The 72,089-nt window shown below is 35.1% G+C and overlaps 5 protein-coding genes across 8 annotated transcripts in view; all 5 read right to left on the minus strand.

The window, feature by feature from the left end:
• The window catches only part of LOC145032502 (uncharacterized), a 3,247-nt gene extending 2,649 nt beyond the window's left edge, over positions 1-598 (minus strand). Inside the window, exons 1-2 of the mRNA XM_078981329.1 lie at positions 456-598; positions 1-157 (exon numbers count right to left, since the gene is read on the minus strand). The exon at positions 1-157 is cut by the window's left edge and continues 87 nt beyond it. Coding sequence (XP_078837455.1) covers positions 1-130 — 130 coding nt within the window. The 5' untranslated portion in view covers positions 131-157; positions 456-598. The remainder of the gene's footprint in view (positions 158-455) is intronic.
• Positions 599-13,530: 12,932 nt separating this feature from the next.
• LOC145029291 (uncharacterized) lies at positions 13,531-16,596 on the minus strand. The gene is made up of 9 exons (XM_078977873.1): positions 16,515-16,596; positions 16,054-16,286; positions 15,748-15,949; positions 15,416-15,652; positions 15,055-15,298; positions 14,852-14,956; positions 14,574-14,756; positions 14,276-14,477; positions 13,531-14,180 (listed from the first exon to the last, which is right to left on the minus strand). The coding sequence occupies exons 2-9, from the start codon at positions 16,274-16,276 to the stop codon at positions 13,693-13,695; spliced, it is 1,884 nt and encodes a 627-aa protein (XP_078833999.1). The 5' UTR covers positions 16,277-16,286; positions 16,515-16,596; the 3' UTR covers positions 13,531-13,692.
• A 6,660-nt stretch (positions 16,597-23,256) lies between these two features.
• On the minus strand, positions 23,257-29,321 carry LOC145032503 (ankyrin repeat family protein / regulator of chromosome condensation (RCC1) family protein). 3 transcript variants are annotated; one of them, XM_078981330.1, is made up of 11 exons: positions 29,027-29,321; positions 28,874-28,951; positions 27,276-27,755; positions 27,034-27,211; positions 26,576-26,944; positions 26,210-26,499; positions 25,908-26,120; positions 25,341-25,838; positions 24,621-25,265; positions 23,953-24,531; positions 23,257-23,865 (listed from the first exon to the last, which is right to left on the minus strand). In XM_078981330.1, exons 3-11 carry the CDS (start codon positions 27,549-27,551, stop codon positions 23,629-23,631), a joined length of 3,285 nt encoding a protein of 1,094 aa, XP_078837456.1. In that variant the 5' UTR covers positions 27,552-27,755; positions 28,874-28,951; positions 29,027-29,321; the 3' UTR covers positions 23,257-23,628. The 3 variants fall into 3 exon arrangements, with proteins under 3 accessions (XP_078837456.1, XP_078837457.1, XP_078837458.1); XM_078981331.1 differs by having other exon boundaries at positions 27,276-27,771; XM_078981332.1 differs by lacking the exon at positions 28,874-28,951.
• Positions 29,322-29,851: 530 nt separating this feature from the next.
• Positions 29,852-32,709, minus strand: LOC145032504 (RNA binding (RRM/RBD/RNP motifs) family protein). Of its 2 annotated transcripts, XM_078981334.1 has the most exons (8): positions 32,569-32,709; positions 32,355-32,458; positions 32,187-32,262; positions 31,007-31,078; positions 30,865-30,927; positions 30,432-30,772; positions 30,230-30,353; positions 29,852-30,125 (listed from the first exon to the last, which is right to left on the minus strand). In XM_078981334.1, exons 1-8 carry the CDS (start codon positions 32,572-32,574, stop codon positions 30,105-30,107), a joined length of 807 nt encoding a protein of 268 aa, XP_078837460.1. In that variant the 5' UTR covers positions 32,575-32,709; the 3' UTR covers positions 29,852-30,104. The 2 variants fall into 2 exon arrangements, with proteins under 2 accessions (XP_078837460.1, XP_078837459.1); XM_078981333.1 differs by lacking the exon at positions 32,569-32,709 and having other exon boundaries at positions 32,355-32,488.
• A 17,072-nt stretch (positions 32,710-49,781) lies between these two features.
• Positions 49,782-54,191, minus strand: LOC145032505 (5-methyltetrahydropteroyltriglutamate--homocysteine methyltransferase). The gene is made up of 10 exons (XM_078981335.1): positions 54,058-54,191; positions 52,657-53,010; positions 52,479-52,566; positions 52,255-52,382; positions 51,778-52,169; positions 51,448-51,692; positions 51,163-51,329; positions 50,985-51,090; positions 50,638-50,888; positions 49,782-50,554 (listed from the first exon to the last, which is right to left on the minus strand). Exons 2-10 carry the CDS (start codon positions 53,004-53,006, stop codon positions 49,984-49,986), a joined length of 2,298 nt encoding a protein of 765 aa, XP_078837461.1. The 5' UTR covers positions 53,007-53,010; positions 54,058-54,191; the 3' UTR covers positions 49,782-49,983.
• Positions 54,192-72,089: the final 17,898 nt, after the last annotated feature.

Consider the following 72,089-nt stretch of genomic DNA (forward strand, 5'->3'; position numbering starts at 1 on the left):
TGTTCATCAAGTCCCTTATTCGAACACCTAATGGTTGTTTCGGATCTTTGTATTTTATGTCGGATTCATCAACGGTAGCCCAAGTATGTATTGCCAGAATTGCAAAAACACACAAAAAAAGTTTCGCCATTACTTATCAACTTCAATCATATATACACTGCAATTGTTGATAAACACAATAAACACTTGATCGTAGTTGAAAATTTAACTTAAAGGAACAAACTGGACGAATAATTTGTTAGACACAAGGACCTCTTTGTCCGCCATTGATATGTAATCCATTTAACACGACCAAGCAGTTTGTATCATAATCAAAATCCAAAACAAGAACCAATATATATGCAATCAAAACACTGCTAATAATCATAAACCATTCGTAACAGAATGCACAAACATTTACCCATTTGAAAGATTGTACGTCAAAGAGAAATAAAAATAGAATGCGTGGAACTTACATGAATGGATGGAGTGGAACTCATTGGACAAGAGTAGGTGATATTTATAGACGAGTGAAAATTAAAAAAAGCAAACCCATTTAACATAACTTTAACTATTGCCATCAAACCATTTCTCAGATTACTTAATTTTATTTTTTTCCTTATCACTTCACTTAATACATGATTACGAAACGGAAGTGCTATGCATATATAGGTATTTTCAATTTTGGGCATTTTTGCTATTTTGAGCATTTTTGCTATTTAGTTTGTTACCGTGTAGTTTTTGAGGTGGATGGAGTCGCCTTCAAGGTCGTGGACCACTTCAATTGACATATCGACATGGGAAATTAGATGACCCTTTCATTTTGGAGATATTTCCTTATTTAAACCGTTATTGGAAACTATGCACAATAAAAACTTTAGTGGCCATTTAAAACTCAAAGATAAAAATTGGTTGGACTATAATGATATTATTATATAACTCCTTATTTTTGAGGTTATTTAAAGACCTAAAAAATTTTATGGTCTTTTGAGTTTAAACCAAAAGCTTTTTTTACCAAAAAACAACATAAAACTTTTTCAATCTTCTTTTCATTTTGCCCTGTTATCCGTTTACTAAGTCACGGTTGGGTAATAAATTTATTTTTCCGGAAAAAACCATCACCCTTTTCTAAAAAAAAAACATCCTTTTTTAAATTTAGGGAGACTTGTTTTTGCTTATAATTATCATATTCTTATTTTTGTTGCTGGTTATGATATTTTTGATGGTGAAAAATATATTCACCTTGTTAAAATGATAAAGATGGATATTCCATTTTATATGTGATTGTTTCATCCAATAAAAGCATATCTCCCTATTATTCTAATAAAAGAATATGTTTATTCTTTTTTTATTATATATCATCCTATTACGTCTCTTAATTATATCATGTCATTTGTCAATCTATTGATTTTTCATTTTAAATTTTAAAATTTTCATTCTAATTAAATTAAATTAAGAACATTAAAATTAAAATTAAAATAAAGTTAATACAGATTATAAGATCATATATTTATTTAAATCAACGATTATAACTTTATATAATAGAAAAATACCTCTTAATTATTAATTTATTTAAAATAATTGATTAATAATTTTGAATTTTTACTATAAAATTTTAATTTTATTTTATAATTGTGGTTCTCACAAGTTATCAACTAGTGTATGATAAAGAATCACGACATATTTTTTAACGATAGAAGAAAAGATTATTTATGTATGGAGTGGACCAAACCAATGATACATCAAATGATGACTAAACGGAACATTTTTACTTATAAGAAAAAGGTTACTCTTATTTTTGTTTCACAACTAATATGGTATAATAATAATAATAATAATAATAATAATAATAATAATAATAATAATAAGTTATTCTATTCATCCCGCATTGAATTTCTTATTAAAGCAAATAAGAGATAATGTAAAAAATATATTATTATGTATGATTTTTTAAGACCTAGGACATCAATATTATGAACAATGAAGGTTAGTAGTCTATTTGGTATGATTTCATTGGTGTCTTTGTCTTTTAAAAGAACATTTACTCGATCTCTTTTATTCTTTGAATCCTCTATTTAGTAACGAATGCTATTGAAAATAGTAACTGTGAACGATTGCTTGAGGTGGATTGATCAAGAAGAGCAGAGAATCGGCATGGCCGAATATTGGAGCCATGTATTCCATGCATGTTTCAAATGGGTAACCTACCTAGTGCAAACATACCTGGTTTGAATTCTTTGCATTTATAGCGAAACAAAGTCTCGTGTAATTACCTTACCTAATGCACCCAATTGGTCGATTTGAGTTCCTCACGATTATAAGACAAACAAACTCTCACGTATCAAATCAGTTACCTACTAGTGGACCCAACTGCCAATATAGGAATTTTGAGTTCCTAAGTCTCGTCTTGTTGTCCTCTATATATATCCAATATACGTCCTAATGTTGTGTTCGTTTTTAGAAATAACTTTTTTTTAGCCCAAGCATACTCCTTTCATATTCTTTGTCTACCTTCATTAATTCTCATCTCTCATTTACTTTCCGTGTCTTTCTTTCTCTTTCCCCCAAAACAATCACCAGCCAATTACCATTAGTGTTCTTCAAGATTTTATTTTCATGTTTGAAGTAGGCTCTTTCTTTAGCTTTATATAAATCATTTTTAGCTTGTTTGGATTTTCAGGTTTTGATGTCGTTAATGTAGGTAATATATTTTGGTTTAGTTAATTCCCCTACTCTTCTTCATCCAACTTAATAAAGCAAGAATCTTAAATTGGATGTTTCTTTCTATCTAGCTTATTTTTTGCTTTCTTGTACTGTGCTTTTTTTCATTTACGTGCCCTAATGTCTTTCTTTTTACCATATTCATGCAATCTTGTTGCATGTGGATTTTGATTTGCGTGCCCTATTGGAACTTGTGTGGCTTCATCTTTAACATCTCCATTGTTAATTAGCACCTTGATTAGGTTTTAAAGTTGTACAATCATTGTATTTAATGTCATAGATTCGGACCTGTTCAACTATTTTTGTTAGGACCAGTCAAACTTCGAACTTTATTTGGACCGGATTGAATTAACTAGCTACCTGAACGTTATTTCTCGTTGTCTTTCTCTTTTTTAATAAATAAGAGTGTGTTATAACTTTTGAAATGGTTCTTATTGTTACCTGTAATAACACACGCATAATGTCATTACAAAAAAAAAAAAAAAAATGTCTTCGGGCATGATTTTTTTTAAGAGTATCCACAATGGTAAGTTCAATGGGAGAGTTGAATGAGGTAGCATCGTTCATGTGTTATTCAAAGGATGAAACTCAACCATTGTGAGATGTCACATTGACATTCAATGGATTTGTAGTTTAATGGCCATTAAACTCTTCAATGGGAAAAAGGAAAATAAATTGCATTTTGTAACATTCTATTGAACTTTGTAAAGTTTAATGCATTGTGGAGAAAAATATAATAGAGTTGTATAGATTGTAAAATGATAATGTGGTAATCCATTAAACTCTATGGAGTTCAATGCATTGTAGATGCCCTAAGTACGAATCAAATGTCTTCCAAAAATAAATTAAATCAAGTACGTGGATGTATATTTAACAGAATTTAGATGAAAGAAATATAGAAATGTTTAAGCTATAGATATGATTGGTTGGATCAATGTTGTTAAAATGTTTAACTACAAGAATTCATTTTAGTTAAATATAGTCTTATTAATCAATTTTAAAAAATGTTAAATTTAATTAATGAGTGCATTCCCTTTGTAAAAGTGCTTCCCAACAATGTTTAATCCCTTTCATAGTCTCGAAGGGCTTAAACATGAAATGCAAATCTACAATGAAGATTAACTTTAAACAAGAATAAATTTATTGTTTATTACAAAGTTTTAATTCCTAAAACAATTATAGATTCTAAAATTAAATAACTTTACAAGAAAATCGACTAATTTAAGTTGCTAACATGAATTAAGAAAGAAATCAATATTTTAATACGAACAAAACATGCATTACTAAACTCAATATGTTTCCAATATAAATTCAATGTATTTAAATACAACTGAGACGAATTAAACACATAAAAATAAAAAATTATGGTGAAGATGCAAAGCACGAATACAATGGATTCTGATGGAGAGGCAAACAGTGATACACATGAGGAGAAAGAAAGAAGTTAGAACTTAAGAGCATGAAGTGATAAAAGCAGGTAACAGTTTGGTAGATAGCCAAAAAAAAAACCTGATAAAACTAACGATTGGTGATTTGTGATTTTTACAAAATGTGAATCGGAGGTAAACGTCGTTGATAAAATTCGACGATTTGCAGAGAACCCTGCATCTGCATCGTTTCTTTGATCCTCAGTTGCCTCCCAAAGACCAAGTCAAAAGGCCATAAAGGAATATGACAATCTGGTATTTTTCTAGCGGGTTTGTATTAATGGACTGTTTGGCTAATGCAATTGATTTTGTTAGTGGGTTACCATTAATCTACTAGTTTTTGTTTCAAAAAACATTTGTTTGTTTATTTCGTTTAATAAGTTATTACTTGTGACATCCATATATTATATTATATTAGTTAATTTATAGAAAAAAAATAAATATAAATATCAAAATATTTTGGAATTTTAAATTTATTAGAAAATAAGAAAAATAATAAATATTTATAATGAAAATGTTTTTTATATTTTTAAATTTAAATAAACAATTTAAATAAAGAAAAGAAACTAATGAGCTTTAATTTTGGGAATTTTGAAATTCAAAAACAAAACTGCACAAATGATCCATGTGGTTAGCTAAAAATTGTCACTTTGATCCAAAATTTTTTGGACTAGCACCAGAAGTCCAACTTTCATTTTGTTGAAAATTTGGTTCGATTTGCTTTGAACTTTTTTATAAAGACGATTTTGCCCTTGGTTTTTGCATTTTTTTTAGTTTTTTTATTTATTTAAATATTTTTTTGATTAAAAGAAAATTTTTTAAAAATTAAAAAAGCCAAATCTCTCTCTTTCTCTCTCGATCTCTCTCTCTCTCTCTCTCGATCTCAACGATTGTTCAAGAACAACAGATACAAGCAAAAACACATTCCCCTTTCCCTTGGTCATCCTCCCTGCAACTCAAACCCCCCAATAATCTTTCTATTTTGGATGAAAACAATTTATGAGCTACATCTTCTCCAGCCCAACACAAACTGAACTCGCATTCTGTTGTCGTATCTCCGCCCAATCTACCATTTACCCATTAATCGGCTCCGCCCATTTTCCTCTTATTGGTAGATCAACTCAGATCGACTTCCACCTCTACCCACAAACCTTGGATTGCAGAGTAGAAAGCTTATTTCTCTATTCAAAGTGAGCCACGAAGATTAGTTTGAAGTTCAAATTGGAGATATCGATACTTAAATCTTCAAGAAGCTTCATCAGGTTACCATTATGCCCCTCACCATGAATATGTTGAACTATTGCTTGATTTATTTAAACCCTAACTTTGCACCATTGTTTGATTTATGAACCCTATCTTTGTATGTGTATCTGGATTTCTATGTACTAATGTGGCTCGGTGGTAATTTATAGATACCTCCATCAGATTTAACCATCTTGAATATGTAAAAGAAGCAGCGGAGGAAGATTATAATCTATATGCCATGTTTTAAAACCCGGGTCGACCCGGCCGGTTCAACCGGTTGGACCGTGACCCGGGGCAGAAGGCGGGTCAAATTAGACCGGTTTTTTGTAAAAATACGAACCGGATCGAACCGGCCGGGTTTCCCCTAAACCGTGGTTCGACCGCTTATGTTGAACCGGTTAAACCGGTTTGACCCGTTTCAATAGAGTTTGGATGGTCGGATACAAGTAGCGAACGCCAAAACAACGAGCCGTTTGCGGTTTCTTCAATGTTTTTCAATGTTTAAACTTTGTGGACATCAAATTATTGGTTTTATATGTTTATGCATTATGCATGAAAGTAAAAATATATAGAAATAGAAAAAAAAATCATAAACCGGGTTGACCCGGCGATTCAACCGGTTGAACCGGTTGACCCGTGAACCGGTCATCACACCGGGTCAACTAAAAACCCGGGTTTTAAAACATTGTCTATATGTTCCTCTTGTATCTCTCTCATCTTGCAGAACCAAAAAAGCTCTAATACCAACAAATTCAAGCAACAAGCTCAATGATTCTTCTACTTTAATGGCGAAAAAGTCCAAACACAACCACCAACAACACCAAATCTCCCCTGAATGATAAACCAGTTATGAGATGATGCAACTAATTTAGATTCACCCCCAAAACCTATCAACGACTTGATAGATCTTGGGGAGACCCAGGTGGACCCGACAAAGGAAGAAACCTGATTCCATGGTTTGTGGTTTCAGGTGAAGCTATTGGTGGTTTGGTGTGGGCGATGGAAGTGGTGAGTAGTTTTGTAGGTCTCGATGGTTTTGAGGAACGGATGAGCGGGAGTTGTATCTTTGGAGGTTCACCAAAATAAGCTTGACATGAGATATGGGTTTTGGTGGAAAAAGCTTGAAATGAGATCTGGTGTTGTTCTGGTTCTGATGGCAAATTCTTGTATCTAATTTGATGTTCTTGATGAATTTTTGGGGAATAAACCATTAAAGAGCTTTTGTAAAGGAAAAGTGATGAATAAGGAATGGGTATTAATGAGAGAGAGAGAGAGAGAGAGATAGAGAGAGTTTGTATTTTTAATTTTTTTTATTTATGTTATTAAAAATTATAAAAATAAAATAGAAAATACAAAATTTATTTTTAATTTTTTTCCTTTAATAAAAAAACAATTAAATCATAAAACAAAATTGAAAACGAACAAAAAATAAGGGCAAAATCGTCATTAAGAAAAAGTTCATAGCAAATTGGACCAAACTCACAACAAAATGAAAAATTTGGACCACTAGTGCTAGTTCAAACTTTTTTGGACCAAAGTGATAATTTTCAGCTAACCAAAGGGATCATTTGTGCAGTTTTGTCAAATTAAAATGTAAGTTTATTAATAAAATTAATACTCATTTATTACTACATTTATTGTAATTATTACATTAAAAAATTATGTGGGATTTAATAAAATCGAAAAACTCATAAATTGACATGTGGAAAAAATAAATTCAAAATAACCATAAAATTACATTTGACATATTGAATGAGAGTGTGATAAATGGCAAAAAAAAACATTCATTTATTAGAGATCATATTTTATATTATTTTTATTTATAGGTTATTCGTATTATCATAACGACTTTGTCAAAGTTGGTTTTTTATTATTATTATTATTATTATTATTATTATTATTATTATTATATATATATATATATATATATATATATATATATATATATATATATATATATATATATATATAAATGCTTAAGGAATAGTAAAATTTCTTTGCCGCATAGGTTTTTCTGGTTTTACAATTTTGATCCCTTATTACTTGATTTTTCTGAATTTCATCATCTTATCGTTTGTGACTTTTCCCAGTCAGTGGTGGGTGCGTGTCGAAAACACGTGTTACTTTGTTGTCTTCTTCCGGTTTCTATCACGTTTCCTCAGTCGACTCCATTAAAAAATTATGTTTGCCTTAAACTCTATTTTCCCTCTTACTTCTCATTCTCACCTCCATTGAAACAGCACCACCATCGTTGCCTCCCTCAGCCCTCCTTCGATATCGTTTCCATCTCCAGTCTCCCACACTGCCAACCCCACACAAAACCGTCGCATCATAAGCTTATGTTGTCTTTCCACCTGTAGCTACCACCCACTGGATGTATTATCAGGGTTTTATTCAAAAATGAGTTTCAAAAACATAAAATTTAGCAACGGAATACTTGATGATTTGAATAACATAAAATACGTTTATAACCCACCAAGGATCTACTTGCAATGTTTGGAAAGAAATACAAGCACCAAAGAAGAAGATGAAGAAATCACAACCTTTGTAGATCTTTGGATCCTTTTAGGAGGCTTGGAAGTTGATGAAGAATGATGAACTTAAGAGACACCAATAATGACTTAACTTGATATAGAATGCTAGTTCTTTTGTATAAAACTCTTAAGACTCTTAAACTTTATGTTCTTATCAAAATAAGAACATAAAGAGAGCATAAGCAAGAGTGTGATCTTCAAGTCTTCAACTAGACTTAGAGAGAAACATACATACATACATACATACATACATAGTTACGGTTTTTGCATGGGTGGTAAAAGAGATATGAAAGCCTCACTTTATATAGAAAATCTTTGGTACATAAGTTCTTAAAACTTTAAGAACTCATGCCCCTAAAGCTTATGTGTTCCTCATGCTTCAAGTCATGCCTTTATTTTGAATAAATTAATCAAAAGATCATCACTCCTTACTTTAATCATATTGTTCATGTTTGTCCTTTTAAAGGAGTGTTCTTTTCATTAAACAAATGAAAAACTCATATTCACTTTTGTCTAGCCATATTTCTAAAATATGAAGGCAAAAAAAGACAAAAGCCTTTTATATTTTATAAACCAAGTTTATAAAATATAAACTTTAACTTTTTGGTAAAAGACAAAAGAATTTATCTACTCTAAAATATTGTGCTCACCCAACCCTTAGAGAGAAACCCTTGTGTGCTTGAACATTTTGAGAGAGAAAGGAAGCATTCTTGACCCTTGTGTGTGTCATTTAGCAAAGAAGGAGAAGATTCTAAGCAAGAGGAAGCAAAGGAGGTTGCTATTCTGTGGATTTGAAGCTTAGATCATCAATCTAGAGGTATGATTTCGGATTACTTTCTGTTTTGTGATGAATAATGGGATTTAGGGTTTCTTATGGACATTTATGGGATGATTTGATGCTAAATAGTTCCCTTCTTGTGTTGAGGCTCTGGATCTGGATCCATAGAGGTCCAGAGAGCCTCATTCTTCAAGCTTTATGTATAGCAATGGAGTTTATGACCTTGGGTTGTAGTATTTGAGACAAAAACATCATTTATGGTCATGTAGAGATTGTATGTGCATCAAGATAGTGACTTTACGTGCTATATATGCTTGGAAGGACTGGATCTATGGGTTAATGGACTGGATCTGACCTTATGAGCAAGTTTGAGTCATTGCATGGCACGGACTCGCCGAGTCCGAAGAACAGACTCGGCGAGTAGTATGAATGTTGCCCGACCACACAGTGAGTGGTCTTGCCGAGTTGGGGAGAGTTGACTCAGTGAGTCAGGGGGAAGTCTGAGTGGACAGGTGGACTGAGTCAAGCTGGACTCGCCGGGTTGTTCTTGAGACTCGGCAAGTTGAGTCGTGGTGGCCCCACAACTCATGCCAGGTGGAACTCGTCGAGTTAGGAGGATACTCGACGTGTCAAGGGAGGATTTTAGGAAAATCAATGTATACGCTCAAGTATATTTGTTTAATGATACTGTTATACATATGACTATATTATGTGTGTGTGATCATTATATAATATTTTTTATTCTAATTTTATTATTTTTGTTGGATGATGTCAAAGTATGTGGTATCGGCACCATGGGTGGTGAAGAGTACATATGATTTCATCACATCGGATGCAAAAGATAAAGATTATGGCCTTATGTTGATCTTTCCCTTCATGTTGTTCAGAATGCTCAAAAGATAGAGATTATGGCCGAGTCGCTATTGTGCACTCGCCGAGTCCGGTCAAAGTTGACCGTTGACCGTTGACCTAAGTTGACTTGTTAAAGAGTAGTCAACATTAGTTGGGAAAGTATTAATTAGAGATATATTGTGATATAGGAGGACTTTAGCTCGAGGGATCGAGCACTAGCGATTTCAGGATTCACGACTTACCGAGACGCGAGGTGAGTCTTCTCACTATACTTTACCTTGAGTAGGTAGCCAGAGTTATGTGATAGAGTGTTTGTATGCTATGTATGTTATGTGTTGTACTGCATTATTTCTATGTGATTTATGTTGTGCATGTTTACAGAGTTAGAACCTGAGGGTTCACAGAGTTTGGGTGCACGGACCCACAGAGTTATAGCCTCGAGTGGCTAATATGTATTATATATGGTATTTTGGGGAACTCACTAAGTTTTGTGCTTACAGTGTTTGATGTTATTGTTTCAGGTACTAGTGACGACCGCGGGAAGGCGCCGACTTGATCCGTACACACACACGGAGTTTATACATTTGTGATCTTGGGATTTTGTATTTACTTGAATTGGATAATTAATGTGGTTGTTTTATGAATATTGAATGAATTATATTTTACGAAAAATTTGAAAATTTTATTTTGAAATTTACGGTGTTACACTATACTACTTTTTATGTCATTATTCTTGGTATTTGATATATAATGTATAACGTTTAAAGCATTTAAATATATTATTATTATTATTATTATTATTATTATTATTATATAAAATACGTTTTTAGATGTAAAAAATGTGTTTTTTTAAATATAATTATATTTTAAAAGTATTTATACGTTTAAAAACATATTTATATAAATACTCATTTATCTATTAGAGGGAATATATGTATTTTTAAAAGTTTTTGTTATATGTTTAAAAACAACTTAATACAATAAAAAAACCACATTATCTTTTGAATATGTGTTTGTTTTAAATAAAAACGCTATATGTACAAAACAATATTACTTATATTTATAAAAAAATATATATATAAAAAACGTATTTATATAGTAAAAATATACTTTAACATTTGTATACATATTAATAACATATTTATATGTATTTATAAAATTAAATATATATTTTTAAATTTATATGTTTTAAAAACTTGTTTATATGTGTTTGTACATTTAAAAAACTTATTTTTATATATTAATAAGTCTTTTAAAAACTATAAAAACTATATATGTACATTTAAAAATATATGTATACATTAAAAAAAACATAAAAATCTTTTGAAAACAAGTATATACATTTTAAAACGAATTTTATACATTGTGTGTATATATAAAATGAATTTTATACATTCAAAAACGAATTTTTAGTATTAAGATCTGAACCAAAGTAAACAAACAACAATATACATATGTATAAATATTATATATATATATATATATATATATATATATATATATATATATATATATATATATATATATATATATATACTTTTTATAACTTTAAAAAAGTATACACTTAAAACTGTATTTAAAAATATGTATAATAGATATTTTTATAGATTTAAAAACATAATAATAATAATAATAATAATAATTATTATTATTATTATTATTATTATTATTATTATTATACTTAAAATAATATTCAAAGTAATATTAAGAATAAAAATATCAGCATTACACATTATATTTAATGAAATCGAAACTTTAAGTGCATAAATTCATTTAGCTCACTTGAGGTCTGTTGGTCGCATGGATTGTTCCTTCAGGAGGTTTGTTGCTCGAATCCCATCTTCCACCGGTTCTCTTCTTTTAATTTAGAAAAAGTTGCAAAACTAGTCTTTTTAAGTTAGTTTCATTACGGATTTGGTCCCTCGGCAAATTGAAATTACTTTAATACTCTTGTGTATTTATTTTCTATTTCTAAATTCATTTTTTTTAAGTTTTAATAATTATTTATTCATTTTAATAATTAAAAAGTGAAAGCTCTCTCTCTTTCTCTCTCTCTCTCTCTCTCTCTATATATATATATATATATGTATATATATATATATATATATATATATATATATATATATATCTAGCTCTTCGTTGCTTTTCATCATAACTCACTTCGAATAAAAAATGTCATACAAAACCCGGGTAGAAGATAGTGAGTTCAAATTCATTTTTGACTTCGAAATTCTCACCATCTCTGTTTCTCACTCCCTGTATCTCACCCCACTAAGGATTTCATGGGCTTCGGAATTTTAAGTTTCAGAAGACGATTGAAGATCGTGAAGGCAATCGAACCCCTACAGGGTCCGATCAAAATCCTCCTCCCCTCAACCCTCTAGTAGTCTAGTTAAACTCCTTTTCAATTTAATGTCACCCTCTTCTTTGTTCATTTTTTGTATCTAAGCTCTTTTCATCTCGAGTCAATGATTTGATGGGTTTGATGGATGCTTATGGTGGAGGTGGTGGATTTGTATCTTTGTTGCAGGTTTTCTAGTCTAGAAATGGTGAAGAAGACTAAGTGGGGAAGAGGACGGAGTGGGGTTGTTTGAGGACCAGATTAAGTTCAATTCATACATGGATAATGCATGTGAAGATCGATGATGATGATCTCCGAATAAAACTTACATTGCAGAAAGAAAAACAAGCACTGTTAGTATCTTCTTTCTCATGTGAACATCGTTCTTGTTGCATCTTCTTATACCTTTAAACCATTCATGGAAATGGTTTATCTTTAAAGTTGAAAGAATGGGGAATTGAATGATGTAAGAAAAAAAAGGAACGTGAAAGATTACTCAGTAAAGCTGCAACCCATGAACATAAAGTATGGTTGATGCCCAGTGTTTGATCTTTTGTTTGAATGATCTTTCCATGCTGCAACTTTTAGTTCTTAGTTATATTCATTGATTTCCAGTAATTTGGTTTCAGAAATTCTTGTTTAAGCCATCAATTTAGGATTTAAAATTCTTGAAGCAAGTCGTTAAAATCCCTAAATCAAAAAAGGGTGGCAGTGCTGTGAGAATGGCTTCCAGGAGACCCCCTATCATTATTTAATATATAAAAATACTTATACAAGAAATATATATATATATATATATATATATATATATATATATATATATATATATATATATATATATATAAAATAAATCTAATAAGGGCAATTTAGTCATTTCAGTTTTACGATGGACCAAATCTACGTACAAATATTGTCAAAAAGACTAGGAAGCCAAAAAAAAAAAAGATGGGTTTTAGGCTAAAACCCCCCAAAAAAATGCATACCAAGAACCATTTTTATAGTTTTTTTTTTCAATTTAAGCAAGCCACAATGGCCTTTGTGGCGCTTCGTCAACTACAATCAACGTTATGTGCACGACTCTTGTGCGAGCAAACCGGTTAGCAACCGTGAAACTTGCTTTAAGAATTGACATCTCTTTGAGGAGCAGTCCAAACATAACATGCTAAAGAAAAACCATGATTATAATTTTCGAAACCTAAAATCATTTATTGTTTTTATCCGGTCCAAAGTATTTTTTAGAACACCGGAATTTTATTTAAATTGGAAAAGGACTAGCAGGAAACTACCAAAAAAAAACATCAAGTAATATCTAATTGGAGATTTTGAACACGTTGCTCATTTTGAATGTCTAAACGGCAAGTATAACATCAATATAGCCGTTTATTTTAAAATTTTGTTTTTTATGTTTAACCGTAACATCTTATTTCCAGATAGAAGTTATCAGGTGAAAATTTCTTATCACCCGCTAGGATCCATTCAATTTGTAACTGGTGGATTAGATTTATCCTATACGGATTTCAATTATTTTCCAGATAAAAAAATATCCGTGTCCCGTTCTTGCCCCTCTACTTCCATGACACATTATTAACGACTCTTTGATAAGTGATTATTGCACGCGTACTAAATCTGATATCTTGTATTAATAAAATATACATATGCACATTCTTAGGAGTCAAGGGGAATGGGCTAGACTACTGGATGAAACATAGACCAAATGTACAAGTCGGTATACACACACACATTAATTAACAGATATCAGTAATAACATAAAGTTACACAACCCAATAAATTCAATCCTTGCCATATATCTGACTTCTAATCTCGGTTGGTAGGTTCAGTTGTAAGCCCATATCCGAGCGGATACAACGGGTCATAATGTGAGTCGCCAACATTCATCGGGAGCTGATCAACAGTCTTGAACCAAGTATTTGCTAGTTTTCCCGTAATACCATAATCACCAAATAAAACATCTGCAACACCTTGGCCTTCGGTCCCCGGAAGCCATGCAGCCACCAAAGCATCCATGATAGGAACATAAGGTTCGATCACAACGGGTCTACCCGAGATTAGGACAACGACACACTTCACCGACACACACACGTTCATGATGGTTGTGGGCCCAGGTTCTGGTATCGTTAGATTCTGGCTGTCTCCGGCTGACTCCGAGTACGGGTACTCACCCGTCACCACAATGGCGTATGAGAAGTTGTTTGACTTGATAAAATCAGGAGTCGGGTTCTCTACATACAATACTTGGGTTGTAGGGTCAACTATGTTTTTCACAGCAGATAAAATTGTCGTACCTGTTGTTTATTTCCATCGTGAAAACTAATTACTTTCATGTAGCTTATTATAATTTATGCATATGTAAAAAAAGAGGGAAACACAGATTGCACACCACTTGTTGTATTGCCACTTTTCCCAGCCCATTCAATGGTCCAACCACCACACTGATAGCCAATGTCATCGGCATGGGTTCCGGCTACCAAGATTTTAGTCAACTTTTTTGGAAGAGGAAGCATCGGTTGGTTGACAGATTTACCGTTCTTTAGCAAGACTAAAGATTTCCTTACCGCCTCCCTAGCCAAATCTCGATGATCCTGTTTGTTTATGAAAGAAATTAGCATCAAATTATATGTTCTTAGTGTCTTCCTAATAAGAGAATTAACAAATTCAAAACAATAACTGCAATTAACCTGTTCTCCAAGGTATTTTGCCATGCTTAGATCTGTGAATGGGTTCTCAAACAGACCCATCACGAACTTGACGCGTAGAATCCTCTTTACTGCATCATCAATCCGACTCATTGGGATGGAATTGTTCTTCACAAGAAAAGTCATCCCATCGATGAAATCAATGTAGTTGGAGCCAATCATGGCCTGCAAAACGTTTGACTAAATAAAACGAAAAAAAAAAAAAAAACAAAGTCTAAACTTGTGTTTGAAAATAACGGTATTCATATTATTCAACCCACCATGTCTATGCCAGCCATAATGCTTTGTTGAATCGATGAAGTGTAATTAGCATGAGGCGGATTTGTCAGCTGGTCAATACCCATAAAATCGGAGATCACAAATCCCTACAAAACATCCAATAATAAAACATGAAAACATCTTTATGTATATGAAACCAAGATCTTGAAAAGAATAGGAGAAATTAAAAACGAGTTCTTTATACTCTGAATTTGAGAGTGTTCTTTAGAAATCCAGTTATAAGTGGAGTATTTCTATGCATTTTGACTCCGTTCAAGCTAGAGTAAGAAATCATGATGGTTGTAACACCCTTCCGTACTGCATCAAAGTACGGTGGCATATGAATGCTCAATAGACCATGAAAATCTATGACGGTATTGTTCGCATTGATGCCTTTTGTCGTTCCACCATCACCCACATAGTGTTTGGCGCAAGATGCAACCTTTTCTCTGTAAAATGAAAAGTGTTAAACCCAATTAATCCACGATATGAACGCTATGAAAAAAGAACACAAGCCACAAAGAATCCTAGTGAGCTGGCAGGAGGGCTTGTGAATGAATACTTACTGTCCGCTAACAAAAGGAACACCTAATCGACCATCGCTAGGAATGCTTCCTTGAAGTCCAGGTATGATCTCAGTCATGGCTCGAACAATATTAGGATCTTCACTAAAGCTCTCGAAGCAACGACCCCATCTTGGATCTCTACATACCGCAACACAAGGTGCAAAGGCATAGTTGATGCCAGTTGCTCGAACTTCAAGGGCAGTCGCAACTCCAATTTTCTTCACCAATTCAACGTCCCTATTCCACATGCCAAAAAGAAATCCCATTATTAAAGAAAAAAAAAAACTGTTTAAAAAGGATTCAAACGTTAAACAAAACAAACTTCCACTTGCCTAGTTACTCCAAGGCCAATATTATGTGGGAAAATGGTGGCATTGTAAACTTTACTATTGCCATGGACAGCATCAATTCCATACATCAGCGGTATACCCAAACGAGTAGACAACGATTCTCTTTGGAAATTGTTTACCATATTAATCCATGCCTCTGGAGGGTCTTGTGTTGAAGGGGTCGATGCAGTGGTCAATAAACTCCCTACGGAAGATCCAAGACTCGTTAAAAAAAAATAAAAACGTAACCTTTACAATGGATTTAAGGTATTTAATACGAAAAAACTATTGACAAATTTCAAAAATTACCTATGGAGAAATTCCGCATTACTTCTAGTGTAGCTAGACTACTATCAATCTGCGTCATTTGACCGATCTTTTCTTCCAACGTCATCCTGTTCATCAAGTCCCTTATTCGAACACCTAATGGTTGTTTCGGATCTTTGTATTTTATGTCGGATTCAGCGATGGTAGCCGTAGCCCAAGAACATATTGCCAGAATTGTGAAAACACACAAAAAGAGTTTCGCCATTTCTTATCAACTTCAATCACACAATGTAATTGTTTTTTAATATAAACACGATGACTTAACACTCGATCACAATTAAATATTTGCTTAAACAAATAGAAGAACAGTGACCATCAAAAGCTAATTAAAAATCATAAACCATTTGTAACACAAAGCACAAACATATACACCCATTCAGCCCCCTGCTTCTTGAAAGATTGTTAGACAAAGAAGAGTAAAGAGAGAATGCAATGCAACTTACATGAATGGAAGGAGCGGAAAGGAGTTATGGGACAAGACTCAAGAGTAGGTGGTATTTATAGACGACTGAATTGTAAAGGCTGTTGCTATACTTATATATGTATGTATCAAGGTAGCATATATATAGCTACATATACCCATTTAACGTAACCTTTCAAATTACTTCATCTACATCACATAATTAATGTATCTTATCTTGTTTTTATTTTTATGACGAATAGGTGGTGCCGTGGTGGACGAACATAGTAGAATGGGTCGATACATGCTTGGTACCGGTTTGGTATCATGGTCATCCTAGTTTATTTTTTGAGTTTTTTAAATTGTGTAAAACCAAAAATTAAAGTTTGTAATATTTATAATGAATATTAAAGTGCAAAGTACCGAGTTTGTTTCGGTTATGAGGATCACTATTCTTAACTTATTATTAATTATAACTAGGATTTTGTTCTGGTACGCGTTTTGGAGGTGCCAATTCGTTTTATAAATTAAATTTTGACGATTGTATTAATAAAAATTAGGCACCGTTACATTTATTGATGGATATATATATATATATATATATATATATATATATATATATATCGTCGAATGAAAACATATTATATGTGACCAAATTCAAACGTAAGAAATGTACATAAATATAAGCATGAAAATGTAAAACAACTAAAATTTATACTAACACGTACATAAAAATAGATAAGTGAGATCACTTTTTTGAAGTTAACAAACGGAAGTTTAAATAATAAAAAACGCATTATATGTGACCACACTCATACGTAAGAAATATATATAAAAATAATCATGAAAAATAAAATAAAAATTGCATCGAAACATAGATAAATATGAATTTATAACGACACGTACATAAAAATAAATAAGTAAGCTCTTTGTTTTTAAAGTTAACAAAAGGAAGTTCAAATAATGAAAAACGTATTATATATGACCCGACTCATATATAAGAAATGTATATACAAATAAGCATGGAAAATAAAATAAAGTTTACGTCGAAATATAGACAAATCCAAATTTATACTGACACGTATATAAAAATAGTAAGTAAGTTTTTTTTTAATTAATGAAAGAAATTACTAAATTTATGTCGAAACATTAACTAGCGCAAATTTATACCGACACGTATATAAATATAAACACGTAAAAATAAATTTTTTTAAGTTAATAAACTAATATTATTAAGAAAAATTAAATTGTGTATAGTATGAATGATAAATATGAAAATATACAAAATGAAAGGGGTGAAAATCAAAATAGAAAAGATAAAGTGACAACTTTTAAAAAATAAATGGATAAAAAAATATAATTTTAAAAAATAAATAGTGCCGGCTACTGAGTTTTTAAAAATGTGTGTTCTATCGGGAATTCGGGATACTTTAAATCTAAATATTGTTTCCTTTTTATTTACGATGGATGTCTTTATAATCCCTGTAAAATATAAATGTTATTATTGAATAGCGATGAGAATGAATATTAACGATGAAAACCATTAAAAATCACCAATCGGCATCTAAGACATTTTTTCCCATTACATTTAACATATGATCATTTTACACATGCAATCCATAGACCATAGTCTTTCATGTATTTAAAACATATATTCACTCAATTGGAATCGATGTTCTTTGGTTAATCCATATCCATTACAAATTACTTCACAAGACATAATTAATTAATTATCTCACAAAAGTCAAACATGGGTGGACCTACTTGGCAAAAGGAAATTTGAGTTTCTAAATCTCATGGTGTTGTCCTCTATACCCAAAATACGTCCAAATGTTGTGTTCATTTTAGGAAATATTTTTTCTAATTAAAAAAATACTCATCTCATGTCTCATCTACTTTGTGTACCTTTATTCTCCCCTCTCATTTACTTTCCAATTTTCATGTTTGAAGTAAGCTTTTCCTTTAGCTTTAAACCTGTTTTAGAATGTGTGGATTTTCAGGTTTGATGTCATTTATTATTTATGTAAGTAATATATATTGGTTAAGTTCCCTACTCTTCTTCATCCAACTTAATAAAACACGTATCTTTTAAATATCTAGGAAATCGATTGCTTCTTATGCCTTTTCATTTACGTGCCTTAATGTATTTCTTTTACCATATTCTTGCAATCTTGTTGCATATGATTTTTTATTTGCGCGCCCTAATGGAACGTGATGGAGAAGAAACGGGTGGCTTCATCTTTAAATCTCCATGGTTAGCATATGAGTCGCATCAACTTTTATTGCACAGTGTCGCTTGCACTTGCACAATGCACACTCGATTTGTCATATTGGGTTTATTTTCGATTGGGTAATGTCCTCCATTTACACGGTCCAATTGTTTTTAGTTATGACCTTCAAACACTAGCCTTTATTTGGACTGAGATTGGACCAATATCTTTTTTTATCTCTCTTCTTCTTTTTAATAAAATGATTTGATTTGATTTAATTTGATTTATAAACTTTGAAATGGTTTTTATTGTTATCTTATTGTAATAACATATACATTGTGATATAAAAAAGGGAGTCTATTCTTCCATGGGTAACTTTTTATTCATCGACTGAAAATATTATTCATTGATATTCATACTCCTTACTTCTTAGTAAATATGGGCAAAACACAAGAAAAGGCTTGGGAAGTCCTTAAAAGAAGACTTAAACACATGGAATCATGAAAGCTTTGTTGCTTTACCACTTGATTTATTTCTCTCGGTTTTTTGTTGATAAAATTTTAAATCTCATATGCATAATAGGGAATTTCATAGTTTTCGTAGTAGTATTGCTAAGGATTCAGATGTAGTGGCGCCACCGTAGACTTAGTTTCATCAGCGGCGTCATGTTTCTTCTCCTCCACCGGATCAATACTTAGTAGTTATATGTATCATACACCTTTCCTTTGCAAGTCAGTTTGATTGAGTCAACATCTTCCCCGGTCATAGTTTGGTTTTTATATGAACAACAAAAGATGTTGATTCCGCACTTGTTTATCAGTTTTTTGATCTTGTTTTTGTTAAGTAATTAATTGGATTAATAAATGTTCATCTAGTCAATAAAGCAGAATTTTTGAAAAACCAAAAATCCAGACGAGATTAACATTTAGGTTATAAAAGTGAAACTAGGAAATTTCTTTTAAACACCATAACCGTTTGTTGTCAAGGCCAAAGTCTAATGCTTGATGAATCAAAGGTGTTGTGGAAATATCAACAAAATCTTTAACTTCTTTAAAAACAAATTAATCAACTACATGTACATTAAACAAAATTTGGATAACAGTGATTTATAAATGTTCAAAATTTTAAATATAGTTATGATTGGTTGGATATTTTGTTTATAAAGAATTTATAAAATTAATCCAAAAATGTTATTTAATCTAAAATAAAAACTATTTGAACAAACAAAAGATTTACATATTACTAAAATCATAAATACTAAAACAAAAGATTTGTAATAATTTTTGGTCTTGAGAACATCAATATATTTGGATAATTTTAAAGATCGTGATTACAATCACTTTCCAAAATCTGTGATTTCAACCTATAGTTTGAGGTAGCAAGAAATCAGATTTGGGATAATCCAAAAATGACAATTAGAAGTCAGGCTACTTCTAAATTCGAAACACAGAAAGTGCCTTGCTATTTTGTGTTTGATGAGATAAAGAAAATCTAATGAACAAATTTCGAGTGTAGAGAATGTAACCAATTTTCTAGAACATGCAATATGTTCTTATACTGGATGGAAAGGTAGTTAATGGTTGTTAAATGTAGTTTTGAAGCCAAAATGATGGTTAGAAATATGGTTATTTATACATAACTGAATCTGGCATCGTCATGATGTCATAACCTGTTTTTGGCAGGAGATGCATGGTTGGAGTTTTTCCTGATATAGAAATCTTTTTAGAATGTGTCCATGATATATGAAATTCATTTACTCATCTATTAGAATGTGCCCACAACATATGGAACCATCGCCTGAGACTTTGCTCCTTAGACCCCCGCTAGGGGCATGCCTCTAGACCCCACCAAGGGTACAATACCTTGGAACCCTACACCCAGGGGGGGCTGCGCCCGGACCCTTGTATTCCGGAGTTGACATTTATCACTCTGACTGTACACCCCGCACCTCCTGTTTTGTTGAGTAAATGGAGCTCAACATATCTCGATACTAATAACTACACTAAAATATGTTGATAACATTAAAATCACCAACATCCCCCCTCCCCCCCCCCCCCCCCCCCCCCCAATTTTAGTGTAATCCCCAATTAACTAAAAGTAAACATGAAACCAAACTCATGTATATATGAAAATATCTTAAAGATTGAATTTTCACATTAGTATAATATGCATGCCAAATACTCGAGAATCAGGGTGTCCTAAGGATTCAACCCTTCAACTTATTTGAGTAATAAAGATACTATACATATAAGTTAAACATAATATCTAATGTTTCATACTTAACACTATTACAGTAATATGTCCTATCCATTTATAAGTCCATAAAACCCTAGCCCAAGCTTCCTGAAGTAGCAACACTTCACACTCATATACGTAGTCCTTTTACATCATGCACCTGTTAATGCACTTTTTCAAAATAACTATTAAGAACTTAATTAACCTAATTTAGCTCCATATGTCATAAGCACATACCTTAGGATGTAATAACATAAATTTGATCCATTCTCCATAAGTAAACTTTCCATATTTAATTCAACTTCTAACATTATATTAGAAGGGAATTGGGTATCTCACCCATAGAGATATCAAGTACGCCTTAAACACATCACTATAACTGACTTCTTTACCAAGTCTCTAGCTAACCCCTTCATCAATTGATCAGCTAAATTATGTTGAAATCGAAAAAACTCTATAGAAATTATACCATGAATAATGAGCTCACTTACCATACTATGCCTAACACCCATATATCGCGACTTTCTATTATACACTTGATTGTATGATTTTTGCCAAGATGGTAGCACTATCACAACTTATAGAGACGATTAATATAGGCTTTATCCGTAGAGGACTTTCATAGATCAAATTCATTAACCATACTGGTTTTTTTCCAACCGCTACAAGGTCTATAAATTCAAATTCCATAGTTGAATTTGTGATGCATTTTTTGTTTCTTGGAAGCCCATGAAATGGCACCTCCGCTAATAAGGAACACCTAAACACTTGTAGAAGATTGATCCTTAATATTTGCAATCCAATTAGCATCTGAATATCCTTCAATGACTGAAGAAAATCCTACATAAGTCAATCCATAAAGCAACAATAAGGGATCTTTTAAATGACTAAACGAAAATACAATCATGAAATGAGAATTTAAAGCAAGTGATCGATGGTAAAAACATTTGATTTCATGTCTATTTTATATATAATTGTGTATCAAACTTGGAATAATATTAAATTCATATTATAATATAAGTCAATACTAAAAAACATTAAAAAGCTCTATTGTCTCTATACTTGTGAAAATGTTTAACTAAAAATACTCTTTAGTTAAAAATAGCCTTCCTGATCAGTTTTAAACAAACCGTTAAATTTAATTGAAATAGTGCATTAAGTGTTTGTATAAGTGTTTCCCAAACAATGTTTAATCCATTTTGCAATCCCGAATGACTTAAAAATGTAATGGAAGTTGATGTGTGGTTAACTATATAAAAAGTATTAGTGAAGTTTTAAATATATACAAACTAATTCTATCACAGCTAAACTTTAACACACACTAGCCAGTATACCTACATGTGCAACAGTATAGTTGTAGTAAGACTAGGTTTCGAATAAAAAGGGAATGAGAATGATTCAGATATGATAATTTAGTTATTAATTAAACTATGAATAGTAAAGTAAATGGGGGATTTGTTAAAATTCAATTAAACTAAAATAGAAACAAAACAAAACAAGAGATTATATTTAGAGACAAAAGAGATAAGGATGTTATCACAAAGATTCGATTGTCTTTTAGTTAAGGTGGATTTCAATAGAGTGCAATGGATATTAGTAATGTTCACAGATTCCTATAGTTAGTTATCCAACCGGTTTGGTGCATAAGCTCTTGGTTGTGAGATATTTTATTATATATCCTCATTATTATCTTTGCGAAAACATTTGAATACTATTTTTTTAATAATAATTATTGTTTCAAAAAACCTATAGTTATCTAATTTTAAATTATATAAAAATTATCAACATTTATTATTTATTTTTATTTATAAATAGTAATATTTTCACATCCAATCTCATTCTTTATTTTTAACCTTTTCGGGTTTGTTTTTTTTTCAACTAGCATGTTTTTCCAAAGTTTTATTTGAATCTACAGTGGATTATTTTATTTTTTGTTATAAATCATTAATTCCAAAAGAAAATTAATTCTTTAAACATTTTAATATAATGAAAAGGATTTATAAGTTATATTTTTTAATAAAATAATTGATTTGAATTGGATTATTAATGGGAATGAATATTTAGATTTAATTGGGTTATATAGATGGAAGAAAGATAAATTAGTTTTTTAATAGATTATTGGGTCATTTGGTTGTGACTAAATGGATCTTTAAAACTATACTGGGCCCAAATAGATACGATATGAAACACTTTTGGAGGGTCTTTGTCATGATATTTCCATAGCACCACACCCTTTACTGTTACTAGCCCAATATCACAAGCCCAATATCACAAAACCTTAAAATGTTTTGTACCTCCTATGTAGAACATGTTCTCAACTTTTCTTGTGCAGATATCAAGTTCCAAAAAAAATAATGTTGTGAATTATAATAGAATATGAAGAAAACGATGAATGTGCACCCCAAAAGGGTAAATGTTACAAGTTTATGCCATTTACAGCCTTAACTCCCTAAAAGAGAGGTTCATAAATCAGGTTTAAGGATGTTGTCGTTAGCGCTAAGAATCCACCAACTCTCTCTCCCTAGAACAAACTGAATGCAATTTGAAGGATTCTACTTGAAGAGAATCTGAAATTAATGTACAACGAAATATCTACAGTTGATTTACAGAAAGAAACATGACACCAGAATGATCCGTTAAATTTTTATAAAAAGGCCAAACCAGACCAGAGCTGCTATTTTAAATAAACCCACCCACCCACCCACCCTTGTTCTAAAACTGATTCTTGACAACCTTAACGCTGCTATAAAAACGTTTAAGATCCTTCATAGCCTTCTCCTCTATCTGAATTGACCTTATAGAAGACGGAGCTTCAACCTCCGGCTTGAACCACCGGTTCACACCACCACCACCACCACCTGAATCGGACGGTGAACCCTGACCGCTGCTCACAGCAAACCCAGTCGTTCTTGTTTTAGGACTGTGTGATAACGTCTGTTGCTTTTTCTCCTGAATGAATATATATATCATACAAAATCAAATTTTATTTTCAAGAATAAAAGCATGGAAGAAACAGAAATGATGTTGGTGTCACACCTCTTGCAACTGAATCCCCCTGAGAGACGGCCTGCTACCAATACCTATACCAAGAGGTGGGGTCCCTGAAGAAACCGAAACCCAAGGAGGGGTGCTTTTTTCGACATCTGGCATGTGAGGGGTCAGGTTGGGACCCACGGGGTTCGAGTTTGATGGCAGAAACGAACTCAATGAGAGTTTTCCACTTGTTTTCACATCTAAAACCTCCAACTGATCTTTCTTTTTAGCAATGGACATGGGCTTACTTCCCATGGTTTTTTCCTGCTCATCTTGTATCTCACGAAGAGAAGTGGGACTGGGTCCCTTTGAAATACTTGTGCCCCCCCATGCGGGGCCCTCATTTTTTGGTGAAGGTGGTGGAAGAGGTGCAACGATCTTTGGGGTGTCATCAAGAGCACCACTTAAGAACATTGAAAGCCCGCCTTTCCTGTTTTTCTTCTTTGATGATGTTGATGATGATGACGATGATGATGATGTGTTCCGGTTTTTTGAGCTTGCAAGATCTTTCTTTGAGTTGCTATTAGGTGACACCTCGATAACCAGATTCACTGTTTTGCCCTTGTCATCTATCTCCTTCTCCTGTGAATTACAAGTATCCATGTTAAGGGCATATGTATATATGTAATATGTATGTGTCCTAAATATGTTCAATGTAGATCCAGTTATACCTTGTGGTCAACATGAGAAGCTTCAGAAGGTAAGAAACCCTTGACTGTGTTCAATTTAGCATCAGATTCATGGCTACCAGGTGCCTCTTCCCCTTGTGTTGACTTTCTTCTGCTCTTTCTCTTCTGTTTTTTGGTTCCCTGGTCAACCGGGGAAGTTGACTTTGCTTGAATCGTTTCAACAGGAACACCAAGCTCAATAAGTGACTTCTCCAACACTGGTCGTGTCTCAAGTTTTGTAATCTGTTGGCTATCGAGTTGATAACCTTTGGCTCTTTTTTCCTCCAATATCTCAATCTGCTGCAATTTTTTTCTTAAAGCCCGAACATGCTTGCCAACTTGTTGATTCGCATCATCATATGGATGTAAAAAGCTATCAAATCTTTGGCTTCTTTCCTTGTGAGAACCCATGTTTCCACCATTGCTGTTATCACGAGTCCTGAGAAACTCATTGTCACTATCATCCTCTTCACTGTTAACAACAGCAGGAAAAGTGGCTGTTGGGGTTGGAAGCCTACGATAACTCCATGCTTCAGATGACTTTGAATCCAAAGATTTTTCAAGATTCACAAGAACATCCAGTGAAGCACTAGCAACTGCATGTGTCGAAACCGTAAGAACATAGTCAAGATTACGTATCACAATTTCCTGCAAAAGTTATCAAGAGGGGTTCAATTGTCTAAAATACCCTTTAAATTAACAAAAGCTCAAAATGGGCACCACCTCGCAATGCTTCTTTAAATCATGTGCCTCTAGTGAGTCGGCAATTTCAACAAGTTGTAAAGCACTTCTTGGCTCCACCAAATGCTCGGCTGCCACTTTCTCACAAAGACTTTTCAGACTTGGTATTTGCTTACTTCCGTTTTCACTGTTACTCTTTTCTATACTTGATGTCTTTTCATCAATTTCAATATCATTATAAGCAAAATCTTCATCCAGCTCGCTTAAATCATCACTTAGTTTTTTCTTTAAACACCGAGGGGTATCTGGAGCCTTGAGAGAATATGGAGGATGATAGAGAGAACTAATCACCAACAGATGTGTTTCACCAACTGAAACTGAAGTAGCCCTTTTGATGCCATGTAATCGAGTTATGACCGGAGCTTCGTCTTTTCTTTTCTTTGCATCCCACATGTAAACATCACCGGATGCTGTAACTCCAGCTGTCCAGTACTTTCCAGCAGACACACTAACCATACTTTTCCCGCAAAGCCCGTATAACTACATCAAAGAAACAATGAATAAGAGAGGCATGATGATGGATGATGGATGATGATGATGATGATGGACCTGTTGACATTTAAGATCAGGATCAGAAGACACCCAATAGAACAATGCACCATCATGGGTAAGAGCCATGCTATGCATCATCCCTGCAGCAATTGAAACCACATGAAGGCGTTCTGACCGGTGAAACTTTAAAGGAGTGCTTCCAACTTTTTTCAAAATCCTTGCAACAACTACACGTCTTGGAGTTACAAGCCGATGACCCCAAGTAAATACCTGAAGAAAAAAAAAAAAAAAAAACCTGGAAAATTATAATCACTGCAACAATTTTCATTCTTTTTTTTTTATTTTCTAAAAATACATACCTCTCCATCGGCTCCTAAAACCACAGTGTGATACTTGGCTGCTGACACACGAATGAAAACTTTTCCTTTCAAATACTCAACGAGCCTCGGGGTGTAATTTGAGCCAGAGTTTGAAGTTCCATAACCAAGTTGACCTTCTTTATTGCAACCCCAAGTGAAAACCTCACCCGAATCAGAAACAACAGCAGTGTGCTTGTTTGCTGCAGCAATAGCAACTATCTTTGACTTTAATGAGCTAACTCTTCTTGGGGTTGCTTGAGTATCAACAGAAGTATAACCAAGTTGACCCTCTGCAAAAATCATCATATAATTATTAATTAATCAGTCTGTCTGTATTTGTTTTAGGGTAAAAAAGTAAGTAATTACCTCGGTTGGAACCCCAGGTGAAGACCTCACCACCCTCTGTGACAGCAACTGTATGATGTTTAGCAGCTGCAATTCCCTTGACCCTGCGGGCCCCTAATCCGGATGTTACCTGTCTAGGAGTTATGACTGCCGCCTGACCACTATGGATGTCAAAATCAGGGTGGCCAAGGCGACCACCGCGACCAAATCCCCAAGTGAAAACTTCACCATCAGCACTCACAGCAACACTATGAAACTTGGCTGAAGAAATGGACTTGATGAAGGATCCATGAAGTGAGTCAACCTTGCATGGGAGCTTCTGTATGTGAGCATTTCCAGTCCCAAGTTGATAATTAACACCGCTACCCCAACTGTACAGCTCTGTCACCACTGAAAATGCACAACAAACATTCCTTCAGGAAATTGTATCAATGGAGTAATATTTATTATAAGGATGTGTTTGTTCTTTGTTGGACTACCTGAACCATCTCCATTGCCATTAGCCTGTACAACAGGCCCAGAGAGAAGGTCAACAGGTGTTCTTGACTTGGAATCTTCAATTGCAACAGAGGCTTCTGACTTAAGAAGAATACTAGCAACAGCCAAATGACCAAAATGTAACGCCCGATGAAGGCTACTCCATCCAGATTCTCCATCCTGAAGATTGAAAAAGTTGTTAAACTTTTCATCTGATATCTAAAAGATGAGAAGATAGATGTACCCTGGCATTAGGGTCTGCACCAGCAGCTAGTAGTCTTCTGATAATTGGAATGTGATTTCTCCATGTTGCAATATGAAGAGGGGTAAGGCCAAAAGTGTTTCTTGAATTGATGTTTCCTCCATTTTTCTTCAGTGAGACCAAGGCTGAATCTACATCTACCACAGACCCTCCATGCACTGCTAGCCATAGATCTTTGGAGGACCCACTTGTTGAGGACTTGCCACCTGGACCTTGGAGGTTTTTTCTTTGACTGTGAAGTAAATTTATCTGATCCATCACTAGCTACAGACACTTTTTACAGCACTACTATAATACTTGTTAACTATAATGATTAAGACAATCTTAAAGATAAGGGTTCATCAAACAACTGCCATCATCGCCATGTTTACTGTAAACAAACTGGATAAAGATCACATTCACAAACGCGCCATCACATATTTGGAAGAACACAGCAACAATGAAACTAGTAGACTGAGTCGCCTGCAAGTAAGAAAATCTTTAAACATGTAATTAAGATCATGGATTATTTTCCAAGTAAAAAAAAAAAAAATCAGCTGGCAATACAAACCAAGATATCACAAGTCATGAAATTTATCAAATTTTACATGGCAACACTGGATTTATTAAAAATGAAGTGCACTTACCAACTCTTGGAAAGATGAAACATAATGGAAATGTTTTAAACAAAACTTTCACCAAAGAGACTTTAATTTTTGAGAAACTATAAAAAAAGAAGATGAAACAGAAAAAATGATGCATCATCAAGTATGTACTTTGTACTTTACATTGTTTTCCTCATGCTGCTGACACGATCCTCTTTATGAATCAAAAGATTAGTTTGGGCCCACACATATATCCGCAGTTTAAAAACATGCTATCAAACTCCTCGTTAAAATCTGATCTTATTCAGTTAATAAGAAGGCAAAATCCGAAAGTAAAAGTGTCAAAAATACCAGGATCTTTGAGCCATGTAACATAACCGAGGACAAAGTCCAAGCAGAGACAAAAATCATATTATGGACTGATTTTCAAAGACAAAATCTATTAAAGCCACATATTGTATGAATTACAAACGAGTGCGATGCCAGCAGTTGTAGATGTAAATAGTTATGAAACTGCACACTATTGAAATATCAACATTTAATTCTCATAATTTGGCTTCTTATCATCAAAGAGCATAGTTTCGATCTCAAATTAGATTATTCAAAAATGCACCTTAGCAGAGGGCTCGGAAAAATCTTATCGTCTCGTGAATTTATTACCCAAACAGCAATTAAAATTACCCCGTAAGCAACCAAGTAAAAGGTCAAAGATTCGGATCAAATGCAGGTTTGCAGATCATAATATATCATAAAAAGATCGATAGAACAACAAACTGATTCATTATGATCTCTAAATTGCAATGTACGTACGTCCATTTTTTGAGTATAGATGTACACGTTTAAACAAAATGGACCCAGAATCAATCATAATAAAAGTCAAAACTAATCACATCAACATGAAAAGATCACGTCTTTTTTCAAAAGATCAGATAACCCCACATACGTCTACATGAAAAAAAAAATTAGAAACAAGAGATACGAAGTAAAAGAAAATACCGATAGATCGAAATTTGCGATCGAAATCTGAAACAGACGGAACAAAATGGTCCAAAATGGCAAATACTGGCGGTTACCCTATCGAAGAACGAATCAAATCAAGAAAAGATATCGAAAAGCACCAGAGATATGGAGCGAAGATGTGATAATTACCTTAAATATCAAGTCAGTTTTGATCTCAAAAACCAAACCAACTCCCAAAGACACACACACACACTCCCTTTATCTCCCAAACTTCTGGCCTTTTGAATGCGTTCCGTTTTGGGGGAATTTTCCTAGGGCAGGTGGGAGATAAGGGATCGGTTTGAAGAATATGCCCAAATGCGCAGAGAGAAGTGTGGGGGAGAAGGAGAAAGGGTGATTTGGGTATTTCACCTGTCCTAAAGGAAATCGTTGAATTGACGGAAAAACCATGAGATTATCTAGGAAAGGACGCTGGTACATACGATGAGCGGTGGGTCTGAAGAGATGTGCATCCACGTAAACCCGATCGACAGATTTGACACGTTAGTCAGGTTGCCGTTTAACACGTAGATTTCCTTCCCATAACGCCGTTAAACTCACATTTCGATACAGACGTTCCTTTGACCCTTTCTTCACAAGAATAAACTCACTCCAGCCAATTTTATTGACTTAACGGATACGTCTTGAATCCACATGGGACCCTGTAAACCATCCTTATTTTTGTGGATTTGTAGTGTGAATAAACTATTTATCCGTTTGTTATTTTAATAGTTTGTTTCTCTTCAGTTTTTTAAGGAACAATCATGTACTAAATTTGTAAAATACTCGAAACTTAGTTCTGAAATAAAAGAAAAAATAGTCTTAATGAAACCTTGTGTACAAATAATTTAGGCTTGCATCAATAATAGAAGTTTTAAATGAAGTCCACATCATTAATTACTTACGTCCTAGAAGTTACACACTTGAAAATCACTGGACCTTAATGCACAATACCCTCGAGTTTACATAAGAATATACCAACAATTAACAAATATAAATGAATTGACAAAACTGCCCATAAACACACTACAAAGTAGAAGAAGAAACATGTACTACTAAACTATCCAATTCCAATCCCACACAAAGCTCGCAAATCTCAAACACCTCTAATTATACACCTCAATAATCATTTTGATGATTGAGAAAGAAGTAAGAACCCCATATGGCATGTTCAACAAGAATATGAATATGCATGCATGCAGCTGTGTCTATAAAGTATAAACTCTCATCATGCAGCAATTGGTGAATCCTGCAAGCCATAAATAAACACACTACAAAGTAAGATACTACTATTACTTTAGTCCATATATAGTATATACTAGAAGCAATTAAAACACATTGATATATACATACCTTTGCAGTTAAATTTGAGACTGCTATGTTCCATTTTTGTCTAGTTTTCGTTCCTGCAACTTGCCCAGCCTTTGCCACTTTACCAAAAGCCCCATTCAGCCAAGCTGTTCCAGCAGTCACATACCTAAACAGTAAACACAGTCAAGAGGGTAAATTTGGAAACAAAATGGAGATAGATAGCATTTGAAGTTTTATTACAGACCTGCTTGATTTGACAGCTGATCCAGTGTTGTTTAGTTTCCTTTCAGCTGCCATTATTGCAGCCATTGTTTTGTCTGATACTTGCAGCCTTTGATCCACTGACTTAACTTTCTCATTTACAACTGAAACCCCAACACTAAATTTCTCTGTGAGCCCTACTCTTTTGTCCAGTGAATTCACCCTAGCAGATGCATTGGCTCTTAATTGGTGTTTTTCATCAAATGCTTTAGCTTTATTTAAAGCATCTTGCCTGATTGCTGAACCTTTAGCAAGAACACTTGTTACAACATCTTGTGCTTTACTCATGTACACTCTTCCACTCCTAGGAGAACTACCATTCCCCTGTTTTATTTATTAAAAAAAAATCAAATTTTTAAAGACTGATTGCAACTTTTTCATGTTCGGTTTTGTTGTGATTATTATTCTAAATTTACCTCTGCATTTGGTGAAAGGTTTCCTGGAGACATACTCATGGCATTATCTACTTCACGAACTTCCTGCAAGAAGTGACATCATGAAAAAAAATTGAATATTGTAAAATGAAAATATATTTATATACCGCGTAATAGCCATTACCTGGAACTTGGGTTGTGGCATATAATTTTCTACAGGTGTGATGCTAACAATCTGATCCACTATGGTAGCTCCCTGTAAAGATTTAAATTAGAGATATATCTTTCAGTTTTGATAAGTTAGGTTGTTATATATCTGCTTTATATCTATAAATAAATAAAATTATAACTATCACTTAACCAAAAAGGGGTCAAACAAATCAGGAGCCAACTAATTAGTGGTAAAAGTGGACCCAAGATTTGGATAAACAATGATATTAAATTATTAATAAATAAACATAATTTGTGGTGTCACAGGGATAAAGACAAACGCAGGCTGCTTAATAAAAAAGTGTGGCAATACAAAATATAAAATATATAATTAATTCTTTTAGTGTAATTGTGGAATTTTTCTCATGTATTCCAAAGTAGGACCCAAGAGTCACCGCTGGACAAAGTGGAATTAATATGCAGCCACAATTTTGTGGTCGTAGTTTGTTGACTTGAGTAGCTGCAAATTTGTCAAACACTGTTGGAAATTTCAAGTTTCCAAGAAATCGGAATTGAATTTTGTATATTTCTAATATACATGCAAGCAAAATTGCATACACACACATACAGACCAATAAGCAAATTTTGATACATAACTCAGCTGAAATATAAAGATATAGGATATAGAAGGAAATTGCTACCCTTGACTAAATACAAATTAAGATGAGGATCTCCAGAAGATCTTTAAAAAAGGGTACTTCAGGAACATCATAAACTTCAGAATGTACAAATCTGAAATCAGAATCTGTTTATTGGCCAATTAAGAAAAACAGAGAAATGGATTTTTGATGGAATGAGGAGTACTCTGGGCATCCTACATCAGTTATGCTATATTTAGTTTAGCAATCAAACAAACTATTTTCAATTTTGAAATTGGTATTTACATATTATTTTTTGATTAAAAATCCTATAACTGCTTCAAAAGTTCCAATAAATATTATATATACAAAAAGAAAACAATGTCAAAACCCTAAAATAATGAATACTAACTAAAATTGAAGTAATTCTAAGTTTGACATTGAAAGTTAAAATACCTCGGTTAACAGAGGAGGAAGTATCGTGTATCAACAGTTTTAGGTCATGAAAATCTTAAACAATCATACAGAATATCTACTTCAATAGAAAAAGGGGAAATAACTAAATTGAAGGATTACCGATAGCAATAATGCAATTTCAAGAGCCTTTGGATCTTTAAACGTGACAAATGCAGTCTTGTTTTGTACTGAATCGCTGCAACCTCAAAAAGAATCAAAATCAGGACAACATGCATAATAGTAACAAAATTTTAATTCAATTTTAATCTTGATATGGCAGTAACGAACCGGCAGATCTCAACGTGCTCTATGTCGCCAGAAAAGGAGAAAAACTCGTGAATTTCTCTCTCGGTAGCTAGATCTGAAAGATGCCCAACTTGTACTGTTCTTGTCTGAAAGATATTCATACGAAAAAACATATATTTCTTAAAATCTCGACATATTACTTCCAGGAAATCAGATTTTAGACGGATATATGAATCAAAAAGAAGTTCAAACTCACCTGCATTTTACTTACAACGCACAACAGGTGATTGAGCTCTGTGTTCAAGAAAAGGTTACAAAAGCGTATGAAATTTCAGGTAGAGAGAGAAAGAGAGATAGAAATAGAACAGATGTAATTACGCAATTAACAGATAAGCTGTGACGATGATGGTGAATGGCATTATATTTCGCCTTTTCCCCAAATTTATATATTATAAAATTATAAATAATAAATAATTTAGGGTTTGAAAAACTTTGAAGGCACAAAGATTCTTGCTGATGTGTTGCTTTCCCTCTTCAAAATATCTTCTTAGCCCTCTAATTTTTCGAAATCTTACAAAATACTCCCTTCATCTTTATATAAAATCACATTCGTTTAATACGTCTAGTTATAAGATTAGTCGTTTGTCATAGAAATGATGTTTCAAAATAGCTATTTTAGATCATATATGAAAACAAGTTGATATTTTGGTTGGATGTAACTTTTCATTTCAGTGTCTTTATATTAACAGCAAATTCCATACTTTGAGGTTTTCTTTTTTTTCAGTTTACCTATCAAAAGATTCTTTTTCTTTTCTATTTTATCTATTGCAAATTTATTTAACTTTTTAGAAAAATCATTACATAAAACTTTAAAGTCTATAAGGCTAAGCGGAGTGGAGGTCGCCACCCGCCTCGCTAGGTTCGCTAGCGAGCTTGAAACACCGGCCACTAGCACTCACTGGGGGGTTGCTAAATGAAAGTCGCTAATTGCTTGGCGAGAGGAGACTGTTGGATTGTGATTAGCTACATTCTCATTCAATGGATCAAACCCATTTTCATTTGAACGATTGATCCATTCAAAATTGGGTTCCAAGCGATATCGCCTTCAAAATCGCCTCCTTGATTCAGATTTGTCGATTTCTTTCACTAATCTTCTTCCTTTCATATCCCTAATTGTTTGGTTTTTCAATATTTTGAGAAATTACGAATTAAGAATTGCGTTATGATTTTTAGAAATTTCTATGAATTTAATTTGGGGATTTGAAGGAATTGGATTTGTGTGCGTAGGGTAGTTGCTCTCGACTTTGATGGGAGCTTTGGGTCTGATCATATATGGGTCGGTAGAGACAGATGGACAGCCCTGGGTTTTGATAAAGAACAATCCTCTTCTGTTCCCAAATTCAATCCCCCTCAACTTCAGCAACAGCATTTGGACTCCAATTTAAAGGTATATCCTTATTTCCGCTCTCCAATTTGAAGGTATATCCTTATCTTCTTCTGTTATCGCCTTTTTTAAACAATGCATTTCATCAGAATCCATTGAGGTTAATCATTATTTGGTTGCAATGCAAAACATGAACTCAATGCAATTTGGGTTCAGAGGTGCGGTGTTGTTCTTCTTCAAAGAAAATTTTCATGTCTTGCTCAATTTGGCTGGTTTGCACTACTTTATTGCATGGCTTGGAATGTTGGTATGCTTTCAGTATCCAATCCTTTACAAATGGTAAATTGCTGGAAATAGTTGTGTTTGTATAGCTCCAAGATTTCCTAAATCCACATATAACCAAAAGATTCAGTTTAGCCTTCAAAATTTTTGATTGAGGTGATTTTAACATAGTTGTTATCTAATTATAATTTAGTCGGTTATAAAAATTGAAATTTTCTAAACAATTCTTTGTATGTGTAAAGTATTTTTTTGAATGTATTGGGAGATAGGAACCTAGAGATTGTATCTTTGTTTTGTTTTTATTATTTTATCTTATTTATACTTGCTGGATTTCTACGTTTTGTAATTTGTTATAAACCGAGTAAATGAAAAAGAATGATTATTTTATTATTTTATCTTATTAATTATTTGTGGTTTAAAAAAAATTGTTTAATATTTATGCACAAAAAATGTTTCTAGATTAAAATAAAGTAATTAAATTAAATTAGAAAAAAAAAATTAAAAAAAATGAGTGCTAGAAGTGTTATCACTCCCTACCAAATGCTAAGATAAGGTGTTAAATGGTCAAAAATGATGTGGCACTCTAAAATTTAACATGGCAAGCTGCTAGGATTGTTACCACTCCCTTTAGCCTAAGTAAAATAAATATAATTTATAATTTGTTCATGTTAACCATTGAAAGTGCAGATTGAAAATATTAATATTTCATTTGATTTTTGAAGTTCGTTAATTGAAAAAACTAACAGTGTCTTTTTTATAAATAATTTTTTAAAAAAAAATAAATAAACTCTCAAATTAAGAAGAAAAAAATTGGCTAAACAAAAAATAAATAAAAACAGTCAAGAACAGACATGAACGTAGGTCTGGGAACATGAAATTGTTATAAAATCATTGCATATTGAATTCTTTAGCTACATGGGGAAAAGAGGACGGTATTGTCACCTTAGTTGAAAATATGTTTGACAATGCAGGTCTTGGCTTATCGGGCCAAAGAGTTGATCACTTTTAGGATGGCAAAACTAAGGGCAACACCAACGTCAGACAATGTCTCTGTAAGGTTGTTGATGGGCATTTTATAGCAGCAGTGAAAGTGTTGTGCTCATTCACATGACAGTGACATCATCAAAGCTTTAGAGGCTAAGCATCCATACAAGCCACCCCCATCCATGATGAGCACCATTTATTATGAGCCTCCCTTTTAGTAGATATTAGCAATGTCTTTGGTTGTATTAAATTGTTTCCTAAAGGAACTTTGTGTGGGAGAGACGGCTTGAGAGCTTAACACATTTTGGATGCTCTATGTGGGGAGGGGTCTGCTATAGCTACATATCTCTTACATGCCATCACCGCAGTGGTTAATTTGTGGCTAGGGGGAGATGTTTGTTATGTCTAGCAGAATTTGTAGTGTCTGTACCTCTTACTCCGCTCCTAAAACCTGACAATGGAATACGTCTTGTTGTTGTAGGCACTATATGGAGGCGTTTGGTCTCAAATGTTGCTATAAAAAGAGTTGGTAAAGAAATGGCACGATACCTTAATGACTTTCAATTTGGAGTAGGTGTGTTATGTGGCGCTGAAGTTCTACTTTATAGTATCAATAAGGTGTTGAGTGCACGTCATGATGATGGATCTATCATAATGCTTACTGTGGATTTCTTGAATGCCTTCAATTTAGTGGATAGATCTACCTTACTTCACGAGGTCAGGATGAAACATCCAAAAAATATAGCCTAAAATTTTTGTTTTTAAAAATATAATTAAACCATAAATGCCATTCATTATAGAAAAGCATAATTCATATATCTCAAAATATCATAAACACCAGTCAATACATATCAGAGTAAAAATATCATAGTCTAAAACAATGGTGTGTGCACTGCAATCATCCAGAGCTCTTCCCCTTACTACTAAAAGTACCTAAACCAAAACTAAAAATTGTAAACACGAAGCTTAGTGAGTCTCCCCAAACTACCACATGCCATACACATAATCACATAACCATGTACATTGGGCCTAGCCCACTACATCGGGCCCCGCCCGACATCAGACGAATCTGACATCAGGCCACGCCTGGCATCGAGCCCCGCTCGGTATACATATTTGTCTCTACCATGCCTCCCCTGTCTCTGGGCCCCACCCGCTATACACATACAAACATATAATCATAATCATGCTAGTACATAACAATCAAACACAACACTATAACTGCTAGTCCCAAGGCCCCGCCTATCTTGGGCCCCGCCCGTACTCTGCTAATAATGAGATATGGAACCCTATCCACACTCAGCTAGTGATGAGATACGAGTCCCCGCCCACACTCACCTCCCTACCAGGCACATACAAGTATCACAAAGACAACAAGTACAACTAAACATGCATTCCTTCCTCGGGTACCACCCGACATCGAGCTGTAGCTCGGAAACATACATATAAACCTTCCTCGGGCCTTGCCCGGCATCGAATCAAAATCCGGAAACATATAAACTACATCGGGCTAACCCCAGCATCAGATCTAAATCCGATATACACTAACATACATAAGTGGTCCGACATTGGTGCCTTCAACCCGTTCGTATTGGAGAAAACTCACCTCACAAGTTGACTACAGAATCCCAGGAATATAACTTTCGTTGCTAGCTGGCAGATCCCCGAACTGTTGATCTCTCAACTCCCCGAGCTATCATTACTAACATAATACTTAGTCAAAAACGGAAAATCCTTCTTAGGGTAAAATGACTATTTTACACTTGGTTAAAATCAACATTCTGGTCAAAGTCAATGCTTGGTCAAAGTCAACCCTTAGTTGACCCAACTCATCGAGTCACTCCTTTGACTCGCCGAGTTCCCACGCTACTCACTGACGGGACATGATGAGTCAACTCGTCGAGTCCTTCTACAAACTCGCCAAGTCCCGCCCTTTCACAAAATCAGGACAAACTAAACCAACTCATCGGGTTCTCCTAGGAACTCATCGATTTCGTATGTCGGTTTAACTATCTTGATGGATTAAGCCTCTATACCTCGAATCCAAGCTTCATGCTTCACATAACCTAAAAATGTCATTTTAAGGATAAAGCTTCCAACTTTACCCATTAATACCTCTTCTTAATGGGTTTAGCTCAAACCCTAACTCCTTGGGACCTAAAACTTGGTCCTTAAGCCATCCATACACCAAACTAAAACTTACAACCTCAAATACAAACCCCTAACACTACTTGGACACATAAAGCTCCTACCTTTCTCTTCATGCATGCCCTTCATGAGCTAAAAAAAGGCCAAAATGATACTATATGGCTTACATGGGGGCTCTAATGGCATAAAGTTTTCACCTTTATACTCTACCTGCCTTTCAAGGTCTTAGATCTGGAAGAATACCCACTTGGGTCGTCCATTCACCAAAAGTTATCATTCTTGGGCTAAAACCCTTATAAAAGAGGAAGGAAGAGATCTAATGAACTAGTGGTCAAGATAGAAACTTGATTACCAGAAAATGTAGCCAAAGAAGTGTAGTTTCTTGATCTACTCTCTTCATATTGAGTCTTCTAACTCCTTCTTCTTCTTCAAGCTTCAAGAACACACAAGATTACTTACAAATGGCTCACACACTCACAAAATGCTCTAGGGTTTTGTGGATTAGGGTTTGGGACTCGGGGGTTGTAAATGAGGCCGAGGGGTGGGGATTAAGATGCTTAAATAGGGTGTAGAACCCCGAATCTAGGGTTTCACAAACCCATACCAACTCGTTGAGTTGGTCCTTGATATGTGCATATTTAGCATTTAATCTTAATACTTTTTGGTTGTTTTATTGCAATTATGGAACAAAAGATGCTTAAGTATGTTTAAATTGGGTTTTCAGCCTAAAAGACATGCTCGGGAGCAAAAGGAACGAGATTAGCATTCGGGAGCTCGAGAATGGATGAAAGAAGAAAAGAGCCAAAAAAAACACAAGAGACTCAACGAGTCATCTATCGACTCGACGAGTCTGATCGAAGGTTTGCGAAGACATACAAGTCCTTTTCGTACACATATTTTTAATGAGGGACTCGGTGAGTCAATACATGGACTCGACGAATCAACTGTGTTTTCTGAAATCTATAAATATAAGTCAAATTCCCGAATTGAGGCTCTTTCTGGAAACCCTTGGAGGCTAAGTTGCGATTGAAGTTGCTGCTCAAACCCTAGGAACTCGAAGATCAAGTCTAAGCATCCGATTTTGGGAAGATTGAAGTCAATTCAAGTGTATTCTTACTTTAACCTTTGATTGAATCATGTTTAAACTAATGGATTTGATTTTTAAGTGTGTTTTAGCTGTAATGACGAACTAAAACCCTTGTATTTTGTTTAGAGTATATGATTTTGTGAATATGAAATGATTTTATGGTTAGGATTACTTTGATTTGGTGATATTGTTTTGTTAAGCTTTGTAAAGAACCTTATGTGTTAATTATAACTATTTTCAGTTAATTAACCAGCATATTAAGTTGCATGAACATCTCTTAATTGCTAAATTTGTATGATTTATGTGAAAACATTGTTATATGCCTAAGAATAGCGACTGTGAAACTAGGGTTAACTAGAAAATAGATAAATTAATGTGTGAGCTTGTGTGACAAACCATCAACAAGAGGTTAATTGGATGACCAATTTAATTAACCATTACAAGTCTTACTTAACCTGAACCAATAAACTAGGAAATTCATTAATTTAGACAACGGGCCATTGCTTGAATTAATATGCTTTCTAAGGATTAGTAATAGCGAACATGAACCTAATCACCTTAATCGGTAGCCAAAGAAAAATTAATCCAATGCATTCACCATAAAATCAACCATATGATCAAATGATTCGAACCTAAAAGAAGTCTTCTTTATCATTGAATTTAATGCATTTTATTTGTTTAGTTGTTAACTATTTTCTTTAAGTGTTAGTTGAGTAATTAAGTTTCTAGTCTTGCAAAACTAGAGAAAACCCCCTTGTTTGTTACTTATTTTTATTTAGATAATCCTAGTAGTTAGTCTTATAATTGTCGTTCCATGTGTTCGATAACCTGCTTGCTTAAACTATACCACCAATTGACAGGTACACTGCCTATTATGTGTCTAATTTATATTTAAAAAAAGTAGGATAAAACTAGTTAGTTTCACACACATCAGTCCTCCCCAACTCGTTGAGTAGGTCTCTCTACACGCGTCCAAAACTTATTCCTACTCGTCGAGTTATCCTCCTTGGACTCGACGAGTAGACCTTCAATTTACATAATATATTTCCTTAATTAGCCTTCTGATTTCTGAGTGTTACACAGGATGAGGTGCCCTTCCATTTTCTCATGGGTTAAATTCTTATATGGACATGCAGCAAGGTTGTATTTGGGTGATAAACATATTTAGTCTACTATTTGGGTCCAACAAGGCGACCCTTTAGGACCACTTCTTTTTGCTCTTGTACCGCACCACTTATACATCAAATTAGAGACAATCGCAAGCTTCTTCTTCATGCTTGGTACCTCGATGATGGTATCGTCATTAGAGATTCAGAGGAGGTGGCCAGAGTATTGGACATCATTAAGGTGGCAAACCCAGGATTGGGGCTTGAGTTGAATATCAAGAAAATTGGGCTATTTTGGCCTTCATGCGATGGTAGGAAGCTTCGTACATGTTTATTCCTTGCTGACATTGGGTGACCGTCAGTGGGGGATGAAGCTTCTTGGGGGAGCTGCTAGTCGAGATGCGGGTTTTATTAGTGGGTTAGCCACGAAGACGATTGCCAAGGCTGTTAATTTGAGCGCCTTTTACCATAATTACATGACCCCCAGAGTGAACTCCTTTTGCTTTGATCTTTCATGGGCATCACCAAACTTTTCTTTTGCCTGAGAACGTGCCAACCCGTTTACATGGAAGATGTTGCTTTGTGTTTTGATAAAGGGTTACGTGGGTCGATTGAGGACATTGTGGTTTCGGGGGTCTGTTATTTGGTGAACTTCAATGGCGACTGGCTTTGTTACCAATTAGGCCCAGTGGTTTGGGGTTGTACTCAACATTATAGGCTTCCTCCTATGCTTTGTGGCCTCACTAGCTCAATCATGGGTGTTACAAGACCATAGCTTATGAAATAGCGATATATGTGGTATGGATTCAGATTATCTTTGTGCTTTTGCCTGTCTTCGTGATACGATTTCGGGCTTTGATTTCAACTGTTTCACTAATTTGGAATCACGCAACTTGGTTGCATGATGAATGAGAAATTTCATATTTGGAAATTAGACAAATTCGTTGACAAAGTGTCAAGTGAAGGACTAGGAGATCAAGTACACAAAGTTGTGTGTTGATCAAGTTCACCATAAGAGTAACACAAATATTCATCATGATTTACTAAAGGTTTAGTAAATATGATTATACTTACAGGATTAAGTGTAATTATGAATTGATTAAAGGGTTTAGATCAATACTAGAACGAATAAGAAGAATCAAGTAGGCAGAAAAATAAAAGTTTCTCCATTCTAAGAAGAAGGGAGAGTAGCTTTTATGCTTTATGATAGATCTTAATGATTAAGAACCATATCTCAATTGATCCTCTAAGTGAGTCTTAGTACAATTGTATGTTTAAGAAGAGGAATCAAGGATTGAAGAAATGGTTAAATCAAGAAGTCTATCATACTTCGTTGCAATAACAAGTCTTAAAGTTAAGATTGTGACAATGAGTGAAAAGTATTAAAGGTTTATAACATTCATCAAATGTGGAAAGTTGTGATGTCTTGAATAAGACAAAGACCGACTAGGACCAATTTATGAAGTGTTTTGATAAAAACTACACTAACTCTTGAATATTTTTTTGTCAAGAAATGGTTATTGACAAGAGAATCTTACATGTCAAGGAGTCAGTGGGAGTCTTAATGGTCTGGAAAGGTTTCAAGAACAAATCAAATAAACCTTATCGATCATCACTAGCACACGAGTTGAGGTTGACAACCTGTCGTGTTGACAATATTTTGATTCTATGCTGTTCCAATTGAGCTAATTATGCATGTGAGTCCTATGAGTTCTCATTTTGAATGCATAAAAGGCAAGGCACCTTGATCAATGAAAGGTACATTGATAGGAAAAAGGTGAGATGCTTAACTACTTGGAAGACGTGGTGGGAAGCTGTGCTACCATAAGGCAAGAAATCAAGATTAAGAAAGTTCGGTCCATATGAGTTTGAATTTGTCGTACACTCTGGTTTTAACAAATTCACATGGATAGGAACAAATACACCGCTTTAAATCTAAGTGTCATAAGATTTCCTTCTTCATGAAAATGATTGTGAGGAAATGCTTTCACTAAGAAAGATTTTAAGAAGATAATGATTGTAAAATTGCATTCTCGAATTCGATCATGGTTACGGTATCCCTTTCCATAATTTGAATTGTGAGGTTTGGCAATTAGTCTTAACTGTTTAGACACACATATGAACTATCGAAGGCAAAGGTGTACAAGTTCAAGAAGCCTTGATAAAAGATTATCAAAGCATTAAGTATTAGAAACATGGACTTAAGAAAATCAATAGGTATTGTTTTTCTGAAAGTGTTATGTTTTATAGTAATCATCATGTTATGTTTTATAGTAATCATCATGATAGTGGGAGCATAAAAGTTATGATTGTATGATTATTATGGAAAGTATTGCAAGTTGGCAATATTAATTATAGAAAAACAAGAGTTATACCTTGCAAAGTCGTAAGGGTTGTAAAGTTGTTTTGCTATAATTAAGGGAGAGAATATTATGCTTCATTTCAAATCTAAAGGCTTAGGTTGAGAAATGTTAATAAATTTAGTCAAAGGTACATAGTGTGTTCTTAAAATTTCGATTATGATTACGGAATTTTGAGAACATAGCAAATAAAACATTGTGCATCGTGTCCCATACGCTTCGAGTATAGGATCGATTGAAAATGCTTTAATGTTTGACCATTCTAAGATTTTCAAAATGTCTAGCGCATTTAGAGGGAAAAAGGACTAGAATAGGTTATGACTAAAATAATTAAACAACTATCAAAGGACAATCCAAAGTTCGACGAGGATTGGTTGCTTGTGAGTAGTTGGAAGCATGGTATTGGATGGACCATATTGACATTATTATGAATAGATAAGATTCTATTACGAATGAGTTGTCATATGGAAAATATGGAAGCGTGTCCATATTAGGAATTGAATATTGAAAATCTATGACTAGATTAGAAACTTTTATGCAAAAGGAAGTTCAAAGGAATGCACTTTGAGTGAGAGACATCATATCTAAGGAATTGTCTTGTAACAATCTCTGTTAGAGGACTTTGTAATATCATTGGCAATAGTCTTTGTGACTTTGGTGCAGTGACATTACGAAAGAATCATTGCATAGGATGTTAGAATCTAGCATATTCTATAAATGGCAAGAATTTGATATTCTTAAACTTATGAAAAATGGATTTGGAGTTGTGAAATGAGAATGATTGGAAATGTGTTCAATGTGATCTATTTCACAAAGTAAGAACCATAGGTAAACATTGTGTGCATGCTAAGAGCATGGGACAAGTGTAATAATTCAAGTAAGAAGTTGAGTACCCAAAACGACAAATAATGAGTAATCGATATGGTGATAAATAAAAGGTGTTTTATTTATGCTCAAAGGGTTGAGGCCATATGGGATTAGTATTAATTCTTGTGTTTCACTTTGCATGTTTTGACTTCCAGAATAATTGAGCTTATTAAGAATAATCGAATTATTCAAACGGGCCACAGTCGTTCATATATTGGAAGTAGATATGAATGAAGACTGTCGTGAATTGGTGTGTGGATTGTCTAAAAGAGTATTAGACATAAGCAAATGTTTGCTGCAACATTCATGAGTACTTATGAATATGAATTTGAGCATTGGATTAAACCCACGCTCGCTTGGATCACTCCATGAATCGTATCATGAGTGATTGGTGAGACGGTAACATCTTATATTCTTGAAACTGAGATGTGTGAGTTATATCTTGCTAATTGGTTGCACATTGATAATATGTAAACACACTAGTAACTTGGTGTTATAAAACATATTGTTGTGTGTGATTTGGTTAGTGAGTGCAAGCAAGCATTGTATCAAAGTTTATCCGTTCCTTTTATCCAAGGTAGGATAAAAGCGATATCTTTGGGCCCCTCGATGGTTTAGTGATGACAAACGTAAATGCTCGGCCGGGCTAGGGCTAATTTGATTTGTTCAATTAGTCAGTCGTCATAAATCAGAAATCGAGAAGTAGTACAAAGAGAATGATTTGAAATCATATCTCATACGATATCTAGAATGGAGGAATATATGATCCCTTATCTAAGGACACGCGTATCTGATGTGATCAGAGTTGACAGCGGCTTTGGAAAGCTACGATTGCAGATCAGGATCTGAAGTCATACGCAGAATAGTTATTAGACTTATCCAAGTGGGAGACTGTTGGATTAGTGTCTAAGTCCATAACTATTTTGGTATGTACTTGACCCGATGGTGCATGGTCCTTTTGGGTTGCCTTCACCAAAGCAACTTGATAGGATGAATTATGGAAAGAAAGGATTAAATATGATTTATTAATATATTATGAGAATAATATATTAAAGGAGAAATCATATTATTTAATTAATATTAGTTGGTAATTAGTTTTGTGACTAAAAGAGATTAATTAAACTTAAGGGACTGGAATTGTAATTATAAGATAATTGCAATTTGGGTCATGGATTGCCTTGTATCAAGGGTTGGACGAATTCTATAGGGAAGCCCATAAGGAAATCGTCCAAGGGCTTGATTAAAAGGAGTCTATGGGTTGCTAAAGGCTTAAGCATCCAAATTAGGGTTTCCTTATTAGATAACCCTAATAGCCCAACTATATAAAAACCCCTTAAGGCTCAAAAACGTGGCTAAGCTTCTTGTTAGGATTTCTACACGTTTTTGGTAGCCTCCAACCTCTCTCCTCTTCATCCTCTTGCTTATGGTGTTTGTGAACCATTAGAGGAGTGACACTTGTGACTCTAAGCCTTCCAAAGTCAATACAAGGAGATTTGGGATTGTTATTGCTGCATAACAATCAAGGTAACACTATAAACTTATTCTCATGTTAATATGATTATATGTATGCTAGAATTAGGGTTTATAGTCTTGGATAACTTGCATGTACAATAGAGAAACCTAGATCCAAGCTTTAGGGTTTGTATGAGCACATAGGATGTCTTATATCCAAAACCCATCAATTTTCATCTTACACATAAATATGAAGTATTTTATATAAGTACGTGCTATGTGTATATATATTGATTGTTTATTTGAGATGGTTGTTGAATGAATGTTTTATATAAGTTTTAAAATGATTAAAACTATATATATATATATATATATATATACATATATATATATATATATGTTATCTACATATATGTTGGGTATAGCATGGGTAGATGAAATAGTTGATGTGTGATAAAATGATGAGAGGTCTCGATGTTGTTGTTGTTCCAGTCATCTTGCGGAGTATGGATGACGACCACAGGCTCTTCTAGACAGTCCAACGGAACACTAGCAGGCTCACAACCTATAGGTGTTTGTGGGCTTGATGTTCACTGGTGTACTCCATCCCCCTCATGGTTGCCTTACGGACATATATGGCTGAGGAATCCCCTTAGGAGTAAAGTTCATCCTGATGATAAAATCCTTAGACTAGGTCCCTTGTATAGGTGTTTAGGGACGTAAAGTGAGGATAACGGGAATGGGTAATCATGGTTACGTTGGTTGATGAAATTGATAAATTTATTGTTGGTCGATGAAATTAATAAATTTATTATTATTTGTGGGTTGAAAACCTTATATGCTCACCAGGCTCCCAAGTCTGACCCACTTAGCTTTTTGTTTTACAGGTAGTGGACCCAGAGCATAATTTGGATGATGATGTTGAGAGATTTTTGGATTATAGGTCAGTAGTTGTAAATAACTGTTGTAAGGCGTATAATGTAACGTTTATGTTTTTGATCTGTATCGAACATGACATCCCGAGTCTTTTTAAAGAAATACATTTCTGATAAATCTTTATCATATTTTTATTTTGGGAACAAATTCCGCAACACTTTTAATCAAAGGATTACTCTGATTTTATTATAAAAGCATAAACTAAATCGGTCTTTTCTGGCCGTGAAATTGGGGATGTCACGCGCCTGATGCATGGAAGACCAACCGGTTCCAAAGATTATAATCCTCAAAAACGAAAGGGAGCAAATATAATTGATGGTCCAAAAAAGAAAACAAAATCTCTTAAAAAGATTAATGAAGCTCAAGAAGAGTCCAATAACATAACAAAAGAAACCGGTGTACCTGAAAATTATGAAAAATGAAGAGGTCTCAATAAATTATATCATGACATGAATAAGATGGAAATAAGATTGACGTCGACGATAATTTTTCATATCATGTTGCGTGCGAGATTATGGAAAAAATGAGGATCTTGAACCTAGTTCTATAGAGGAATGTAGAAATAGAAAAGATTGACCAAAAAGGAAAGATGCAATCAACAAAGAGCTTAATTCTCTTACTCAACGAAAAGTTTTTGGACCTGTAGTCCGTACACCAAATGGAGTAAGACAAGTGGGACACAAATGAGTATTTGTGTGCAAAAGAAACAAGAAAAATGAAGTTGTGATATATAAAGCAAGACTTCTTGCACAAGGTTTTACCCAAAGGCCCGAAATTGATTATGAAGAAACACTCTCATGTGATTGATGCAATTACATATTGTTATCTAATAAGTCTGACAACACATAAAAAACCGGAGATGTGTCTGATGGATGTAGTTACCGCCTATTTATGGTTCACTTGATAATGATATTTATATGATAAACCCAGAAGGGTTTAAGGTTCCAGAAGCACAAACTCTTAATTCTCATGAAGTATATTCGATAAAATTAAATAAATCTTTGTATGGATTGAAACAATCTGGCATTATGTGGTTCAATTGCTTAAGTACATTTATGTTGAAAGAGGGATATAAAAATGATCCATTAAGCCTACGCGTATTCATAAAAAGATCTGGATCAGAATTTGTGATAATTGTTGTTTACGTAGATGATTTTAACATAATTGGAACTCCTGGAGAATTGAAAATTGTTATTTCTTGTTTGAAAGAAAATTTTGAAATGAAAGATCCTGGTAAAACGAAATTTTGTTTGGGTCTTCAAATTGAGCACACCAAAATTTAAGTTTTTGTACATTAATCCAGTTATCTAGAAAATGTGCTTAAAAGGTTTTATATGGATAACTCACATTCATTGAGTAACCAAAAAGAGCCAATTTCGGCCTTGTAAAAAACATGAAAAGCTTCTTGGTCCCGAAGTACCATATCTTAGTGCTATGAGTGCACTAATATATCTTGCTAATAATACGATATCTAATATATCTTTAGCTGTAAACTTATTAGCAAGATATAGTTCTTGCACAACAAGAGAACACTGGAATGGAGTCAAACACATTCTCGATATCTTCAAGGTACAATGAATATGGGCTTATACTATTCAAATTCATCAAATGCGGAGTTAATCGGTTATGTAGATACTGGATATTTGTATGATCTACATAAAACTCGATCCAGGTTATTTATTCACTTGTGGAGGTACCATAATTTCTTGGCAGTCTATTAAACATACCTTAGTTGTTGCTTCTTCTAACCATGCAGAGATTTTAGCAATTAATGAGGCAAGTCGTTAATGTATTTGGTTAAGAAATTTAACTCATCAGATTCGTGAGAATTGTGGTCTAACTTCTAACAGGGACATTCCAACCATATTATATGAAGATAATACGACTTGTATATCCTAATTCAATGAATGGTTTATCAAAGGAGACAGAACCAAACATATATCACCAAAGTTTTTTTTTTCACTCATGATCTTCAAAAAAAGCGTGACATCAACATCCAAAAAATTCAATCAAGTAACAATTTGGTAGATTTGTTCACTAAATTCTTACATCCAAATTTGAAAACATGGTACGAAACATTGGAATACGATGCTTTAATGAAATCAAGTGATGTGATGATACGGGGGAGTTGGAAACATATTGTACTCTTTTCCTTAGCTATGTTTTTCCCACTTGGTTTTCTTAGCAATGTTTTTAACGAGACAGTTGTTCCTAATATCTACTATTAATCATGTACTCTTTTTCTTTAATGAAGGTTTTTTCCCATAAGTTTTTACCTATTAAGGTGTGAGTGTTATGAAATATTATTTTGTGGATGACCACTAGATGTAAATTTCTCTCATAACTCCCCATCATTTTTTAGCATTAGTAACAACCATTTCAATATGTTTTATGAATGTAATAATGTATCATCATAATATGCATTCATATTATAACTCATCTTTCATCTTATTTTGATAGTATAAATAGTGAGCCATATGTATTAAAAACTTGATAATTTTCATAACAAGTATTGGAATAAAAGTTCTCTACATTCTCATGTATTTTTTTTACATTCTGTAATTTATCTTATTATTTGATCATATATGATAAAAATATCCAATTAGATCGGATCACACATAAACCAGGATCTCAAAGTCCCTAGTATTTTACTACATAATATCTTTACAATAATCAACCAATTAAAAAGTCAACATTAATCGGCTACACTTTCAATGTAACTAGTCGAATGTCTGTGCGTTGCGCAGAAACACTTATATAGTTAAAGTCTTTACAAATATATGTTTTCTTTTTAAATATAACAATAGCGTTGTTGTTAAATTTGATATAATATTTTTATACTAAATTGATATAATATATTGATTATTTTGAATTATATGATAATATATACATCTATTATAATTTTATAATCTCAATCGTTTGAATGACTTCTACCCGCGAGTTATATATTAATAAAATTAAATATAATATCTGGTTTAATGTTGTTTATAGTTGTTGTTATTTTTAATTAATTTTTTTAAAATTTATTTGCTTAATGTTTTAATTTCTATCATATAATTATTTAAAACATCAAACAATATTTTTTGATTTTAAAGGTAACAATATAACAATTTATATAAAGTTATTTTTAACTATTGTTATTGTAAGTTATTTTAAGCTACTTATTTGGAAGCTTTTAACGATTACATTTATGAAATAATTTTAATTAAATTGAGATTACAATTTATTTATTTATTTATTTTTTACATTTATCACCATAATTTATCACTTTTAACTATTTATAAAATATTATTTTGTTTTTTAGTGGAACTGAAATTTATATTTCAGTTGACATTATAATGCGCAGAACACCTATATAGTTGAAATCTTTACAAATATATGTTTTTTTAAATATAACAATAACGTTGTCGTTAAATTTGATATAATAATTCGTATACTAAATTGATATAATACATTGATTATTTTCAATTATATGATAATATATACATTTATTATAACTTTATAATTTCAATCGTTTCAATAACTTCTACCGGCAAGTTACACATGAATAAAATTAAAATATAATTTCTGGTTTAATATTATTTATAGTTGTTGTTATTGTTAACTAATTTTTTAAAATTTATTTGATTAATATTTTGATTTCTATCATTATAATTATATAAAATATCATACATTATTTTTTTTATTTTAAAGGTAATAATATAATCATTTATATATGAAAGGCCAATATATATGGTTTGGGCAAGGCATCTTAGATGACATGCAATTTCACATTTGTCATGAAAAAAATGATCTCTCACCGATCATAGTAAATGAAAAAGAGTATGTGTCTAAACCATAAACCGGTCATAATTATTGAAAAAGAGTATGTAGCTAAGTTTTGCACTGTGAACTCGATTCCATAATTTTTGCAATTTATCGTTGGTTAAATCCCAAACAAGCATAAGAAATATCATATACGAAAGTCATCAATGAACGGTCTTTTATACATGCAAGCTGACCTTCCATATTCCATTATGCTTACACTTTCAAGACGTAAACCGTTTAAAAAATTCTACACTTATTACTCAACGATAACACATAGAAAACATCAATCACTAAACGACACTTACAATTCGTGATATTTAAGCTGACATTGTAATATTATATTTATGTTCATAATTTAAGTAGTTTGTCTAAACTGTTCAAAAGTTGTAGCTTTAAACTGATAATGGTTACATTTAACATCATATTGAATGTAATAAATTAAGTATAATATGTTAAAAGTTAAAGACATAACTTTATAAGTAGAAGTAAAGATATTATTCTAAAATTGAAATTTAGTTTATTTATGATTACACTTTAAGTTTGGTATTTATTTAACCTTATTAACCAACTTATAATCATTATTAGAAAGACGCTACAATTTATCACTTTTAACTATTTACAAAATATTTTTTGGGTTGTTTAAGTTAAACTAAAATTTATATTTAAGTTGACCATGTAATGTTATATTTAAATTAATAATTTAAGTATTTTATACAAATTGTTCCAAAATTATATCTTTAAAATGATAATGGTTACATCCAACAATATATTAAAACTAAAAAATTAAGTATAATATGTTATGTGTTAAAAAACATAACTTTCTTAGTAGAAGTAAATATATTATTTTAATATTGAAATTTAATTTATATATGATTACATATTAGGTTTGATATTTATTTAATCTAATTAACCATATTATAATTATTATTAAAAAGAAATTAAAAAGTTATGGGCGTTCCAAATGAATGTGGTGAAGGAAAAAACAGATAAGAGTTCCAAATGAATATGATGCAAGGAAAAATGCTAGCTTCATAAGTATATAATGAAATGATTCCCTTTGTGAATGAAACTTATACTTTCAATTCCATTTACTTTCTAAGAATAACATAAGAGTGGCATAATAGCCAGAAAGAACAACAAAACCTCCAAAAAAAACATACCATCAACAACAGTTATTGAAAATATCAATTAATGTATAACATATTAAAACTCAAGACACCTCTTTTTCTTCTTCTTGAAAATCATCAATCAGGGTTGCTCACTTGGCGCTGGCGAGCTCGGCGCGGAGCTTCTTGGCAGCGGTGACCATATTCAAAAGAGCGGGTTTGACCTCGCCGTACTTCCTTGTCTTGAGGCCACAATCCGGGTTGACCCACAAGATGTTGGTCTCCAAAACGGCAAGCATCTTGTTGACCCGGTCAGCAATCTCCTCCATGGATGGGATTCTTGGAGAATGAATGTCATACACACCGGGCCCAATTCCAGCACCATATTTCACTCCCTCACGGAACACAGACAGAAGCTTCTCATCGGATCTTGAGTTCTCAATGGTGATGACATCAGCATCCATGTTGATGATGGAGTGGATGATGTCGTTGAAGTTTGAGTAGCACATGTGGGTGTGGATCTGTGTGGTGTCAGCAACGCCTACATTTGTGATTCTGAAAGAGTGAACAGCCCAATCCAAGTAGAAGGCGTGCTCCGCTTTCCTTAGCGGCAATCCTTCTCTCAGTGCCGCCTCGTCGATTTGGATAACCGTGATTCCGGCCTTCTCAAGATCCTCAACCTCATCCTTGATAGCAAGAGCAATCTGGTAGCAAGTTTCAAATCTGGAGACACAGAGAAAATATGTCAGTTTTAGAAACCTACTTTTTTTTTTAAAAAAAAAAATGATTAAATTTGTGATTTATACCTGGGTTGGTCGTTGCGGACAAAGGACCAGTTAAGAATGGTGACGGGGCCGGTGAGCATACCCTTCATGGGGCGTTTGGTCATTTCCTGGGCCATGGATGACCAGAAGACGGTCATGGCCTTGGGTCGGCTGACATCACCGTAGATGATTGGGGGCTTCACGCACCGAGATCCGTAGGATTGCACCCATCCGTTTGCGGTGAAGGCAAAACCGGACAGCTGCTCACCAAAATACTCAACCATGTCGTTTCTCTGAAACAAAAACATTAAATGCAGTTTTTTAGCCAACCCCCTTTTTTATGAAACCGAAGAAAATGAATTAATTTAGATTGTGTTTATCAAATATACCTCTGGCTCTCCATGGACAAGGACATCGATGTCAAGTTCTTCCTGGAGCTGGACAACTTTGAAGATCTCCTCCTTGATGGCCTTAACGTATTCTTCCTCAGAGATCCTTTAAATATAAACATATGGTTTTATGAGATTTTTTTTCTTTTAATATATAAAAAGTATACAAACCACTCACTTTTTAGCCTTGTACTCACGACGAACTCTCCTGAGCTCGATGGTTTGTGGGAAAGAGCCAATGGTGGTGGTTGGGAGGATTGGAAGGTTTAGCTTCTTCTGTTGGGCGTCCAGCCTGGCACTGACATTGGTGGCACGACGGTGGTCTGAGCCTCTCAAAGCAGCGGCCTGAGAATGCAGGTGTCAGTATCAACTCTTTTTTAACAGTATATATATATATATATATATATATATATATATATATATATATATATATATATAAGGGAAGGCGGTTTTAATCACTTACAGCCTTCTGCACGGATTCGTTTGTGACTCTTGGGGAGGACTTCCTTGAAGCCTGAGCAGCAGCGTTGGCTGAGAAGTAGGCCTCGTCTTTGTGACCAGCTAGAGCCTTGGCCAATGCATTGACTTCAACAACCTTTTGAGCAGCAAATGCGAGCCATGATTTGATTTCATCATCCAATTTGGTCTCGTTAATAAGATCGACAGCAGTGTGAAGGAGTGAGCAAGAGGTCGAAACCACAAGCTTATCTACATATTTCACATTTTATGTTAGGGGATTCATTTGGGTATATGAAAGGAAAAGATTAATATGGTTAAAACGAAAGAAAAGCACCTTTCCCCACAATGCCCTCAAGAGACTCAAGGACAGTGAGAGAACCAGCAAGATCATTAGCCCAGATGTTCCTTCCATCAACAACTCCAGCAAAAAGGTATTTCCCTGATGGGAAGCTGCTCTTGATCAATTCAAGAGTCTTTTCACCACGGATCAAATCAAAAGTGAAACCAGCAACTCCAGGCAATGAAGTTAGGGTTTTGAATGCTTCAGCGGGAACATCAGCAAAGTAGGTGGCAACAATAACATTAAGACCAGAGCAGGCCGATTCTAGCTCAGAGTAGGCCTTGGTGAAAGCTTCCAATTGGTACCCCTCAAGATCCTTCACAAGGGTAGCCTCATCAAACTGGATCCATGTAGCACCTGCTTCCTTCAACTCGGCAATCACTTCCCTGCAGGGGTAGTTCTCGTTGTAATGAAACTGGGATTCTACTTTATTGTAAACAGCATGAAAATGATCAGGGAAAAGAAGCATACTTGTAGATTGGAAGGATTTTATCAAGAAGGGACAGAAGATCAAAGGTTTTCTCGACACCCTTTGCAGGTTTTGACAGCAATAAGTAGCTGACTGGGCCAACAAAGACTGGTACGGTATCAACTCCAAGCTGTTGCATTACAAACAACCAACCAACATATTAATCAAAAAAGATTACTACATCCTGTTTAAAAGAATCCGGAAAGAGCATATCAAGAGCACGTACAGCCTTAGCCTCCTTGTATTCGGTCACAGCCTTGTGAGAAGCATAAGAGAATTGCACGTCGGGGCCCAACTCTGGGACAATGAAGTGGCTGTTCATCAAGACATCGGTATTATTAGAATCTGGTTACGGTTCAAACCGACAAGATCCAAAAACCTAAGGGGGGCAATATGAAACTTACTAGTTGGTGTCAAACCACTTGGTCATTTCCATAGCTGGGACAGAGGCGTTTCCTCTGGCCATGGAGAAGTAAGTGTCGAAACCAATCTCACCACCATTCCAGTTGTATCTTGAGGGGACAGCACCAAGCATGGCAGTGGTGTCAAGGACCTGATCATAGTAAGAGAAGGTGTTGCTGGGGATGTACTTGATGCCAACACCAGACATCTGTTTCCAGATGGATGATCGGAGATCAGCAGCCACCTTCTGCAAATCCTCAGCACTGCTCTTGCCATCCCAGAAAGATTCAAGAGCAAATTTCAGCTCTCTCTTGGGGCCCATACGAGGATAACCAACAATGTGGGATGCCATTGTCCTGTTTCAACCACAAATCAAAAAATTTAACAAAAACAGCCAATCATATTTTTAACTTTTAAAGGCATGCCATAAGCATCATTCTTGAAAAGAAAAGACTTCTTCTCAACAAATTAATCCTAAGATGGCCAGGTACAGAAAGGTTTCTTACGTTGCACTAATCATGACCATTGTCAAAATTCTCTGCTTATACTAATATTGACTAGAAAAACATAATTGGGAATAAGTGCTGTCATGCAAGAAATTTTCACTTAAATACCAACTGGTATCAATTTTATTCTATTCATGTAAGATTTGTAAGAGGAGCCTCCCAAATCTCTTATCACATGCATATAAAGCTTAAGTTATCATGTCACGCTTAAAAGACAACTGTTAAAAGACAACTGTAAGAGGAGCCTCCCAAATCTCTTAAAAGACAACTGTTACAGAAAACTAAAGCAAATGGAAAGTTCTTCTATCTATCGCAAAGCAAAATCTCAGTGATCGAACCAAATTGATTTTGATCAGGTATGAAAAAAACAAAATCCAAGAGTAGATCAATTGCTCTCAATATCCAAGAACACCAGATAATATCCAATTATCATACCCATGGGAGTACAAATATCAAGTAAAAGTCCATGTACAGACAAAAAAAACATACAAAATTGCCAGATCCCGTGATCTCGATAATCCAATCGCTTAATTCATATTTACTTAACCAAAAACTTCACAATTATCATAAACATATCTATCTGGTTCTACATTGCATAAAAATGATCAAATATCCTAGATAAATGACTAAATGCTCTCTTCTTCCCAAATAGATAACATAAATCTACGTAGATAATGGGATATGGGATCAGATCATGGACGCTTACATGCAGATCTAGCCCCATTACTTAACATTTTAAAAATCCAGTTTAATCTTCATAAAACAAATTAACTAGTGCAAAGCACGCATGTTTTTATCAAACGCAGAAAGGGTAGCAGCAGACACAAGTCTAGAAGAGTCCAAATCGAACTTAATACAATCCATTCGAGCAATGAGTGACCGAGAGACAGGGCGTACCTGTAAACGGCGGTAGAGAGGAAGTTACGAATCAAAAGGAGTCTCGAAGGAGAATAGTTGTTTCGTAATTCCGGTGATAAGGGAGAGAAGAATGGTTGACACGAATCGGAGAATGGTGTTATTTATAGAAGCTTGAGGCGGGGTAGGCAGGGGTTTGGGGTGGGTGAGTGCCTGAGTGGGTTGTTGAGCTGGGTAGATCAGATCTTAGGATCCCAACGTCCAGTCACGCGCCTACCAAAGTGTAAATATTACGACGAAAAGAAAAAGGCTAAAAAAAGTAAGAGCAAATTACACCAATATAATAAATAATAAATATACAATATAAATTAAAATAAATACACAAATAATAAAATTAATAAAATAGATAATTTCTATGATTTGATTTTAGACAAATGGTCTGGTTGGGAGTTTGCTTATTTTGTTTTTTGTTTTTTTTTTTTTTCACTTTTTTCTTCGTATTTTTCTTATATAACATAGATAATTTCTATGATTTGATTTTGGCCATCCTTGATTTCTTTTCATTCGGATGTGCAACAAGTTCTCAACAAAGTCGATGCCGCAATCTATATTGGCGTTGCAAAGGTATATAATCATCAGAATACTCTTGTATCTCGAGATGCTAGTCCTTAGCTGATTTTAGTTGTCCAAATTATAGTTGATATATTTTCTTTCTGAACTTTATCAAAAAAATTATTTAATAACATACTACATGAAATGAAATGGTAAAACAAAATTTTAAATGTTAAAGTGACGACTAAAATAAATTAGTTATCTAGAGTTGGTATGTGATTATGCTCAATGTAATTACAAACATCTCAGCAATGTTAGTGTGGTCATCCGTGTCATGCAACTCATAGATCATATGTGCGTTCACTTTTACCTCGATAAGAGGATTAGTATGATGAATCGGAGATATAGTAGCGTACTCACTGAACTATTGTAGATGACGTTGGGTTAGCCATCCCCATACGTAGAAGTCTCTAAGAGAAGCTTCTGAGCATATAATCCTTGCCTAATCATCCAATCCAAAAGTCCTCAAGCACTTAGATTGCCAACCACTGTATCCGAGTTCGGTCGTGCGTCGGCCGAACCATAATAAAAACTAGTTGCGCATTCTAGGTCTAGTCGTGGTACAACCTTTGTACTATACCAAATCTAAATATGGTTTTTGACCTCAAATCCTGAGTTGTGACTTCGTGGGTTCGTATTCTTGGGTGGGAGATATACTTATATGAGCGTATCTATATTGCTTTTAATCTTTATTGGGTTGGGTGTATTTAAGGGTTTTGTACTAAGACTATCAAGTCAGGATCATCCATATAAGAAGTACCGGTGGGCAGTATCATTTTAGCATATAGTCATTCTGAAATCCAGCAACCAAAGCGATAGTTCAAACTGAACACCTCTCCCGTAAGTAGTCAAGAAGTAGGGTAATTAATATTAATACTTATTATTTGGCTTATAAAGCTAAACCTAATCCGAGTGTAGTCCTATATTATAGTTGTATTTCCTAAGGAATTACTACTTCGCTATAATTTGTAGCTATGATACCAATCTGTCACACCCCTGGCCGGCGGCGGAAACGACAGGTTGTGTGACGTTAGGATGTTGGGATTTCATGCCAATATATGCATTGAATAATACATAGGGTGTACTAAACAACATAGTTATTTATTCATTAAATAAAATATATTACATAATTATTCGAGGTATGATGTGTCGATAAGGCTACACCTAATTTTACCTACTATCTAACTAGCTATTCGACTAAAGGCAGTGTATATTTCGCAAATATTATAGCACAAACAGTCGGGTATCGATCTTAGGGAACGGATTAAGCTAACTAATTTATCTACTAAGAATTAACCTAAAACAAGCAAAAAGTAATTTGGTTTTTATCTGATTTTACAAGTTCAGACAGACTTACTCTCCTAATTATCAAATTCAATTAATGACTAAAAACAATCCTGTTTAGTTTGAATCCACTTCTCGTCAATGGTTAGCTACTAATTATGGATAATTCATGTTGGTTACCAATTATCATATTATTAGCAATTTAACTCTAAATTTACTAATATTTAATTAATTCATGTAGAACTATGCATGGTCACACATAATTTAACACAAAATCAATTATGAAGTATAAATGGAGCTATGTAAGGTTGATTAAGAAAACATAATTATAATCACAATATATGTTCTCCAGCACAACCAAATTTAATATCTTTAATTACTCATCTAAGAATGGTTCAATCCTAGCTCTACTAATCTATTTGTCACTAAATTACTAGGTTTCAAGTTCATGCAGATTAATATTCACTAAGCTACACATAACATGAATTTCAAGCAATTTAAGTATCAAATATTAGCATGCTATGTATTAACAATCAAACACAAGCAATTAACCAACTAGCAAAATCCATAACTAAATAACTAAACCATGAGTTGAAGTTTCATCTTGCTAAACAGGAGTAGCTAGATTTAGCTACTCATGGCTAAAATCAAACACTCAAACTTGATAAATAAAAATATAGTCAATTGTACCAAATTGAAAGATTAAGTTGCGATCTTCAACTCCTTCGTCTTCCTTGGATGTTAATGCTTGATTTATCTGCCTTTTTCTCCTCCAGAATCGTATTCTAACCTTCTTAGTCTTTGACCAACCTCTAAAAATCGTAAGCACCAAGGATATATATATAATATTCGTGATTTTTGCACTCCACGTTGTGAATTTGGATGAATCCTTATCAGGCAAGGACTTTGACTTCCCGTGTACTCATCTTCTAGAATCACCAACTCCATGTTGTGTAAGCGAAGTCCATGACATGGATTTAGCTTTTCGCTAGGATTTTCTTTTCTTTAATTCTTCAATCCTTCAAAATTTTGCCACTTATCACTATTGGTCCTTATTCTTCAAGATTGCTCCTTTTGGTTGCAAAACATAATTTAATCTTATAAGTACCACTTATCTTTGCAAATAACCAAAATATTAATCAAAATGTATTAAATATTGCCTAAAAATGTGCATAAATATGGCAATATCAAGGTACAGGTATATTACAGAAGCAAAGTACAAAAGCAAAACACATAAATTTCAAGCTGCATCACCAGGGTTATCTCCTCCATCAGACGGGTTCATTATCCTGAGAATACATGTGGTTTGAGAGGTCAACAGAATGTTGGTGAGTTTACAGGTTTTATTGTTATAAAACGTGTATGAGTATCTTAGTTGTTTTGTTTATCCTAAACTCACTTCCTTGAGTTTGTGAGTATTATCATTACTTTCATATGTAGGTTCCTAGTGGTAGTCTAAGATAGTTGGTTGATGGTTGACCTAAACTCATTTCCTCGAGTTTGTATGTATTGTCACTACTTAATTAATTCCTAATAATAGTTTATGATAGCTAGTTTCAGTTTGACAAAGTTATGATGAGTTCATATAATTGAGCTATGACTGTTGATCCTGAAAATATTGTGACACTTCATCAGACGTCGCTGTGTTTAGAAAGGTATGTCTGCTTCGACTTGTTGTCGGGTTGTAGCTAGCAACCACAGGTAGGAGTATCAATCTCGTATAGATTTATATATATATCTATCGCTCACTTAAGAATTAATGATTATAGGTCGGATGTTAGCTGAAAATCTATCAGCATGTTGATGAATTGTCTCATCTAACTCTTGTCGTGGGGCCTCCCATGGTTGTTCGTGTTGTATTATATACGGTATACTTGATATATGTGTATATATATATATATTGTGTGTGTGTGTTTAGTGTAGCCGAGATCTTGGGGAGAGTAACACTAGGTAGTAAGTTTATCCAAAGGTGGCTATAATAACAAGTTTCAGGGTTTCCTGGCAACTGGCTAGTGTGACAACTAGGTATGATCTTATCTATCATAGTGGTTCAGCATAACAACTAGGCATAATATTAGCTAAAGAGTTTGGGCATAGTAACTACCAGACATAATATTATCCTAATGTTATGGGCATAATGATCTAAATATAACTAGCAATAACTATTTAAAGTTGTATTTTAGACATGTATCCCCCCCCCCCCTAAAAAGAGTTGAAAATGGGGTCGTGAACTCACATGTGAGTTTGAAAATGTATAGTGTAGAAACCACAAGTAAGAATTTCAAGAAGAGATCAGTACGATGACACATGAGGCGTTTTTAGAGAGAGAGAGAGAGAGTCGAAAATGGTGTGAGAAAATGTATTGCCAAGACCTGCTATTTATATCAGGTTTGGAGTGCAGGTCGCGCAAATGTGCGTGAATCGTATGATCATGCCACATGTTCTCATCTCAGTGTGTCACGTCATCCCGTATCTTGATGCAATCGGGTGTCAATGTGCGCATGACGGTCAACTTTGAAATTTCATAGCTCACGCATATGAACCCCGTTCTCAACGAATCTTATATATCAGTGTAGGTATCATCATTCTCTACAACTTTCCTTTTGGTCATTTTCTCTAGTTTTGACATTCATATTTTGACGTGTTTTTATTACTATTATAATCTTATAAAAATCATAACTCTCACACGCGATTCCTGTTTTAGGCGTCCTTTGCCTCACAATTACTACTTTAACTAGTACTACGATTGTCTAGTTGGTGACTTTCTCCAAAATTCAACCAATCTCCTTATAGTTTTCGTCGTTGTAACTTTTTAATTACGATAGTTATTCTTTTACCATAATTGTCATATCTCGTTCATATTGTTTCAGATTCTTAAGAAATTTATATTTGCGGAATCACGGTAGCTTAAGGAGTCTAATTATGTTAACCACCAAAGTGACGCGACTTTTTACGCACTTATTTTTTAGCCAAAAGGTTGATATATGTAACAGACCAAATTTTTACATCAATTTTTTAACTTTTAATTTCATAAATATCAACCACATTGTGTCCAAAAATCCCATTACATATCCATATTATTTTAAAATTCAGAGTACGAAAACTAAATGTGAAAACACCGGAGAATGCACGTCGCGCCATCAAGTCGGGCCCTTGCCCTTATCAATTGAAGTACCTGAAACATGTAATAAAACTGTAAACACAAGCTTAGTGAGTTTTCCAAAACACACGAATCATATAATTATATATTAGCATATACATACACATATACATATAAGTTTGCCACAGACTCCCTCCATGGTGTTCATTGGAATGCCATTACCCCCATGGTCTTATATCCCTGAGCCATGGGCTCCTCCCATGGTCTACACATAAGTCCACATATAAATCTAATAGCAAACAATTACATGTTCCAATGAAAATCACGTCATAACCATTAATGGGTCGGCCTTGGTGCCTTCGACCCATGAGTGTGGTGAGAAGACTCACCTCAATCTGTCACAATAGTAGCTTGTCTAACAGTCTGAAAACTCACACTGAATAACAATACAAATAACCCTAAATTAGGATTATAATTCGCCCTAATTAAAAAGCCCATAAATCTAAGTCCAAGTTCTTCCACAGTGACCCAAAGGCCATTCCTTCACTAATATGGCTATCATCCAAAGTCCCTAACCATTGAGACACTAGATCTTAACTGGAAATTCAACTAAAAGGCTTGACAGTAGCTCATATTCACCAAGATCTAACCTTTTTGGGTCGAAAGGGGAAATCTAGCCTCAACCAAGAACTTAAGGAAACACAAGCAAAGATTTGAGCTTTATAACTCAACATGGTGCCAAATGAATAGCAAATGTTGGATCTAATGTCTTGGAGACAAAGCTTTCTTCTTGCACCACCTTCTTCATCACCAAAGAAGCTCAAAATCTCACTACAAAGCTCAAGAGGTTCAAAAAATGGCGAGGGTTAGCTAAGAGGGCACAAACCCTAATCACTAGGGTTTTGGTCTGAGCCACGTACGCGCAGCGTACACACTCGGAGTCCTCTACTCCCAACGTAAGAAGAGTTACGCCGTGCGTACTAAAAAATATTAAGATTCCAATCTTGGGGACCAATAATGCCATGAACTCAAATTCCAAAAGTTAAAAACCAACCTGATCAATCTTGGATGTTACAACTCTCCCCCACTTGGTCTAGACATCGTCCTCGAAGTTCGCCAGTGCAAATAGATCCAGGTAATGTTCTCGTATCTCGTCCTCCGACTCCCAAGTCTATTCGGAACCCTTCCGGTGCTTCCATTACAACTTCACCAACTTCACTACCGTGTTACGAAGAGCTTTAGTTTTTTTTATCCAAAACTGCAATGGGTTTCTCTAGGGGTGCAAACGAGCCGAGCCGAGCCCGAGCCTGGCCAGGCTCGGCTCGGGCTCGTTTAAGTTATATGAGGCTCGAGCTCGAGCTCGGCTCGATTCGAGCTTTCTTGTACTGAGCTCGGCTCGAGCTCGTAAAGAATTATCCAAGCTCGGCTCGGGCTCGGGATCGACTCGTTTTTTATCTGACATGCCTAAATAAGCTTAAGCTCGGCTCGAGCTCGTCAAGAAGCTCGTTTACTAATACCCTAAATCCGTAATTCCTCTAATATATTTTTATTTTAATATATATAAATAATAATAAATTATATTATGTAAAGGCTCGTTTAGGCTCGCGAGCCTAATCGAGCTTAATGACATAGGCTTGAGCTCGAGCTCGTTTAATAAACGAGCTTAATATTAAGCTCGAGCTCGGCTCGGGCTCGTTTAAAATCGATTTCGAGTCGAGCTTTTAACGATCCGATCCCGAGTAGCTCGCGAGTAGCTTGGCTCGTTTGCACCCCTAGGTTTCTCCACATAATTCAGGCTCCCATCCACCTGAATATCATCCAAAGAAATAACGGCGACCTCATCTGTAACACACTTCCAGAGCTGAGACACGTGGAAGGTGTTATGGATCTGACTAAGCTCATCCAGAAGATCAAACCGATAAGCAACCCTTCCAATTCGGGTAGAAATTCTGAATGGTCCAATTTATCGAGGCCCCAACTTGCCTCTCTTCCGAAACCGAATGAAACCCTTCCAAGGTGACACTTTTAGCAACACAAAATCATCCATTTAAAACTCAAAATTTGATCGATGCCGGTCAGCATAGCTCTTTTGATGGCTCTACGCAACCCTTAGTGTATCACGCACATGTTGAATCAACTCAGTGGTCTTAAGCACCACTTCGGTGCTTCCCATGACTCGATGCCTAACCTCGCCCCAACAAACTGAGGTCCTACACTTCCGACCATACAACATCTCAAACGAGGGTCTGTCAATATTAGCATGATAAATATTGTTGTATGAGAATTCTGCTAGTGGAAGGTAAGTATCCCAACTCCCTCCAAAGTCTAATACACATGCGCGAAGCATATCCTCGAGCGTCTAAATCGTCCTCTCACTCTGGCCATCAGTCTAGGGGTGGTAAGCAGTGCTGAAATGCAATTGAGTACCCAACTCCTCATGAAAACTTCCTCCAGAATCTGGAGGTGAAACGAACATCACGGTCCGAGACTACAGATACCAGCACCCCATGCCTGACCACCACCTCCCGCATAAAAATGTCTGCTAATTTCTCGGTGGAGATACTTTTGAAAATCATAATAAAATACGCACTCTTGGTCAACCTGTCCACAATAACCCAAATGGAATCCACACCTCGCGCCGTCTTAGGTAGCTTCGTGATAAAATCCATGGTGATCTCTTCCCATTTCTACATGGGAGTAGGTAGCGGTTGTATCTTGTCGTGAGGCCTCTGATATTCGGCTTTGACCTTCTTGCAGGTTTAACACCGTTCGACAAACCACGCAACCTCCCGCTTCATGTAGGGCTACCAATAGCTCAATCTCAGGTCTCGGTACATCTTTGTGGCCCCCGGATGAATAGAAAATTTAGACTTTTGTGCTTCCTCCAAGATTCTTTTCCTCACACCTGCGGATGTCGGAACCCAAACTCTGCCACACTGAGTCAATAATCCTCGGATGTCCTAATCAAACAATGGAATTTCCCCCCGAATCCACTCAGTCTTCCAGTTCTCCTTTTTCAAACCCTCAACTTGAGCCTCCTTAATCATATCCAATAAAGGTGAAATCACTGCCATCCTCAAATAAACATTTCAAATTAGAGCACTTGTTGTCTTACGGCTCAAAGCCTCGGCCACCATATTGGCCTTCTCGGGATGGTACAAAATCTAACAGTCATAATCTTTCACCACATCTAACCACCTCCTCTGACGTATATTCAAATTCTGTTGATCCATCAAATACTTCAAGCCTTTGTGATCAGTAAAGATAGTACATCGTACCCCATATAGATAATGTTGGTTTTTACACATAGCAAACAATCATATGTGTGCATGCAACCCTAATATGAGGATCTATGTTTTCACTATTAAACATACAAGCATTGAACACAAAAACTAGAAACCCCAGGAGACACATGTAATTTTCGAAATCAACATATAATTAGGGTTAGGATACGTACCTTTATTTTTATATTGTAATAAAAATCAAATCCTTCAAGATCTTGAACTTTGGTAGCAAGCGCCATAAGTGTCGCGCCTCTAATGGCTCACAAACAAACCTAGCAACCAAGGATTACTATGGAGAGAGAGAGAAAGGAAGTAAAAATTTCGGCTCTTAGCCTTTCTTGGAGTCCCTTAGACGAAATCCAACCCTATAGGGTTTTATTTAGGTGATAAGGAAGGTTTAGGATAAGGCAGGTGTATCTTAGATAACTCTAATCTCTTAACTTCCTCCCTAAGGCTTCCAAGGCACCCTTAGAGCCCAAGGAAACCCTAGGACACTCTATATTTCGTTCCCCACCTCTAAGGGAGGTTCTAGAATTCTCAATGCTCAAATTTTTAACATTGTCACATTTAGTCCCTACAATTTCAATTAATTCCTTTAATCCTAAAATTAATTGCAAATTAATTTACGATTAAATATTAACTAAACAATATGATTTCTAATTAATATATTATATCCATAATACATTAATAATCATTTATCTTTATTTCAAATTTATTTATTAACCAAGTAATAAATTAATAAATCACCTTCACTCTCCAACATTTATCCTATTCAATTGCCAGGTTTGAAAGCAACCCAAAAGAACATTGCTACTATCAATTCAGGTACATACAAATTATAGTTATGGACTTAGACACCTAATCCAACAGATAATGCATCCAAATCTTGAGGGAAAATACCACTACTCCTAATTCCAAATCATGAGTGGGGTAATTCGCTTCATGAGGCTTCAGATGCCTCGAGGCATAAGCAATCACATGCCCCATCTGCATCAGCACTGCTCCTAACACTGAAATAGAAGTGTCGCAATACACCACAAAATCATCCAATCCTTCGGGTAGAGCTAGAATCGGGGCCTCACATAAGTTCTACCTCAGTGTCACGAAAACCGACTGCTGATCAGGACCCCACCGAAAGGTCACACTCTTCTTGGTCAAACGGTTCAAGGTTACAACAATTTTGGAGAAATCCTGGATGAATCTTTGATAATACCCTGCTAATCCCAAGAAACTACTGATCCCGGATGCATTTTTTGGAACCTCCCAATGCAGTACCGCCTCAATCTTTGCGTGGTCTACCAAAATACCCTCTTAGATAATGATGTGTCGTAGAAACTGCACCTCACGCAACCAAAACACGCATTTGGAGAATTTGGCATAAAGCCTCTCCCTCCTCAAGGTCTCCAACACCTCTCTCAAATGTCGTTCGTGCTGCTACTTGGTCTTAGAATAGACCAAAATATCATCAATGAAAACAATCACAGACTGATCCAACGTCGGTCCGTAAACCCAGTTCATGAGATCCATGAACGTTGCTGGAGTATTGGTGAGCCCAAATGGCATCACCACAAACTTGTAATGACCATAACGAGTTCTGAATGCGGTCTTCGGTATGTCTTCATCCCGGATCCTCATCTGATGATATCCTGACCAAATATCAATCTTGGAAAACTACAATGCACCCTGAAGTTGATTGAACAAATCATAAATCCTCGGAAGCGGATAACGGTTCTTCACCGTTAGCTTCTTCAACTCCCGATAATCAATACACATCCTATGTGACAAATCCTTCATTTTCACGAACAAGATCGGTGCTCCCCAGGGGGAACTTCTTGGACAAATGAATCCTTAGTCTAGCAACTCCTGAAACTGCGTAGACAACTCCTGCATCTCAAGCGGAGCTAAACGATACGGTGTCTTGGCTATCAGAGCCTCACCAGCCATTAAATCGATAAGGAACTCCACTTGCATCTCGGGAGGCACCTCAGGCAACTCCTTTGGGAATACATCAGGTAAATCTCGCACAATCGGTACCCTACTCATATGTGGTGTGGCCTCCACCCTCGTATGCAAAACATAAGCCAAAAACCCAGAACAACCCTTCTGAACGAGTCTCCTAGACCTCACAACCAAATAGAGAGTTAGTCCATGTGAGGCTCTCTCTGCATAAATAACCATTTCTCCCACACTTTGGGTTTGAACTCTCACCAACTGACGCTCATAATCTATCATGGCCCCATTGGGCCACAACCAATTCATCCTGATGATCACCTTCAATCCACACAAAGGAATTGGAACCAAATCGATAGGAAACCTCTCCCCGAACATATTCAGAACACTCCTTCGAACTACTCTCGCAATGCTCACGATGCGATCATCCGTAATCTCCACCTCGAGTGGGGAATCCAAAGTCCCCGGAGCATCTCGAAACTTCTTGCTGAGCACAAGAGATACAATGATCGGGTAGCCCCCGAATCAAAATAAATCTCCATTGACCAAAAAGGTCCCAATATAAAATCACAACAGAATAAGCATAATAATAAAATAAACAAGACAGAAATAAACCACATACTAGTCACGACGTCAGGCGCTGCTCTGGCCTCCTCGGTAGTCAGCTGAAATGCGTGACTCTTCACCGTAGGAGCTTCCGCCTTAATCAGGCGGCCATCAGTAATCCTCATCAAGGCAGTGGTAGGCGTCGCCACTACTACTCCTCCTCTAACCACCCTCGGATAATCAGCATTTTTATGATCGGTCTGGTTGCATTGGAAACAAATCAAGCCCTTCTTGGGGCAATCTCGACTCATGTGACCCGGCTGGCCACACGTATAACTTATTGAGCCCGCTGCTCGGCAGGCTCCACTGTGTGGCTTACCGCACTTGGCACAATGGCCACGACCCTGCTGGCCCCTGCTGGGAGGATCGGTGGTCTTAGGCTTTATGGCCTGACCCATTGCCGCTTGAACCTACTCCGACTTCCCCTTCGTGCAGAGCTCTAACTTAATTTCCCGTTCCCAACCCCTCTCTACCATCTCATTCAGGGTCTTTCACCGTGAAAATCTAACGAACTCACTGATATCATCCCTTAGAATGGAATGATACCTAGTCTTCTTCATCTCCTCATCTGCAACATACTGCAGAACCAATAACGCCCTCTCCCGGAACTTGGCGGTGATCTCTGCCACAATCCTGGTAGTCTGCTGCAAATCCTAGAACTCTCTCACCAAACACTACACCTTAATAGACGGTATAAAATCCTGATCAAACCTCCTCATAAACTCCTCCCAAGACATCTCAACTACACCCGTGGATCCCACCTGGCGGGTCACCTCCTCCCACCAATTTTGTGCTTGATCCCTCAACATACAAGATGCAAACCCCACCTTTTCCGCATCGGGGAAAAATCTCATGCACTTGGCATTCTCCATGTCTGCCACCCAACGTCGACTAGTGATGGGATCCCTGACCCCAAAAAACTCAGGCGCTCCGCACGCCTTAAACTCCCTGAACGAGGGAGCTCGGGCCCCAATCTGGCCTACAGCAATCTCGGCTCGGAAAAACCTGAGCCGATCCTCCATGATCTCCATGATTCCCTCCTTGACGGTACAAAAAATCACAGGGGTAGCATCAAGGATGCCACGATTAACCTCGGGTGTAATAAGATCGCGCATCCTCTCATAAACTGTGACAACCCCAAATCTATTCCCGTTACAAATCCCATTTTCACTAACGGAATGCGTCATTATATGTTATTTCTCGGTATTGTTCGGGTCGTCAATAAATAAATATTTAGTTAATTATATGTTCCGGTATTATTATGAGTAATTATAACTTGCAAATGTTAACCCCGTTTAACTAAATAAAGTTATATTACTTTTCAACCACTTCACCCGGGTAAAAAGTTTTAACCCCGTTAAACTTTAGCATCGGGTAGCCGTGTATCGGGTACAATACCCGAGACATATAAAAACGCTTGAACACTACAATTGAACTCTTTTACCACACTTTCACCTCTCTCTCTCACTACTTTCTCTCTCTAGACCCGAAATCGACTCCAAATCCGCGAATTTCCAACTTCCAAACGTAAGGATTCATCCCCTAACTTAATCTAAACATACTTTACTGCTTTTAGAGTCCAAAATCATAAGAATCAAGGACCAAAAAGGAGTTTACGGCCTAAGAAGCTTCATAGGCCGTAAACCCCCAAAATCATGCCAAAAACTTTGTTTTTCCTTCCTTTAAGCTTATGGACTAGTTAAGGCATAAACCTAGGGGACTTTGGACACTAAAACACAAGGATTTGACATGTAAAAAGGAGTTTACGGCCAAGCATATGCTTAGGCCGTAAACACCTCAAACACCCCAAAAACACTTGTTTAATGTCCCAAAAAACTCATCTAGGGTGTTTGGCAATTTAGACTTGACAACAAGGAAGGCTTAAATGCATCAAACAACATCATTTGATGGCAAAAAGAGGAGTTTACGGCCAAGGCTAAGCTTGGGCCGTAAACACCCATATTTTTGTGTCAAACAAGTCCCAAAACCCCTCAAATGCATGTAAGGATTTTAGCTAAGGCCTTTGGAAGTGTGTTGTACCATTAAACTTCACATTTGAGCACAAAATGAAGAGTTTACGGCCAAGGATGTTCTTGGGCCGTAAACTCCCCAAAAATGTATGCCAAATTGTCCCAAACTCACTATAGGGCCTTCTAGGATTTATCTAAGGTGTATGAGACTTTGTTGTACCATTAAAACATACATCTTGAAGGGTTTACTTGAGCTTACAGCCCAAGAACAAGTCTTGGCCGTAAACTCCCCAAAAATGTCACAAATTATGATGTTTAATCCCCTAAAATAGTCCAAGACACATACCACTAAATTAAGGAAGTGAAATAAGACCTTAAACATACACTTTGGAGTGCCACAAGAGTTTACGGCCAAGCCTAAGGAGTTTACGGCCGTAAACTCCCAAAGGATGGCTTTTGGGCCATAAACTCCAAAGGAGTGAGCTCGTAAACCCTCCCGTAAATCATTCATGACTTTGTACCACTCCCGGGAACCCCTTCTAGGCCTTAAAACCCCGAAAACGATGCTAGAAAGTCCAAATACTATAATGAAAATCATGAGATGATTAACTTCTTGTAAAATACATATTTCATATGACATTAGGGTCCTAGGAGGTGCTCAAGTGGTTATTGGGTACCAAACGCTCAATCGACACTTTTACCCGATTCACCCGATTTCCGCGATTTCAGGTGAGTTCATACCCCTTAAATGAACCTTTCAAATGTTTTATATGTTTTATGGGGGGAGATACAAGTTGAATATACATGTTCATGAAAAGTTATACAAGACTATTTTTCAGATTACAGAATTAATCACATGTGATTCACAACCTGTAGTTCAAATCACATGTGATTTATCACTATGCTTTATAAATAAATCAATTGTTTTCAAAACTATCTTGGATTAACAAACAAGTTTTAAATGTTTCTTTTGTACAATACTTTTGTTTAATAAAACTCTTTATAAGAGTGTAATCATACTAATATATTTATATAAGTAAGACTTGAAGGACTTAGGACCGATGGCTCGCCTTATTTCCTGTTTCTTGTTTGATTGTGGGCTTAGGGTAGTGGTTATCCGTCCGACTGTCATTGATTTCTTAGTTATATATCTCGTATATTAGTACGGATTATGAGTGTTTCTTATTTCATTAAATACCTAAATCACTAACCTGAATTGAACCACACACACTAATTTAACTATAATAGGTATAGTTAAGGACTCTATCCCTTGTTTCAACTATTACTCTACACTACTATAATTCTCTCTATTATTAAGCAATACACTAATAAGAGAATACAATACAAGTTATACGAACGACTACTACACTATAATACAAGAGAATGTACTAATCATGAGATAATTCATTAATCCACTACGAGATACTCTATACGCTACACACTACGCCCGAAGTTTTCCGATAGGAAGACGACACTATATGTATAGATCTATACGGGGCAGACGCTATTACATCCCGACTGATAACTTCAGTCCGAGCCGCTCAGGCCCAGGGATGCCTTTACTCTACTACACTATGCATGACCGGGAAGGTCATGAGGGTCCACTACTACTCACACTATTGGTAATGTACAAGAAAGACACTATAACCGCACTAAAACACTAAAAGAAAGATGAAGTAATATCCCAGAGTAAATAAGTATCTAATACTAAAAGATGCGGCACCACTATTATGTACTCCAAGAATAACTCACTATATTTCATTACTTAATGGTGAGTCACTATTATACTTCTATGATAAATGGCATTCAAAGATAGAAACAACATATTTCTTAAAGATTTTCATTTACTATACAGTTCTGGAAAATATAGAATTTTCTAGGTTTTACCACTATTTATGATTTCAAACTTCAGTTTTCATGCCAATGACTCTAATGCTTTTTATACAAGTACTCACACTAAACTCTTATGAACTCACCAGCTTTATGCTGATATTCTTTTCAAAATAACTTGTATCTTCAGATCAAAGATAGACAGGTACAGCCGCAACATTTTTGGAGAAGATGGAGGATGCAAGACCCATCTCTTATTTTTGTTTACTTTTGGTGTTTGTCAAACATTACAAAACACACTTGTAAATACACTTACTATTATACAATTGTGATGATACTGTACACTACGTCATCCACCCCGAAACGTATTCCGCTGTTATCGGTTTTGGGGTGTGACATAAACAGGCTCTGCACTGGAGCCTAAACTTGATCCTGATCCTGAACCTGAACCTCGTGTGATCATCACCATCCTCAACTAAAGATATCACAATTACCAAAGATAAGGTATTCGAAATAGATTCCTCCACACCGAACTCCTAATAACTATCAGGTCCATCATTGATTCGGGTACATGTCCTGTGCTTTTGGTAGTACGGGCCCAATACTACCTTCCACACCTACCTGTACCTTCCCTAATGCCAAACCTGATATCCCTAAATCATCCAATCACAAATCATGACTCATAAACACACTACTAACTCAGATCCTAGACTGCTCTAGGATTCTCAACCCTCACCAAACCAGAAACTCAGATTAATCATAACAGGTTGCCCTATGCATGCAAGTTATACACAAAGAGAGTCACATAGACTATCAAATAAAGCTTCTACCCTAAACCACAACCAAACAAGGATCAAGAATAAGGTAGATTCCCTCATTCTAGGGATATGCAATCCTAAGCAAGTACAACTTTGAAATCATACACTTAGAAAATAATCCATGCAACATTAATTTCCATATATACTATAGCATGGCTAAAACATTGGGAACACTTACTTGAGCTTGGTCGATTACGCGCATTGCATTCTCCCATTTTTCTTACAAAAATTGTTTTTAGGAAATTTAACTTTGGTTTCTTTCTTTCTTTTTCTTTTTTTGAAAATTAATTTGTTACCATTTCCTCATTTTGAGTTCTGACACACCCAGAAGTGTGCCTGAATGCCATAAACCAAAGCTCTGATATCAACTTGTAACAACCCAATTTTCTATAGAAAATTTCTAACTTTTAATTTCATATATATCAACCACAATGTGTCTAAAAATCCCATTACATATTCATATTATTTTAAAATTCAGAGTACGAAAACTAAATGTGAAAACACTGGAGAATGTATGCCGTGCCACCAAGCCGGGTCCTTGCCCTTATCAAAAGAAGTACCTGAAACATGCAGTAAAACTTTAAGCACAAGCTTAGTGAGTTTCCCAAAACACACGAATCATGTAATCACGTAATACCATGCACACACATATGCATATAATTTTGCCATGGAATCCATCCATGGTCTTCGTTGGAATTTCATGGGCTATCCCCATGGTCTTATATCCCTGAGCCATGGGCTCCTCCTATGGTCTACACATAAGTCCACATATAAATCCAATAGCAAATAATTACATATTCCAATGCAAATCATGTCATAACCATCAATGGGTCGGCCTTGGTGCCTTCGACCCATGAGTGTGGTGAGAAGACTCACCTCAATCAGCTGAACACAATAATTGCTCGCCTAACAGTTTGAAACCTCACACTGAACAACAATACAAATAACCCTAAATTTGGATTATAATTCACCCTAATTAAAAGCCAGAAATCTAAGTCCAAGTTCCTCCATAGCGCCCCACAGGTCATTCATTCACTAATGGGCCTATCATCCAAAGTCCATAACCATTTTGGGCCACAAGGCCCAAAAGTCCCAATCAAGCTACTAATGATACAATAGTGAATTCCAGGCCCAACTAATCCAAAACCTCAAGCCCATGATCAAAACCCAATAACCCACATAAGGCCCAAAGATTTTAGCCCAACGCTTAATAAGGCTACCTGAACCATACGCCTAGCTTACACACTGGTACGTGCAGCGTACCTCAGCCGGAGGTAGTACACACGACATACATGGGTGTACGCACCAACTATACCATAATCCATGGAAAGACTTAATACATTAAGATTTTACGTCCAAAACTCAGATCTGGACTCATTAAGACCTCTAGGGCTATAAAGTTGCCAACTTTAAGCCATTGCATGGCTATAAGAAGTCCAAAAACAAAGATCAAGTCTCAGAAGCCCTTTCATACATCTTATCTCAAGAATGGGGACCAAACAACCTCAAAGCTTGCACCTTTAAGCATTAAGACACTAGATCCTAACTGGAAATGCAACTAAAAGGCTTGGGAGTAGCTCATACTCACCAAGATCTAACCTTTTTGGGTCCAAAGGGGAAATCTAGCCTCAACAAAGAACTTAAGGAAACACAAGCAAATATTTGAGCTTTATACCTCAATATGGTGCCAAATGAGTAGAAAATGTTGGATCTAAAGTCTTGGAGACAAAGCTTTCTTCTTGCACACCTTCTTGACCACCAAAGAAGCTCAAAATCTCACTACAAAGCTCAAGAGGTTAAAAAATGGCTAGGGTTAGCTAAGAGGGTCGAAATGACAGTGGAGGCTGAGGTGAGGGAAGGTCTTGGGGCCACAATGGGGTTTAAATAATGCACAAACCCTAATCACTAGGGTTTTGGTCTGAGCCACGTATTCCCAACATACGAGATGTACACGCAGCGTACCCACCCGGAGTCCTCTACGCCCAACATAAGAAGAGTTACGCCCCGCGTACTAAAAAAGGTTAAGATTCCAATCTCGGGGACCAATAATGCCATAAACTCAAATTCCAAAAGTTAAAAACCAACTTGATCAATCTTGGATGTTACAATATAATTAAGGGTAAAATTTTGAATATATTAAAATATATCGGTTGATTACAAGGTTGTCCTTATTACATTCTTATGTCCTATCGTTAAGTGTTAACGGTGTTTGGTGACGTATTCTCTATATTGTCACATTTATCCTAGCATGCAAGCATTCATATCATATAATATATCAATATGTATGAGTATTATGGGAATTACTTACTTGACCTCGGCTAGTTGCCCACGTCACACCCCTTCTTCTTTATAAAAATCTTTTTAGAAAACTTATTTTCTTTTAAAAAGATTACCAGTTCCTTTGTTTGAGTTCATACACACCCGAGAGTGTGTCCAAATCCCTCATACCAAGGATATGATACCAACTTGTAACGTCTCGAAAATCCATGGAAAATTTTTCATTTTTAAAACATTAATCCATTTAAGAATTTGTTCCTAAAAACATTCAAGGTGAAAAATAATATTTACACATCAGAGTAAAAGTCAAAACAGCTACTGCATATTAAAACTCTGGGGGATG

This window comes from Lactuca saligna, chromosome 2 (assembly GCF_052625555.1).
Source record: "Lactuca saligna cultivar CGN05327 chromosome 2, ASM5262555v1, whole genome shotgun sequence".
In the NCBI taxonomy this organism is placed as follows: Eukaryota; Viridiplantae; Streptophyta; class Magnoliopsida; order Asterales; family Asteraceae; genus Lactuca; species Lactuca saligna.

Bases quoted from the DNA above. Each gene is read 5' to 3' on its own strand.
- LOC145029291 (XM_078977873.1), bottom strand. From the start codon at position 16,276: ATGGCGAAACTCTTTTTGTGTGTTTTCACAATTCTGGCAATATGTTCT. The intron at 15,653-15,747 runs GCAAGTGGAAGT...CATGTGGAATAG, and splicing joins ATTGGCCTTGGAGTAACTAG to GGACGTTGAATTGGTGAAGA. The intron at 14,957-15,054 runs GTATAAAGAACT...GATGTTTTGTAG, and splicing joins AGAACACTCTCAAATTCAGA to GGATTTGTGATCTCCGATTT.
- LOC145032503 (XM_078981332.1), bottom strand. From the start codon at position 27,551: ATGGATCAGATAAATTTACTTCACAGTCAAAGAAAAAACCTCCAAGGT. The intron at 27,212-27,275 runs GTACATCTATCT...TTCAATCTTCAG, and splicing joins GTGCAGACCCTAATGCCAGG to GATGGAGAATCTGGATGGAG. The intron at 26,121-26,209 runs GTATGTATTTTT...TTTTTTCTTCAG, and splicing joins TTTTAGGAGCCGATGGAGAG to GTATTTACTTGGGGTCATCG.
- LOC145032504 (XM_078981333.1), bottom strand. From the start codon at position 32,485: ATGTTTTTTCGTATGAATATCTTTCAGACAAGAACAGTACAAGTTGGG. The intron at 32,263-32,354 runs GTTCGTTACTGC...TTGAGGTTGCAG, and splicing joins GAGCACGTTGAGATCTGCCG to CGATTCAGTACAAAACAAGA. The intron at 30,126-30,229 runs GTATGTATATAT...TATGGCTTGCAG, and splicing joins TCTCAAATTTAACTGCAAAG to GATTCACCAATTGCTGCATG.
- LOC145032505 (XM_078981335.1), bottom strand. From the start codon at position 53,006: ATGGCATCCCACATTGTTGGTTATCCTCGTATGGGCCCCAAGAGAGAG. The intron at 51,693-51,777 runs GTGCTTTTCTTT...TGAAATATGTAG, and splicing joins TGAGGGCATTGTGGGGAAAG to ATAAGCTTGTGGTTTCGACC. The intron at 51,330-51,447 runs GTAAGTGATTAA...CTGCATTCTCAG, and splicing joins ACGAATCCGTGCAGAAGGCT to GCCGCTGCTTTGAGAGGCTC.